A 55,221-nucleotide genomic window follows, 5' to 3' on the forward strand; every position below is an offset into this window, starting at 1 on the left:
GGTGGTGTTTGTGTTGATGTGCGGTGCTTTCAAGGGGCGTCAACGTCTAAGCGGGTTGGTGTGTCACTTTTGCTTCCTCGTCCACGGCAGCGCCCAAAAACCTCCTCCAAAGTTGACCTACGTTTACCAATTTTAGAGCCGACAAAAAGCAAACGCCCGACAAAATCCCCTTCATTCTCCCCCTTTTTTCCATCTCTCCCTCCGCCATTTTTAGCGGCTCCGCTAAATTCAGCAGCGAAATTATTTCCACCACTCAAATTTTGCTTGCTTGCTTACTGGTTGGTAAGTAAGTAAGCTTTTCTCCGCCGCTTTCTTAGGGTTTTTCTTTTACCCTTAAAAGGAGGGTTTGTGTAGCAGCTTTCTCTCTAAAATGACCGTAGTGCCCCTTTCAGTGGATAGCTCCAAATTACCCATTGGACACCCGACCGGAAGTTCTATTGGTCACCTTTTTGGCATTTATATCCAAACTACCCTCGTAAAAAAAATTTCAAGTCGGGGGCTTCGTTACGGCTCATTTTTTTTATTAATTATATTTGAAAGCGTAAAAAAGATGTGGGATTAATTTAGGTTTAGTGACGTGATTAGTGACAGAAAACGACAATATGAGGATTGTTGCACTATGTGTTTTCCCTATGGATTAGTTCTAAACTAACCCCTCTTCAGTACCTGCAATTTGCATTTTTTTTAAAGGGCGTCTTCAGCACGAATCTGGAGCATCACAAGAAAAGCAAAGCCGTGTCAATTTCGACAAACCCTAAGACTTGAAAGTAGAATTAACATGTCACAAGACATGTTAGTTTTAGGCCATAACCCAAATTTTCAAATCTATAATTATCAAGATCGAAATCGTCGTCAAAATATTATTCTGATGCTCAAACGAAAATTTTCAACTTATCTCAGCATGAGCTTTAAAAAGGTGCAACCCTGCACTAACCTGTCCCCTTTTTCTTTGTTATAATTTTTGTACCAGTTTTTTACAAATGGTTTCATCTACGGTGAAGGACTAAAGGCAACCCTAATAATGGCAACGTCATGGCCCTTTAAAAATTAAAATACTAATAATATTACAAGGCTATTATAGTCATTCCCCACTTCCCACCAACCCCAACAGCCGCTTTCTTTAATAGCGGGTCAATCTTGTAATTTTCAAAGGTGTTAGGGGTACTTAGGGGAGAAGCAATTATTTTCTGGACAAAGTACGTAAAGAGGGAAATATTTAAGTGTTTAGAGAGAGAAACAGAGAGAGATAGAGAGAGAGGGGGGGAGTGGGGCAAAGGCAATGGCCGTTGTTTTCGGTAGAAGATGCAGTGAAAGAAGCCAAGGGTTTCGAGCCAGGAGACGAGGGAACATGCTTCGATCTCTTTCTCTCTCTACTTTACTCAAACCCTAGGTATTTTTCTCTCTCTACTCAGCTCTTTGTTTATTGCTTTCTCTCTCTACACTTCTGTGCTTATTGGCTTTTCTATTTCCCTGTCTCTCACTGTCTCTCGCTCCATTTTCCGTTTCTTTTTATCTGTTATTTTTCGGGGTTTGACTTTGGAGAGAGAAAGTGCATCGCTTTCTCTCTTCTGAGTTTTATCGGAGTTGTCGCAGAAGGGTTCTTGGTAGTAGTTTCAGTGTGGTTTTTTATGTGATGGAGTTGGTGTCAGTGCTGGAGATGTGGTTTTTTATGTGATGGAGTTGGTGTCAGTGCTGGAGATGGGTTTTATTTTCGGTTTTTGGGTCGATTATTGATGGGAAGACAAGGGTTAGGTATGAATGACTTATCTTTATTATTAGAACTATTGTTATTGCTATTTCTGCTTTTTGGATGATATATTTGTCTGTTGGGAGGAAAGATTAGGAGATTATTGGCCAGTATATTGGGACTAGGATCGCCCTTTATGTCGATGAGGTTTCGCCTCATCGGGATCGGGTGATCTATTTTTCAAAATTTTAGGATTTTTTTTGTTGGTAATGCTCTACAACTTTAAAATGGTCAGCATATAGCATGTGCATGGCCTGTCTATATTGTAGTTAGTGGTCAATATCGCGATTATATCGTTTATTCCAGGCCATTTATATCATTTTCTTTATTTTTAGTGGATTTGTTTTAGTTTTTCCTCCGTAAATTTTTGAGGTGTTTCTCTCTTCTGAAGAATGGATCTTACAAACCCGAGTATTTATTTTTCTCTCATCACTGCATCCGATTGCCATGCGCTTATGGATGTTCGAGCAATTGTCCTTTTTTGGGTTTTTTTCTTAGTGGGTAAATTAATTCATATTTTGGGGTCCATTGTTTGTGACTCTCACTTGTTATGCCTTGAAATGGGAAGGTATACATGTCAACTGTTGGTTTGTTTTTATCTCTATGGTGCTATTCATCTTTTGATTTTGATTTGGAAATACATATTGAATGTGGAAGAGATCGATCTGCCAATTACTGGGTTAACTGGGGTATTTGTAAAGTGGAGTTAATCTGTGGCCTACAACAGAGCTCTGAATTCTTACCTTTTTCTTACTGTAAGTTAACGCTATGATTTTGGTTCAATGGTTTTAGGAAGAATTTGTTATTATATTAGCTGCATTTGTCGTAATTCGTGCAACTTATTGTTTATTATGGTTGGGTAGGTGCTTCACCATAAGTAGTTAGAGTTATATCACTGCACTCTATTTTCAAAACACCTGCGGAATTTGGAGTTAAAGTGAAATTTTTACTTTTTTTGATTTTTTTATTTGCCACTGAATTGGAACGTGCTGTTTGAATGCTTTTCTGATGAGCAGTTTCTCTCTGTCTCTTTCTCTCTAACTCTAATTTCTGATGTTTGAATTGTTTGCACCATTTAATTCCCCAGCAAAGATAGAGATTTGGATTTTGAAGGTTTTGCTATTTTTGAAAGTTCGTGCTGTTTTTGTTGTTCTCATGATAGTTAGTTTACAGGTATTATGAAGTATATGGTGTTTTGGCCTTTTATTTTTTACTTGACATTATGTTTCTTGCCCTTTTCTAGAATAATTTGTAAATGCCTTTAAGTTTGACTGTTTGCTTTGGTGTTTATTGTCATCATTTCGTGGTTTTGTGTTTGTGGTCTTTTCTGACTTAGTGGTCTCCTTAATTTTTTGAAGAGATGATGAGATCTTCAAGTATTCAATGGGCAAAAGTTTTATACTTAGCTGGATGATAGGGGTTGTTTGAGACTCATTCCAGTCTCTTATCCTTCACGAGTCTACTCTTTGTTGCCCTATTTGTCCAATGTTTGGGAGTAGTTGGTGATTGCCATTGCCATACTGGAATGAAGGTGTGTGAAATGATGTAATTGAATGGTTAGAATGTTGTCCCAAAATAAATAAATTTGTCTGCTGACTATTTTCTACGCTAGCAGTCTTGGTTGTAGCCAAAATTAAGTAAATTCATGGTCCTGTATTCTTGTGCAAATGTGTGTTCTAGAACAGAGGTATTCATTGCTCGCCACATCTCAATATCATTTGATACTTCTCTGAGGTTTATTGGTAGAAGTGATATTTTAGATGATACTGATCTGAAAGGACTTTTTTAATTTGGACATCATTTCATGAGGTATTCAACTGCGCAGCAGTTGAGGAACCATTATGTTCGTTATTCTGATTTTGGAGCAGTGTTTGAAAACTTGAATTCGGTGGAAGGTTTGGGCGCTACTGATACTGTTTCGACTTTCCAAGTTGAAAAGTAAACTTGAAAAACTTGTTGAATTTTTCCAATTTATGTGCAAAAAAATGAAAAGAAATTATGACAGTCAAACTCAGCTCGTCAACCAAGCATTTCAAAATGCTATCAATCTAGGGTAGACAATTTCTTGGTCAAATCAACAGAAAAATTGTATAAAACGAAAAAGTCAGGACCATCCTGAGGTTTTTTATTTGATAAACTCACCTGCTGGATGAATCAAGTTGACTAGCAAGCTCCTATGACATGAAATGAGTTTTTTTTTACTATTTTAGATTTGACTATATTTGTGGCAAGCTGCGTAAATTGGATTTCCAGGAAGTATTATGTTTCCGAATGTATAGTAAACTATGTTCATCCAACCTTATATCATTTGAGAAAAGGTTATGTAAAGTTATTTATAGCCCAAAGTTGCAACTTGCAACTTCCATTGGTATACGTGTTCTTCTTCTATATTTATGACTTTCACATTTCACCCTGTCTAGGGCAATTGCAGCTATTTTGGTGGGCATTTTACTGTTTAGTAAAATGACGAAGCATCATTTTTGGAAAAGTACAGCATCCACATTGTGTGCATTCTTGAAGGCTGCACAAACACCTTCCAAAAGTTGCATTGAATATGGCCCAGTCCAAGGGCCATAAATTGATTTCGTTTTTTTTATTTCTATTTTTTACTAATTTGTTCACATGGAAATTGGGTGTACATGCATCTTTAGAGGCCGTACTCAATAAAACAAGAGAATAATTAAAATAAAAAAGTGACCACATGACCAATGAAACATTCAAGGGTATTTTGGACTTTTTTAATTGAATTATTTTTAAATTTTTTATTGGATGCACCATTGCTAGATGAATGGAAGACATAGCTTTCATGTGGATAAAACTTGTAAAACTAATAAATATAATCCACTTTGTGCCCTTGTATAGGCCTATATTCAATCTGAACTATTTCAAAGGTGATCAAGCACCTTTTAAGGTCCACATGATAAGTACGGCTGACCATCCCTTATATTTTTTTCTTCCACTGGTTTGAGAGTAATATGTATATGTTGAAAGGAGATTTGGTTGGCATCTGCACTGGTAGGGATGGCAATGGCCTTCAAGCTTACCTGTTATGGAATACACAGTATTAAGATTAAAATTCTGTCCGCATTTTATTGTTTGGTGTTCTTATTTATATCTTAAGCTTCAATTCTTGAAAGGACTAGTTGATTGATTGCTTCTACGAAGTGTAAAATATAGTTTTGGTACTGAGATCATGGTTTCTTTAGTCCATTGTCTTGGTTTCGATATTCCTTTCTTTGTATTTTTGCTTTTCTGTTGAGTGGTAATACTCGACACTTTGGTGTAATCTATGAATGTTTCCTATTGGTTTTTCCTGATGTCAGTGGCTATATGGTTTGGGTGAAGACTGGTTGTACTTATCTTGATTGATGGGGTTCCTGTAGGGTTCTTAGGAACCCCTAGCTTGCGGAATCGAGAACCCCAAATATCGGGATCCCACCCAAGATCGTGTACTCAATTGGCCAAATGTGAACTAGACGTATACAATTATAAATCGAGTGCAAGAATACAGCAAACATAAAAATCACACCACAACAACACACAATTTATGTGGTTCACCCCATAGGCATCCACATCCTCGACAAGTCGAAATCCACTATCACAATGAAAATTACAGTTTTGGGTTATAAGAGATATACCTCTCTCTAAATATCGGTAAAAGACCGTCACCGATATTTCCTTCTAAATTCGCTCTTCTGATCGAGCAACACCGTCGATCAATAGCTTCTTTCCTACGGCAATATTGCTACCGGAAAGATTACTTCGAGAGCAACTGAGAGATTTTCTCTCTAGAAGTGGAAGCCTAACTAATCCAAAACTCATGGGAATACCGTCTCTCTCTCGGAGGCCATGTCTCTCTCTCTTGGAGACCAATCTCCGAGATCCATTCCCATAACCCCCAAAGGGGTGACCCTCAAGAGGATGGTATTATGTCTTCTTTGATTATCGTTTATAGAGATTACCTTGAGCTTTTTTCTTGCTCCCCAAGAAACCCCTTCTCTTTTTACCATAATACCCTGAATCTTTCAATGAGAACATAGGTATGGTGATTTTGACTATCACCAAACCTAACAATCTCCACCTTGATAGTAAAATTACCATATTATCTTGCCGACCTTCATTGAATATATTTCTTGATTTCTTCCCACTTGCCTCCATTGTGGAGTTTTCACAAACACTTTGCCTCCATATCTCCACCTCAAACCATGTATCCATCAAACACCACCATTCGTCTTTTTCTTAATGCAAGCTTTAGTCCTGTACACACTTTGTGCTTTGATATCAATTGTAGGGTTCTCGGGAACCCCTAGCTTGTGGAATCGGGAATCCTAAATACTGGGATCCCACCCAAGATCATGTACTCAATTGGCCAAATGCGACGTCGATGAATACAACTATAAATCGAGTGCAAGAAATAAAGTAAACATAAAGATCACACTACAACAACACACAATTTACATCGTTCACCCCATAGGGCTACATCCACAGCTACGACAAATTGAAATCTACTATCACAATGAATATTACAGTTTTCGGTTACTAGAGGTATACCTCTCTCTAAATATTGGTAAAAGAACATCACCAATTGTCCCTTCTAAATCCCTCTCTCGATCGAGCAACACCATTGATCAATATCTTCTTTCCCACCGCAATACCGCTACCGGAAAGATAACTTCAAGAGCGACTAAGAGATTTTCTCTCTTTCTCTCTAAAAGTAGAAGCTTTACCAAACAAAAACTCATGGGAATACCGCCTCTCTCTTAGAGGCCATGTCTCTCTCTCTTGGAGACCAATCTCCGAGATCCATTCCCATAACCCCCAAAGGGGTGACCCTCAAAAGGATGGTTTTATGTCTTCCTTGATTATCTTTTATAGAGATTACCTTGAGCTTCTTTCTTGCTCCCCAAGAAACCCCTTCTCTTTTTACCATAATACCCTTAATCTTTTAACGAAAACACAAGTGTGGTGATTTTGACTATCACCAAACCTAACAGTACCAAATATTAGTGTTCTTATGTTTATGGGGATTTGATATTATGGAGACTGCGTTTATGTAACTTGAATGGCTTTGTCATTATCAAACAAAAAAATGAGTGGCTTCTACTAATGTGGTTTACATTCTTTTTTAGTTTGATCATTTAAGTGGCGGTCACGTCCAATCCATGCATGGGTTTGCCATTTCTTGATGAGCGAACACTATTAAAGTAGGTGGCAAAGGGTCATCGTCTAACTTCGGAGCATACTCGGAACTGATCCTATTCAGGCTGCACTGCTTTCCAAGAATCGGTAATGATGCAGACTTTATGCAACAAAGAATCAGATCAAAGTTCTGGGCAGTCAACATCTCCCTGTGTTGTTAACTGCCCATCATGGTGGAACTCAAGTGGGACCCAAGTTCGACAGCCTGCGATATGTAGGACTTTGAATTTGAACATGGACTCTTCTACTCAACATCACAGCCATGTGCAACAGTTGGGTGGTCAGTTACCTGACCAAGACTCATCCTCGACTCAGTCAACAGGTCAATCCCACCATGAAGTGGCTGCAGTGATGGGAGGGGATGCTAGGTTACAAGGTGTTCGTGCACCCTCTGGTACAAGCTACTCCCTTATTATTCTATTTTTATATTTGTAATATTGGACTTAATACCTTTGCTTTGTGCTTTGTGCATGTGTAGAGTTCTGAATTACGAATATCCATATGCTTTGTCAACTAAATGCATGGGTTCTATTTTTTATTAGTGAAAATCATTATAGTGGAATAGGAAAAGTATAAAATAAGATCAGGAGGTTCTTATGCGGCCCTTGTCCCCATTGTAGCCCTATCAACACCCACCCTATTTTTTAATCCTCGCCACTGAATTCGCTTCTCAGGTGATGGACAAAATTTACCACATGCAAATTACTTAAAGGGTGTGATTTGTCTAGAGCCTAGGCTCTAAACAATCAAATTAGAGCCTAGTGCCTGCCTTCAAATAGTGTCGAGAAATGTGGTTTCAATACTGGAAATCTTTGTGATAGTCTTAAAATATATTTTCATCTTTATTTATAAAGTTTAAATCTTCAAAAATAGTGTAGATCGTCAGATCTATGAAAACTTGAAGATCTTGAAAATTGACGGTCCAAAAATGCGTTATAAAATACACTATTTCCAAAACTTGAAATCCATTTTTTTTTCATGTTCATGCATCTTGATGTTAAGATGATCAATTTGAGGATATTTGGGCATCAAAACAACCTCTTCGAGGGAATTTTTTGAGGTAGGCTCTCTAATTTGATTGTTTAGATAAAAAAAATGTCATCCATTTTCAATGGGTGTTCAGAGAATCACCTTTAATAACTATTGGATAGGAAAATTCTTGTTTGCAATTTGAACTACTAAGACTGTACAGGAAAACCCTTGGCCGCAATTCTGAACTCCTTCCAAGATTATGTTTGGTTCTCAGCATGTGGCATTCAAATTCCCTAATGGTTCCTCAGATAACACCTGCTGACCTAATGGATCCTTGGTTTCCTTTGGGTGGTTAATCAAAATTCAACTGTAGTGTGAACAGAATGTGGCTGCCAATATGTTTCCAGTTGTTCACTTTTGATTTCTCTATTCAGGCTTTAGCCTAGCCCGATAAATGATGTTCCCATCTTATGATGTAAAGTAGCATAGATGCGCCTCTCATTCAAAAAACCCAGTTATTGCTCTCTTATTAAATACGTGAAATAATTGCTGAAATAGCCAACTGGAAAGGTTTGCTTCCTTTATTGCTCCAACATGTATTACACCATTCCACGCAAGTGTATTTGCAATAGAAAGAAAAGTAGTAGATGTTGGAAAGGTAGTACCTGAAAGACATGGGTCATACCAGTGATTGAAAAACAAGTTGCTCAGGCTTGGGCCCTTGCCGAGCCCGAGTTGTCCCGAGTTGGGTGTCCAACTCATGGATGTTAAAAACAATTTTAAAAAATCATAAAAAATCTTCTAAAATAATGAGTTTATTTGGGATGTTTTCTTTTTATGTTTTCTATCATTTTGGCAAAGATTGGAAAGTGTTTTGGTCATAAATACTCATTTTTACATTTTGCCATCTTTTTTGGATTATTTAAAAAATACCCCCCATCACACGTTGATTTTTTTAAAATCAATGTTGTAATTACTTTTTTAGAATCATTTTGAAGTGTTTTGCCTAATCTTACTTTAAACACACATTTCCTATTTTTCTGGATTTTTTTATATTTTTTATAATTTTTTGAACTTTTTTTTTGCTTCTACAATACTCAGCGAGTAACTTGGCTAGGGCCAGGTCCGATTACTCGGTCTGAGTCATATGGCTAGGGCCAGGGCCGATTACTCGGTCTGAGTCATATGGCTAGGGCCAGGGCCGATTACTCGGTCTGAGTCATACTTTCTAACACTGGGTCATACTGGGAGAGAGGTGGTAGAGGAGCTCCCACTTCATAACTGGGATCACCTTCATGCAACATGAAGACTCATCTTTTTCACAATTCAATCTATAATCATCATCATGATAAGTTTTGGCAAAGTTTTACATTGGCTGTCTACCTAACACAAACCAGCTCCTTTACCCAAGCATGGGATGGGTTAAGGGAAAGTTTAAGGTCTTCACCCTTTGACCAACAAATTAATCTATAATACTTCCAAGAAATTAGTCAGAAATGTAAGATTCCTATTTTTGTGAGATGTTACATCAATCAAATCCACTTGTGTATATTCCTATATAATTGCTATGGATTATGATGATAGAATTGGGAGCCTTGAGAGGGGTTTTCTTTGGAATAATGGACTGGTGAGGTGGGAATTTTATTTTGTTTGAATAAAGGAGTAATTCATCCCCTATTCTCGTGCTTCAAAATTTATCAGTGGTTGATTAAGAAACTGGAGAAACCTAAGGGTTATTGCCAATGTTCCAAAAAACAATGGGCAGTGCCTAGGTGACCGTCCAGGCCACCTAGCGCCTAGCCCAAGTGGAAGAACATGGGTGGGAGGTGTTGGAAAGAAAAGTTCTAGGTCCAAATTGTGTGTAAAGAATGCATATTGAGACATTTTAAATACATTTTATATGTTCAATCAATGAAAACTCCAAAGACAAAACGAAAGCATTTGAGTTTTGGACAATTAGTTAATAACACATTAAGAAAAATATAATCCAACATTCAAGTTCTAAACATAACACATAGTCCATAGTCCAAACTCCGTCCGTACAGTTCATAGCCCATACCAGACCATGATTACCATCCTAGTCAATAGTCCATACTCCGTATTCCATACACAACTCCATCTATACACTGCATAGTCCATACCATTATCATGATTACCATCCTAGTCCATAGTCCATAGTCCATCCTAGTCAATAGTCCATACTCCGTATTCCATACACATAACTCCATCTATACACTGCATAGTCCATACCATTATCATGATTACCATCCTAGTCCATAGTCTATGTACAAACAATGCAAGTTTTTTCTTTTCTTTTATTTTCACTTCAAATGTGAAAAAAGGGATTAACCCCGCCCCCTCCCCCCCCCCCCCCCCCCCTTCCCTTGCCCCCCTTATTTAGGGGGAAAAAGGATGAAAATGCCCCTCCATGAGCGGCATTTTTGCCTATGGGAAGGGCCGCTAGGCCTGGGTGATGATGCGCCTAGGCCCTCCTGGCCCACCTAAGTGGCTGCCTAGGCTTTGGGTGGGCCGCATTTTTAAACTATGGTTGTTGCACATTATGTGGATAAACTCAGGTTTTGGGAGGATGGAAGGGTGTGGGGAGCTTTTCATCTCACTTCCTACTACGAGAGCTCTGGTTTGCAATCAAGAAGCGGGCTTGAAACAAATTCGAGTTAAGAAGTTTCTGAAGTGTTAAGGTAATTGGGTTAAGGTATTGGTTTTCGGAGAAATTTTCAGGCCAGAATTTGGTGAAGTTTGTTGTTTGGGATTTCTAAAACAACCAGAGAGACGAACATGGATTTTTTACTTAAGGTTTTGGACAGGGGATCAAATGTCTGTGTTCTTTGGAAATTATGCCAGGGCTCACCTAGGGACTCTTATGTGTTCATGGGAATGAAATGGGCTAGGATGCCAGTTTTAGGGATCAGCTAATTCATGAAGCAATTGACATTTAAATGTAGGATTCGCATACAAACAGAGTTTCTGTTAGGTATCAGTCAGAAAAGGTTTTATGTATTAAATAACATGTTCTTAGTCCATCATTCAAAACTGGCATCCCGACTAACACCTCTTATTGAATATAGTTGCTCTGTTGCTTACGTTGAAAGATAGTTGAGAAGCTTAGAACGGCCTAGTTGTTGACTGTTTTACTCCCATTTATTTGAGATAGATGTCTGTTCTTGGTCCTAGCTGTGGTCACCCTTTCTCTTTTCTTTGCCGGAATGCATATTGATCGACAGTTTGACTGTGGTTGTCTGTAAAGTGTTACTGTTCCTGGAGATCCTTCTTATTGTCTTACATTGAATAGATTGCTCTTTAACCTACCAAAAGAAAACGGTTTCCACCTATGGTCCTTAAGGCGAAGTGTTTTCCCCTGGGAATCTGGATTCTGTGCTCTACCAGATTAACCAAGAAATAGGTGAAGCATATAACTTCCAACTGTTCTGTGCTCTACCAGATTAACCAAGAAATAGGTGAAGCATATAACTTCCAACTGTTCTGTTGTTGTCTATTTTACTCTCCCTCTTATCTGAGATAGGTGTCTGTTCTTGGCTCTGCTGTACTCATCGTTTTTGTTTTTCTTTGCTGTCATGCATTTTGCTCAACATTTTGGGTGTAGCTGTCTCCAAAGTGGTACTATTCCAGGATATCCTTCGTATTGTCTTATCTAGAAGGATTTGCTCTCGAACCTACCAAAAGAAAAAGGTTTGTGCTCATGTTTCTTCAAGTCGATATCGTTTTCCTTGGAAATCTGGATGTAGGCTCTCCTAGACTAACTAAGAAAGGTGGGGCATGTGGTGCTTTCACTTTCCACTATTGTGGACCAACACTTATGAGGTACTGGCTCAAGTGTTCTCTCGTTTTGGAACCAATTCACTCTTTTTGTGAGCATATTTATCGTTTTGAATGTAACTACTTTACTCAACAGTTAACAATATAAAAAAAAACTACTTTACTCTAGCCCAAGGACATTTTGTCAGTTATATGACCCTTGTATGCATTCTGTATTGTGTGAAATGAATGCAACCAAAACCCAAAAGACTAAACGTGACTGCTCTCAAATTTGGGCGATGCTTGTGATTTATCTATTTCTTTTTGCATAATGATGTTTTGTTTTTCAAATTTCTAGTTGAAAGTTTAATACTAATTAACGAAACCATCAATGAAAACTCAACTTGTGTTTGGCTTGTATTCCATTTCTTTAATGACATTTTTTATCATCAAATGGCATGTATAATTTCAATGACAGTCCTAATCAGTTTCTAACAATAAAATATATTTTTAAGGATCTTGGCTGGAGGCCTTAAATTTCTATTCAACCAGGAGAATTTTGTATGAAATGTTATAGTTTGTCAGTTTTTCATACCATATTTCTTTGATTAGGAAATTTCATTTTAATTTTTATTTCTTCTTGAGTGATTATGTGTGCCTTCTTTTTTCAGCATACGATGAGAATGATGGGAAGGGTGTTGAAAGTCATGTTAAATCACTGTTATCTTTAGGGACTTCTGAGGGTGTTTTTCCACATGCACAGATTGAATACGGCCATCCAATTGTAAGTTTGGGCTGTAATTTGAGATCTCTATGTTTCCTTTTTTGGCCCTCTTTTTGATAATTGAGGTTTCAGCTCAATTATCAAAAATGAAATTAATGCTTCTAGTATGTGTTTCAGTGTTTAGCTTGACCATTTTTGGCTACTAAGCTAATTCCTGTTTGAGCTTCAGACGCGTATGTCATACCCCTATGCTGATCCATACTTCAGTGGTGTGGTAGCTGCTTATGGAACTCAGGCTGTGGTAAGCTGCATTAGTTAGCCTTTTTTGATGGCTATTTTTTAATTAAGAATTGCCTTTTTTGAGTAGATCAGTTAGGAAGTTGCTTTTTCTTAACTAACACAAAATTGCTTCACTTGTGATTGGAATGAAATTCTTACGGTTTTCAATTACCAGAGAAGATTGAATTTGTATATTACACTATCAACAGTGCCTGAACATGAATATGACTTATGTTGGGCAGCACTGCTCATACTCCCCTTGTTAAATCCAATGACATAAAATTAAGTCTCTAAGATGAGACTTTCTAGAAAGCATGCATAAAATCAATAGGTTAATGGTTGTCTCTTTTACAATTCACACAAATTAGCACGAATGAATTTATGTGGCTGGTGTGATTGTAAAGTGGTGGTGCCTATTGGAACAGCAGTGCTGCACAATTGTTGCCCTTGTACTCTTATTATTCCTGCATGCTGCTGTATGTTAACATCTCTAAACACAGAAATAGGTTGAAACTCAAGATAGTGCTATACGATGTGAGATGTCCATCTTTGTTCGAAGTTTGAAACTAGAGAGAATCTGGATACATCTTAAACATTTCATATATTTATGATCTTTCCGTTGAGGTTTTATGGCATCAGGTCATAAATCTTGAGATATGCAAATGATGTAACTGCCTTAGAAATGTTCGAGAATGGAATACAAAATTATCGGAATTGATGGATCTGTATCTTGCTTGTCAATTTCTATTTGGCCCTCGGTTTGCCTGGATACCTTATCACATTATTGATGTCCACAAACATGGAGGCTAGATGTCATTCTTGAGACACTTCAGGATACGGTGGGACACTAATCAATGTTGGACAAAATGTGGGTCATGGCACCCTTCCAAATGTTAAAATAGGGGACTTCATATTGGCATGCAATGCCTTAATTTTAGGATGTTCCTTTCCAGAAGTTGATTTTTGAAACCACATGTTAACATGTTAAACCTTTTTACAATGAAGTTTGAAGAAACAGGTGTACGGGTATTTATGCAAAATTTCTACTTATTTGTAGAAGCGACACAATATTGAATGTTGACTCTAATTTTGGGAAAAAACTCCGATGCTGATGATGTAAACTATGAGACCATTTATCTTTGTTACAACTTACAAGGAGGTCATTATTACTTGTGGTCATCAGATGTCTTGCCGTGTATCACAAAGTTCGTATGTATATATATATAGCTATGATTCTGTCAATCAAAAACTAATATTTAGCCATTGCACTATTCAGAAACCTGGCTAAAAAAAATTTCTGTTAACATGGATATATCATGCACTTGTAGATCCATCCTCAAATGTTTGGGTTGCAACATACTCGAATGCCCCTTCCCATTGAGTTCATGGAAGATGAACCAGTTTATGTTAATGCAAAGCAATACCGTCGGATCCTTCGGCGGAGACAATTGCGGGCGAAGTTGGAGTCGCAGGATAAATTGGTCAAAACCAGAAAGGTGTGCCTGCTTTCTTGATCGATTGATCACTTGATTTTCTGGCTTCTTTTTTTTTTTAGTGTATCGATTGCATGGACTCTGGAAAACCTGAGTCCATCCATCGCCCTATTATGTGAAATGATGGTCAGCAGTGGAGAGGGGATGGGATCTCCAAGAAGAATGCAGGACCTTAATGTTGGGTTCCACTCTCTTTATTGCCATCCATCATTTTATTAGAGAACAGACCATGGTATTTTGTAGTGCACGGGATTATAGTATATTCTCCAAAATGAAAATGGGTGCCCATGTTTCGCCATCCATTTTTTCTGACTCTCCATCTCGTTTTGCAGCCTTACCTCCACGAGTCCCGACACCTTCATGCCATGAAAAGGGCAAGGGGAACAGGGGGTCGCTTCCTCAACACAAAGAATCTTGAGGAATCAAAGGCCACGGTTGATGGTCAAAAGGGTTCGGAAGGTGGAGCCCTCCTCCAGCTTGGTAGTCTCTCAGAATCCGAGGTCCTTCAGTCCGAGAACAACAATCCTAGCTCTGGTGGTCCCACCACCTCGGGGTCTGAGGCCACAAGCTTCTCTCACCCCGAAGGCTTCTATGACCCACAAGAGTTTCGATTGAATGGGTTTCACCTGCATAACGCAAGCTATGGTGGGCCCCACCACATGTTTTCGGTGATCCGATGAGGCGAGTGGGCCCCATTGCTCTGGTCTGTGGCCTGTCGGTACGAGACATGTGACAGTTTCTGTGGGGCTTATGCTTGCGTATGGGCAATTCATCCTTGGCTTGGTTTATGTCACTTTTCCTCCGTTTTCAATGTGGCAGGGGAGAAGGGGAAGAACTACAGACTTTGTGTAATTTGTTATGGTGAGTTCTGGAACTGGTTGTAATAGTGAAGGGTGCAAGGAGTTTATTTGTGTAAAAGCAGGATCGGTCCTTCCTTTTTGGGTTTGTTGGAGTTCAAAACTTCAAATGGTTTTTGTTTCTCTCTCTCTCTCGCTCTCTCTCACTCACAAAATTTTCTGCTCTTTCTATCTCATTCTCCTGCCATGAAGATTAAATTTCTGGACCGTCTCATTCAGCTTGCTCGAGTGATTTTGGCTGTTCTCTCTCTCTCTATCAAAACTTGCTGCTCTTTCTATCTCATTCTCCTGCCATGATTAAATTTCTGGAGGTGGAGGTATTTTTAGGACTGCAAATGTTCCACCTAAATATTTCTTAGAAGAATTGACTGCACACTAAATAGCCTGAAAATAACTGAAGGATCAGTTCTCGGAGTAGTTAGATATAGGCGTTTTGAGTACTGAAAAATCCTTTTTCTATTTTCAAGTGCTCATTGTGATTCTTGAAATTCTAATAAATTTTTTTTTCTACGTAGGTCAATTAGAGGGAGAGTACATCTTTTGCTCCTCATACACCAAAGAAATTGAAAAAAATAATGAAAAAAGAGTCGCTATTTCGGGACCTCCCTGCCAAGATATCTTTTATTCAGTGGTATGATTGTTATGAATCAAAAAATTGGCGTGGGGCAATGGTCCAAGCCTTGCTTCCAAGTTAATGTGTTTTATTTCTTAACAAGAAATTCCACTGCAGCCAGTCCCAACCTGGTCATGCCGGTCCCATGCCCATGCCCAACCTGATCATGCCGGTCCCATGCCCATGCCCAACCTGGTCATGCGGGTGGTTGTGTAGGTATAGCTAGAGTAAAACTTATCGCCATATCTTTTTATGAATCATGATTTTTCTCAAATAGTTTGAATAAGGATGGATAATGATGATTTCTTAATAGGACATGAAAATTTGCAAAGTTGAGACGAGTTTTGTTATTGAATCATATTTCTTTCTTTTGTTTTATTCGGCTATTTGTTCACTTTTGATACAAAAAGATAACAATCACATCAACCAGGTTAGATTTCTAGGATGTCTCTAGATAATGATTGAGAAAAATCCTCGAACCTAAGGAAGGTTATTGGCACACCCTAATATGAATATTCTGAGGGAGATTGGCACTGTTTTATGCCAAACCATAAATAATCTCATAGCATAATTTTTAATTAAAAATATGGGATTGTTTACAAAGAGACCATTTATCTTTTGTACATGGAGGTCACAATCCTTCTTATGCCTTAAATTTGAAAATGGATGGTTGTAAGAGTGTCATTGATTAAACACAGTTCTAAGAAAAAAAAATCTGAGAATTTGTGACTCACCACAAACTATCGAATTTGACATCTAATGAGCGAGAATGATTGGGATCTCCATGTACAAAAGTCTCTTTGAAACAATCTTTTAAAATATTTATTCATATAACATATCCATATAGTCATCAAAAACCCCATGACAAACCATATATGTCATTAACCCCATGACCATGAGGTTATCATGTCTTATCTATGGATCAGACTGTAGAGTAGATCTCACTGTACATATCTAATAATGAATTGCATGTCCCCACTTTTTCATCACCATCGAGCCTATGATGGAGATAAACCACACATTCAATGTCCCGCCATGACTATGGTGATCGAAGAGTACACATACTTTGCTCCCTGCAAGAGAGTAGTACTACCATTACTGCCTCGGAAGAAGATTTACTTTGGAGAATTTTTCAATCCAGAATTTTAGGGACCATTTAATAATCACTATATGACAATTTTTAAAAGAATAGAATTCAAATTTTGAGGCTTCTCTTAGATCTCACCCACCAAATATTTGGCAATCTCTATTGAACCTAGAGACATCATTCCTTTCATTACGATTTAGAAAAATTATTTCATTGAGGTTAGATCTATAGGATGAAGAGGTCACATCCCAAATTATTTGGAGTGCTAAAAATAGTTCTAGATTGAGTTTTTACCAAAGGGAGTGAATAGATAACATCTTACACATCTTTTGGTTTGGTCGGGATCATGTACTATAAGACTATTTATTTTTGAGACAAAAAGATCACAATCACTTTTAGCCATTATATATGAAATCCAACATATGATATTGTCATAATATTCGAGAAGTTTTATTTTGGATTGTGCCTAAACAATGACATATGCTCAACCACCTAACTTCATGTCTAATAGTTAATGATGATTGTAACCTCCTTATATTAAAAAGTACCTCATATCATTGTATACATTTCCTAACATAAGGCTGTTGAAAACGCAAAACCTAAAGGATGCAATCACATGCTATTTAAGCCAAAAATCTATATTAAGAATAAACTAAAGATCTATATTAAGAATAGACTAAAAAAAAGGTATGGCTTGTATAAGGTTGTGGCCCTAAACAATCTAAGTAAGGCACACCTTCAAATGGTGCCAACAGACATTGGTTCAGTATCAACAATCTTTGTGATCAAGCAGATCAAGCCTAAACAATCTAAGTAAGCCTGAAAATTTATTTTCAACTCTAATTATAAAATTTAACACTTAAAAAATAGTGTAGATCAAGCAGATCGATGAACACTTCATAATCTTGAAAATTGATAATCCAAATAATGCATTACAAGATGCAGTATTTTCAAGACTTAAAAAATCCATTTGTTTTCACCTCCAAATATCTCGAGGTCGAGACAATCAATTTGAGGGTTTCTCGGCATCGAAAAAACATCTTCGAGTGAATTTGTGAGGTGCACCTTAAGTTGACTGTTTAGGGACTCAGCCTTATATAGACTTCTTCAAAAAGACAAAAAAGGGAAAAGAAAATATAAATGCATCTCACAGTGATCACTATTTATAGGTGTGGGGGGAGAGAGATGCACGGATTTGGAATCTGACCAAAATGTTACCATGCAAAAGGAAAAAGATCCACTCAATGTTTTGGGGACAAGTGAGAGACCATATTCCTAGCTGCACTTAAATCAAGTCAAACAAATTTTAAAGTAGCAAGGTAAAAGTTAGGCTCATCTATGAAGTCAGTTATCTGAAAGGAGTTGGCTGCAGCAAGCTTCTCCAACGTATCCTTGTCAGGTAAGTCTGAGGTCACCATTTCAGGGTACCGTTGTCTTTGGCGCTCCACAATTTCCCTCCCTTGAGCATAGCTTATAACAACACAAGCGCCTAGCATCGAAAAACACATAAGACTCCTAGACAAATATATATGTATCATCCATGAGTGCATGGGCATGCGTGTGTTGTGTCTGTGTGTTGTGTGCATGTGTGCGTGTGTGTGAAAGAATAATATATTAATGACTTCATATTGTAGAGAATATGGAAATAAAATATTAACTTGGATACTAATTTATTTTTCTATTTAACATTCAATCAATTAGAGAAGTTCAGTTTACACGAACTGCAAATACTAACAGCCCACAGTTTCTTTTTGTTGTGAATGCAGCTAATAGTTGAGAGTTGATGGCACATACTGTGGACACCAAGCCTATTAAATTCCTTAGGTTAAGTTGTTGTAATATGTACACCTCCTCTTAGGGGACAGGCATTTTTTAGTTTTATACTAAGGTTCCAAAAAGGGTAATAGATACCCATATCGTGTGGGGACAAAGACTGATATACACTAATAGATATATTTGATATCTGCCAATAACTTGGATATGAAATTGGGAAACTAAAAAACCATTTATTCTTAAAGAACTAAGGATTCATCAGGTGAATTTGGAAAATATTGGAAAATGGAATTTATAACAGATGTAGTGGGTTTTCTATTTTTTATTATTAAGTATTCTGCAAAAATAATGGATTTATATTGGATAATTTGAATGCTATTTTTAAAATATATCAGATATAATCAGATTTCTAGCAGATATAATACAGTTTAGTACTTTAGTCTCATAATTTGAAGCCCAATACATCAAGCTTTACACTGATACATATTGGCCAATACATAAGAAAAAATCGTTGATACTAGATATTATCTCCCAGTATTGACTAGTCCCGGGTACCATTGCCATATAGTTACAGGCATGGTCAGGGTCCAATATAGAATTATACATCCAATTTGTTGACGGATTATTGAAATTTGGATCCATCTAAACATTGACCATTAGAAGAACATGCAAACGATATAGAGTACAAATAGTACCCATTTTCCACTATAGGATATTAGGATTGAAGGTCTTCTAAATTAAAACTATGAGTTGGAATTATAAAAGGGTAGGGGGGTCCCGGGTCTGTCATTCCCACTGATTCACCAAAAAAAAAAAGAACTGAGTTGGATGAAACCTTCAAAGCCAGAAGAACCAAGTAGGATGTCTCTTTCCTGACAAGATTGAATATTGTCCAGTGTCCACATCAAAACAGTAAGTTGGATTTGATTCGAGAAGTCAGAATATCCCCACTAGAGTCATGCTCCCGTAGACGATTCTCAGACCATTTTTGCAGAAAAATCAAATGACAAGACCAAAAGACAAAGTATCCTTCTGACAAAATAGGTAAGATAGAATATTTCTAGTTCTTGTGTGCATAAGTTCCCTGTCTGGATGTGCTTATGAGCATCACACAAAAGCGGGCTTACATGCCCATGCTGTTTAGCTGATATTTTCATGGCCAATATATATCATGTTGGAATTCAGAAAATTATATTTCAGCAATGTTGTCATTTCAAGAAAAGGTGTTCTGCCTCCCATCAAGCCCACCTTGTGGGGTGGCTCATCAGCACGTCCATACAAGGCCTAAATGTATACTTTAGTGCATATACGTCAATGACAATTCATACATTTGTGTGCGAGGGTCGCCACACCAACCTCATGTACTTCTCTTTTATTGATGACACTTAAAGTTATAAAAAAAAAGACAATTCATAAATGTGTGTATATTAAATAAAGAGAGAGATGTCCATGCATGGTTTTGAGATTACAAAAGACATTGATTACATAGCATAAGGTTTTGACATTCAAAACATATGAAATACAAAAGTGTAACATTCAGATTTATAATATAAGCACTTACTAGTATAATCTACCAGTATTTGAATCTATAACTGACCAATGTCTCAAATAATCTACCAGCATTTGAATCGATAACTGACCAATGTCTCAATGTAGTACCATAACTATATGCTAGATATGAACATCTAACTGCTTACAACATATAAAGATTTTCTATTAGTAAATGTGAGTGTCAATTAAAAGGGTTAAGTGCATGCACGCAATACATTGGTACCTATCAATGCACAACTGCTCTCTAGGAGCTCCCATTCTTAAGTTTAGTTTGGGTCCTTGCTAGGCACAACATGTTTACATGAGAGAAATGAACTTTCATTTCCTGATAAGCAGTGTATAAGAGAGCATCAAGGGCTACAAAAAAAGAATTGTTTTATTCATTCTTTTTTCACAAGACTTAGGATTTTACAAGACTAATGGAAGGATAGGAACATGCCCACTATAGCCCTACGCCAGGGTGTTTTCTGCCCTTGGTTAGGGAGAGACTGAGTCACCAGAAGGCACCTTGGGAGCCTAGGTGCCACCTAGGGTAGGCTGCCTAGGGCTTGGAGAGGTGTCTATGCCCCTGCCCTAATTCAAGGCACATGAAGCAGGCACAAAACAGTGGTAACGAATTACTCAATACAAACGTGACAGCATTTGAGGAACTCAACTCCGGCTTCATTTCTTTCCTTGGGCTTCCTCCTCTCTTCAACTTTCAATTTCATACCACGTTTCTTCATCTTGCATAATGTTCATTTCCTCCAAAGTTTCTCTATGTTTCTCAATGTTAATTGCACCTGTGTGTTTTTTGTTTATGCTTGAACATGGAGCAAAATAGTTTAACATCCTAGGAGCTAACCAAATCTAGGACCATAGAAGAGCTATACTCAATACAAACATGGCAGCATTTGAGGAACTAAACACCTGCTTCATTCCTTTCCCCGGACTTCCTCCTCTCGTCAACTTTCAATTTCATACCAAGTTTCCTCATGTTGCGTAATGTTCATTTTCTCCAAAGTTTCTCCCTGTTTCTCAATGTTAATTGCACCTGTGTGTTTTTCGTTTATGCTTGAACAGGGAGCAATACTAGCTTAACATCCTAGGAGGTAACCAAATCTAGGCCTATAGAAGAGCTAATTTGCTGGTCAGCCATGTTAGGAGTTAAATAATTATGCTAGTGGTTAAAACAATAGAGTTAGAGATTGAAGGGTAAAGGGAGAGAAAGACTTTCACACCATAATACCATGGCAGAGAGTCACCGCAGTGAGACATCCTTTCAAGGACTACTCCCTTTTTCACACTGACCATTTGGAGTGCCCCCTTAGCACCTTGATAATGTTGAATAAGCACAAAATCTCATGTATGGTCATGGATTTGGTTCAGCCCTAAGATGTATAGCAACTAGAAATACTCTTTGTGAAATCATATGCAGAAAAAAAAAAACAAGTGCAAGCAATATTGATGAAGAATAAATAAATGGAAGAGTAAGAGGAGGAAACTTAAGATAGAGCAAAAATTAGAAGAGAGGTGGAAGCTCGGAGGAAAGGAAAAAGGAATTAAGTAGCATTTGAGCCGCCAAAAGGCTGTTGTTTTATTGTTAAACTATTTATTACATGTTTCTATCTTTGTTTTAAATTGTAAACAACCTATTCCAAGTAAACAGCCTTGCTATACTTCAAATTTTAATAAAGGAAAAAGCTAAAATCTGTCTCTAATCTCTTCAAAATATTTAGCTTCATCCTCAAAGTTTTGGATGTGTGAAAGCAATCTTGAATCTCTCCTGTTCTCCATGATCAACAAAATCTCTTCCTCTCACCTTTTATTTATCTCTCTTGCCACAGCATCTTTTCCTTTCCCAAGAAATCCCAAAGGGGAATTGGCTCTTTTTCTTCGCTGAAGTTTCTTATTCAAGATATCCCAGCAATTTTGAATGTAATTAACAAGATATTTTCCATATACAGTTTAACAAGAACTAGCCTCAAATCATTTATGGTAACCCAGACGACAAGCAATGAAAAAGGCCAGAATTTGGAGATATCTCTCTAAAGTCCAATACAAAATGATCAAAATAGGCTCTAGACCAATGTTTGCTCACAAGATTTCTATAAGGGAAGTCATTTTCCATCATAAATATGAGAAACCAGTAAATGTAAGTCTTAATCCACAATTACACATTTGATTGGTAAATATCTCCGCTAGTCTAGGTGATATTCCGCTCCACAATACCATTCTTGTACATCACGACAAGGCAAGAACCCTAATAGAAGACCTGAAGACAAGCTCAAAACATAAGGTCAATACATCAAATCACTTGCAACTATAGCAGGTACCGAATTTGTTGAATAATGATAGTTCATTTTAGTCTTCCAATAACTACATTCTGCTAGAGCTACTGAACAGGTATCCATGTCGTAAAAATAATTCAAGTCACGAATATGGATGAGAGAAAGAGAGAGTGTGTCTGTGTTTCTAATAGCCAATTTCTATCTCAACAAGTTCTCGATATTTTTCACCCAATAATCAAATTCTGCTAAACCTTCTAAATACATATCCATACAGACAAACAAACTTCAACTCATAAGAGAGAGACATTACTAACTTACCAGGTGAGCATCTCTCCACAAGAGCCCCAAATAACCGATCAAGCGAACAAGGCAATGCAGGGAAAAAACACAAAAAAATGGCATCGAAAGGAGCCCATTTTGCTGGAACATCAACAATGTCACCTTGCCAACACCTCACTGTATCGTACTTCTCCTTAACCCCAGCTAAAACATAAAGCGAATAATGCACAACCAGGAGCTGGCACTGAGAAGACGCCCTAACTCTATCCACAAAATCCTCAGTTCCAAGACAAACCAAAACCTTCGAATCATCTCTGATCGCTGCTGCTTCGATAATTCGCTTCGACTTCTCTTCGATTTCTTCATTTGTGTTTACGTGATCAAATTCAAGGAAAGACCAATCTTTCTCTACGAAATCAGAAAATGGGTCTCCAAGAGGGCTTGAGCTGGTGGAAATGGGGGAAATTCCAGCTTGAGATGGAGGAGAGCAGAAGGCGAGGAGAGATGGTGTTTTAGGGTTTTTAAGACGGATGAGAGGAAGGGGGCGATGGAGGGTTAGGGCAGGGGAGGGAGAGGAGAGAGTGGAAGGAGGGAGGAGAGAGAAAGGAGAGGTAGAGAGAGAAAGCATCGCGATAGGACGCTGTAGCTTTGCGTACAAGGGGAAATTGTATCACCTTTTAGACGGCAATGGGACTCAAAAGAGCTGGTTCAGATACGTTAGCCATGTTGGCCGGAAGAAGTTTGTCTCGATCGAGAGAGAGAGAGAGAGATAGAGAAGTGTGTCTGGAGAGAGAGAGAGAGAGAGATAGAGATAGAGAGAGAGAGAGAATATAGGGGAGTGTAGAGAGATAGGATAGTCAGCTCGGTTGCTCCTAAAACCCCATTTTATATATATGTATATATATTTTATTTAAGCTTATTGAATATTTTTGAAGGTCCCTTTTTAGATCCCGCCCATATATTTTAATATTATTTTTTAATTTATTTTATTAATTTTTAATAGTTAATATTCTCTATATCGTTTATTCCAATGGTTTAAAAAATGGATTGGTGACCCGGATCGGGCTTCCAAAAAACCGATCCGGATCGGTGAATCGGCGATCCGAATCGAAAATCGGGTAAATCGGTCAGAATAAAGCTTAAAAAAAATCCGAAAAAATTATTAAAATTCATTATAAATATTATTTTTTAAGAATTCAATAAGAAATGAGGGTAATCCATTAAGAATTTTCATGTTTTTGAATGAATATGCGAATTTTGATATGTTATTTCCCTGCATGAACCGCCATTCAGCATTTAATTTACATCACACAAAAGGATAAACATATAATTATCATTGAATAAATATAACAACATACATGGACTACAATAAAGCATAAAATTAGTAACATATGATCTAAAAATAAAATGATAGATGACGTTATTGTTCTTCTTGGTCACGCTGGTGCCATTGATTAAATTCGTTTAACAATTCATTGATTCGATCTAAAAACGAATCATCGATATTAGCAGGCGTCTGACTATTCCCAAATCCCTTAGTGTTAGTGTTTTGTTGTGTTCCCAATCTAAAATCACCGAAGATTGTCCATCCTTCATGCTCACCTGCATTGTCGTGCTCATCCCTACACTGTTGCTGTTGGGACTCGATATGTGAATAATATGGCTGGGATAGGGTGGCCTCAGAATCATCATCTCTCTCATTTTCTCTTTGAATAATATGGATTAAAAAAAAAAAAACAAATTTTCAAAAAAATCCATCATAGATTAAAAAAAAAAATCACAAATTTTCAAAAAATTCTATCATGGATTACAAAAAAAAATTCGATCATGGATTAAAAAAAAAAATCACAAATTTTCCAAAAATTCTATCATGGATTACAAAAAAAAATTCGATCATGGATTAAAAAAAAAAAATCACAAATTTTCAAAAAATTCAATCATGGATTACAAAAAATTCGATCATGGATTACATAAAATTCGATCATGGATTACATAAAATTCGATCATGGATTACAAAAAAAAACAAACAAACAAAAAACAAAAAATTCAATCGTGGATTACAAAAAAAAAAAAAAACAATTCGATTATAGATTACAAAAAATTCAATCATGGATTACAAAAAACTCTATCATGGGTTACAAAAAAAGCAAAAAACAAAAAATTCAATCATGGATTACAAAAAAAAAACAAACATTTCGATCATGGATTACAAAAAAAAAACAAACATTTCGATCATGTATTACAAAACATTCGATCATGGATTACAAAAAATTCTATCATGGGTTACAAAAAAAAAAAACAAAAAACAAAAAATTCAATCATGGATTACTAGAAAAAAAAACAAACATTTCGATCATGGATTACAAAAAATTCGATTATGGATTACAAAAAATTCTATCATGGGTTACAAAAAAGCAAAAAATTCGATCATGGATTACAAAAAAACAAAAACAATTCGATCATGGATTACAAAAAAATCGATCAAGTATTACAAAAAAATCTATCATGGATTACAAAATAAAAATAAAAAAAAAAAATAAATAAATAAATAAAAATTCCTTACGGGACTCGCCAATTCACTGTTCGGACTCGCCGATTTCGTAGAGTGAATTGGCGAGTCACTGTACAGAATCGTTCGGTTCTCTCTAGAACCGGACGATTTCCGATTTTTTAGCCGATACGATCCACTTTTTGAGATTTCCGAGTAGAACCGGGCGAGTCCGGTTCGACTCGACGTATTTTAAAACACTGGTTTATTCTGATCAAAATCGTCGATCCAACAATTTGACACATACCTATAAGTAAAGGTTCCGCCCCACTGATCTAAGTCTTTAATGCTACTTCCCTAAATTGTTTAGCTATGGAAATGAAATTTTGGGAATCAAATCCAGCAAAAAGGCATTGAAGCTTGTGATTCTAAGCATAAATTTCATGTTGAATGGTAATATCCGAAAATAGAGTACAAATCAAAGTTGTCTAAGATAGATATACATCTTTAGGCTCATGGTAGACCCCTATCAGAGAAGGACCCAATTCAATTCAAGACACAAATGGAAAATGCTAAAAGGCATCGAGAGGGCTCGACAAACTTTTGTGAATGCATTGGTAAGCATCACTCCTTGACTTGGTATTCTCTTTTTTTCCACACAATAAAAATAATGTCCTTATTTGTTTTTGTTAGGCTATATTTAAAGGTAGTCCGTTTCCTGCAAAACCAGTTGGTTTACTAGTCAACTTGAACTGTGCCAGATTTGCATAGTTTGTACTAAAATAAAATCGTCTCCACTCGCTTGCAATCTTTGTCAAGAGGTATTCTCAACATGTCTGAGTGATGATGTATCTTTCATCTCATTGATGGGAAGAATGTTCTCAATCCTTGTTTGTTTGGTGACTATATGATCTTTTATTTCAGTTATGAATGGGAAGAATGTTCTCCATCCTTGTTTGTTTGGTGAATATATGATCTTTTATTTCAGTTATGAATGGGAAGAATGTTCTCAATCCTTGTTTGTTTGTTGGTGACTATATGATCTTTTATTTCAGTTATAAATGGGAAGAATGTTCTCAATCCTTGTTTGTTTGGTGACTATATGATCTTTTATTTCAGTTATGAAAAGACTGCTTCTTAATCGAAATGTAGGGCTATAGCATTACAAAAGGTGAATTCCCTAGAGCTAGTGATGATATAATATTTTTTTTCATTAATAGGAATATTTTTTTAATCCTTTTTTGCTTGGTAATTATACGATCATTTATTTCGTTGATGGAATAATTTTTTTCAATTGAAATGTAGGACTACAGCATTGCAAAAGGACAATTCCCAAGATTAAAAACCGAGGATTACGAGTGCGCGAACATTATGCACAAGTTTTTGGACGATACAGAGTCATGGACACCTCATTTGTAGGTATACTTCCGTATCTTCAAGCATTACAATCTGTTTATTGAACTGATTCTTTAATCTTTTCTTTTTCTACTTGAACTTTTTTTGGGGTGTAAATACTCGGCCACTTTCACTCGGGACTTAGCCAAGTTACTGGCCACGAGTCCTACTGCATTGCCCAGGTCTATTGTGCATCTGAGTCATTTGGAGGAAAGTGGATTAGAATTTGATTGTGAATAGTGAAATGATTCCACTTCTTTTCCTTTAGGTTAGCTTAGGAGGGATCCAAATCCAAAACGCCACAACTTGATGCCTTGAGCATTGAGCCAATATCCGAATCACAAACTTCTAAAATTAGAAAAGTGGTTTTCTATATGGGTTTGACTTGAATTACATGGATCATTGGAAAGGAACATATAGTTTGTGACTCTTGGGCATTCTTTGGGATATGCTATATAGTGTTTTGAGGAGAAATTTGCTCCTACATGTGAGATGACCTCAATTTGCAAAACCACATCAGGTGCTTCATGACCCTTGTTTAAGATGCAAGTTGTTCAACCATATCATCAACTACAGTGAGATTGTCTCTTAAATTTCTAAGCTTGAACAATTGAATCGCCAGATTTTAAAATGCTGCTTTCTAATATTCATATGCAATATTGATCTCTCTCTCTCTCAACTCACCATCTTCGGTCCCTCTCATTAGGCACTAGAAATATACCTAAATCAAGCGATCCCAACTTCTCTTTAGATTTTTGTATGAATGAGACAATTAATGTATAATCGTGGGTGCCTGCAGCAAAAATAACAGTATGTAGGACCAGGAGTTTTTGTTTTTCAAAACCTGATACATTGACTGAATGTCATTACCAGTCAAGATCCCGCTAATGCAATGACCGAGAAACCTTAACCATGTGCATATTTGACGCCTATGCCACCTGATTTGCTGCCTGCTAATGTAGACTTGCTGTTTGTAGGTAGAAAACATGTCTGTACTCGTGACTTACATGAGTGAACCTTTCCATGCCAAGCCAAGGTACATTGGGCGTTCCATGTTATCATCATTTAGTAATTTGATTAGTCCTTCTTTGTATCTTTTGTAAAGAACTTTTGATGATCCAATGTAACCAAGCTCTTTGAATTTAGATTTTATATAGTGTTTGTTTTTTTTTGGAAATTTACAATTATGTTTTGGAATCATCTTCTCTCTACATTCTAACTCTTTAGTATTTTACATAGGTTGCGAAATCTTAGGATTATGTGCTAGTTTTCAAGTGAATTGCAGTTGCACTTCCCTTTGATATTGATTTGAGGATTATATGCATTTTATGAAAGAAGGACTCGTGTGATGTAGCTGGAGTATATGTTCTTTTAATTTTCTTTTTTTTTCTATACTTTTCTTTTTCTTCTCGGCTTATATCAGTCGCAAATAATCATTTTACAATATAATAACTTCAAATAAAAAAAATTAATAATACAATAGGATCTCAAGAACTTGAAGCCAATCAAAACCTTTTTTTCAATAACAAAGAAAAGACACAATCTATGCTTGGAAATAAAAGACACAATAAATATAATATGTAAGGAATAAAAGAGGGTGCCGAATATTACCTCCACCAGGCTTCTTGCACCCACACCAAGTTACCACCTTCTGATGGCATAAGATCTAATAGTCAACTTTGAATCTCAACCGGGAAAGCAAGTTTGGACAAGCTACGTCAATGGAACATGAACCCCTTTGATCACAAAACTCAAGCCCTAGATGAATCCCCTTAGCAACCTAGTTTGATAGAGAGATGTTTATCTTTTTTGCCACAACTCTATAGTCTAAAATCCCAAAGAGAGATGAGAGATCGTGAGAGACACCATGAGATAAAACATGAGGTGAGAGAGAGTAGGGTGTGCCCCCTTGGGCCTTTTAAGAGAGAGAGAGCTTTTAAGGATATCTATATATATATATATATTCTAAGTAGAGCGTGCTCCCTTTGGTAGGTTAAGAGAAAGATATAGAAAGATAAGATGTAGAGATTTGGGTAGGGTACAACCATTTTTTATAGTGCTTGAACAAGATTAGAGCTTTTAGGGTTTTCCTTAGCTTCCTGCTGATGTGAGAATGAATATGCATCATTGATCTTGGGTAACTTGTGGGGTAAGAGATTTGAGCTCTCAATGCCATAGATGAGTCATCAATATCCTATAGAATGTGCTAGACCATTGTCCCTCACTTTTTAAACCATTTTCCCATCAATTAATTTAAATAAAAAATTAATATATCACAATATTATCTTTTCTTATTTTATGCATAAACCTTCTCATACATACCAAAATATCATTCAAAATTTCCTCAAGACTCAAGCTTACTTAAAACAACACAAACTTATATCTTAAGCTTAAAGCTTGATCTCCACAAAATAAAACGTTTCTTTATGTGTTTGGGCACATAATAGGCCCCACCCAATATGCAATGGTGGGCCGAAAAGACCTATTGGGTATTCCATGCAATTTAAATTATTATTATATTTTTTGAAAAATATAAAATTATTATTTAAATATTTAAATAATTATAAAATCAATATCTATATTTTTATAAATCCAATTTCATAAATAAAATATCCATAGATTTAAAAAATTCAAATAAAATTTTTTAAAATATATATTATTAAAATAAATAAAATTAAATACGTTGATGGGAAAATGATCCATACGATCTAAGAATAAATATCCATTAGGGTACTCCATGTCCAACCAAGAACTATGAACTACACATACTTTCTTAAATCGGCCAAGCATTGCCCATGACCCACAATCCATGCAAGTGATCACTAGTGTGTCACCAAAGTCTAGCCAATGGGCAATGGGTCACAGTCCCAGTATATGGATTGTAGGACCGCCCTGAAAATGAAACCCAAGGTCATTCTGATATGATGCAATCCAAATCTCGATGGTGCACAGGGGGTATCTCTCACACATGCACACGCTTCACTCTAAAAGGTGGTACCCTTTCCCGAAAACGGCTATCGATGTGCATGTCATGTGATGGTACAAATGATGAGGTTTTGGCACTGTCTTTGAAGGCCTATATCATACACAAGGGTCACACAGTCTATCGACTCACTCATCTGGACATACTCTGACCTCATCGAGAGATAACCCATATAACCTTCATTGGTGTAATTCTTTGAGCATGGGTTTTCCCCAACCAAACCGACCTACCATGTCAAGCATAGTCCAGTATAAGCGAACATCGTTTGCTTAATATGATCGACAAGGGACCACACTCCCACTGAGTTCATGTTCCACTATATATTTTCATTTTACCAGTACTTATAAGACCTTTAATGACCACTCTCACCCAACATTGTCTTGGTGTTTCTAGTTGGTAGCTTTGCAATTTATTGTTCAGTTTCTCTCTCTCCTTTTCGTGGCCACTCTCTCTTTCTCTTTCTCTCTATATGTAATTGCATCTAAGGCATCCATGTTTTACCACTTATTTTATCTTTTTTTATGTTTTTTGGTAATCTGGTTTAGGAGTTTGAATCTGGTAATTGCCAATACTCTAAGATAGCTATGTTTCTCTCTCTATATATTTTGACATCTCTTTCTCTAGGTAATTGCTTTTCGTGGCTTCTCTTTCTCTTTCTCTCTTTATATGTAATTGTATCCAAGGCATCCATGTTTACCGCTTATTTTATCTTTGTTCATGTTTTTTGGTAATCTGGTTTGGGAGTTTGAATCTGGTAATTGCATATATTCTTAAATAACTATGTTTCTCTCTCTATATTTTAACATCTCTTTCTCAATGCAATTGCATCCAAGCCATTTACCTAATAAATGAATATAACTTTGGATAACGTTGTCTTTCTTTATCTTGCTCTCTCTATGTAACTGCATCTAAGTCATTTTCCCATTTCCCCGTTATCTATCTTTATTGTTTTTGGTAATCTAGTTTGGAAAACCGAATATGGTAATTGCATTCTCTTGGATAACTATGCCTCTCAATTTTGCTATCTCTCTCTTCCTCTTATGTGGTGTTGTTCTTTGTTTGGTTTTCTGTGTCTTTCTTTTCTAGGGGTGTTCTTTCCTTGAGCCTGTGTGACCCTTCCTGTTGATCTCTCTCTTATGTTTCTTCGTTAAGGACATGATTTCTTTTGACATCCTTTAGTGTCTATTCTCCTTAAATTGGTCTTTCTTCTATGTTTGACTCTCTTTTTTTCTATGTCTGCAATTCTTTCTCTGCCTTTATTTAATATTTTAGCTATATTGTATAGTTCTCAGGTGAATTCCAGTTGTGTCTACCTTTGTAATGTGTTCTTCTAAAAAATGTGAATTTGGGTTGTCCTCATCAACAAAGCCTTCCTCTGATCTTGGTCTCCTCTCATATTTTCCTATTGAAATTGTACCGTTCTAACTCTAGCCTTATGGTTTATATGTTTCCATGGGTAATTTGGAGTTGTTGTAACCAGCATTTGCCATTAGGTGTTAGAACTTGTGCATGCCTAATTTGTGTTTTTTCTGTCATTGGTTGTTAGCAACACCTTTCTCTGCTCTACTTTCCCATTATTATTTGTCTTTCACTTCATAACTCCTGATTCAACCTGCCGATTGCACTTTTTGGTTTCTTTACGACAACTCTTTGAACTTGATATATGCATGCCTTGGATTTTGTGGTGGGTCTCTCAAAGTATAATTTGTGATGGTTTATTGTTGTTATGATCTTTTTTTTAATTTACGTTCAATGAAATTTTATTAATAATTATTTTATTACTTTATTCGAATTCGAAGAGGTAGTGATACATGACTAGATGCCATTATCAGTCAACACCCCTATTAATGCAATGGCAAAAAAATCATATTCATATTTGATATGTATGCTACATAATTTGCTCCCTGCACTTGCTTTTTGTAGGTCAAGTCAGTAATCTTTCCATGTCGAGCCAAGGTACTTTGGGCATTCACGTTATCTTGTTGGGCTATCATATTATTGTACTTCAGGTCTTTGATTGTATTTTTTGGAAACAACTTTTGATGATCCAATGCAATCAAGCTCTTTGAATTTAGTTCGTTATATAGTATTTGTCACTGTTTGCAAAATCGGTCGGAGTAGTTTTTACTCGGCCGAGTTACTCAAGCTCAGGCCCTTGTCGACCTCAAGTTGTCCGTAGTTGGGTGTCCAACTTAGATATATTAAAAATAAAAAATATAAAAAATAAATTTATTTTTGATATATTTGTTTATGTTTTTTATCATTTTGGTAAATATTGGAGAGTGTTTTCGTCATAAATATTTATTTTTATTTTTTTCCACCTTTTCTAGAATATTTCAAAAATACCCCCAATCATACTTGATTTTTTAATATCAATTTTTTTTACTTCTTTTTTAACGTCATTTTAAATTTTTTTGTTTAATCTTATTTTAGACATACATTTTCCCTTTTTGAATTTTTTATATATTTATAGTTCTTTAACTATTTTTTTCCTGCTATAATACTCAGCCCGAGTAATCGGCTCGGGCCAGGACCTCCTCGTCGCACTTTCTAACACTAATGTTTGTTTCGTTGGAGATTTAAAATTGAGTTGTAGTATCCTCCTCTCTTTGTATTCTCTCTTTTAATATTAGCAAAAAGTTTATATAGAGCTAAGACTCTAAACAATCATATAAAAGCCTACCTCAAAAATTTCACTAGAAAATATTGTTTTGATGCCCAAATATCCTCAAATTGATCATCTCGACATCAAGATGCATGAACATGAAAAAATAATAGATTTCAAGTTTTAGAAATAGTGCATTTTGTAACGTATTTTTTTACCGTCAATTTTTAAGATTTTCAAATTTTCATAGATCTGTCGATCTACACTATTTTTGAAGCTTTAAACTTTACAAATAAAGATGAAAATCTATTTTAAGGCTATCACAAAGATTTCCAATATTGAAACCACATTTCTCGACACTATTTGACGGTAGGCTCTAATTGTTTGTTTATAGCCTAGGCTCTATACAAACCGCACCCTTAATATTATACCTTGATTGTGAAATTTTAGTTTTATGTGCTACTCCTCAATTGAATTCCAGTCGCAATTGCCTTTATTATTTATGAGGTTTCTTGGTTTAAATACCCCTAATTGTTCTATATCTATAATCATGAATACGAGATTTTAGCATGCAAAATATGTTTCCAATCCTGGACAAGCAAAGATGGTCATTTAGTTCAACCATAAATAGTGGCAATCTGGGGAGACCAAAATAACATTATATAAGCTTTATGTTAGAGGGTGTGGTTTGCATACGGCACACCTCTAAACTTTGTCATGAGATGCAATTTTGGTGTCAAAAATTTTTATGATTATGTGATAATATATTTTTATCTTGAATTCTAAAGTTTTGAATTCCAAAAATAATTCAAATCAAGCAGATCTATAAACATATAAAATTCTTGAAAATTGACGGTCCAAGTAATGTGTTGCAAGATTTACCATTTTTAGGACTTAAAATTTCTTTTTTTGTCCATATCTATATATCTCAATGTTGAGATGATCAATTTGATATTTTTCTAACATCAAAATAATACTTTTCGAATAACTTTAGAGGTGCAGCTTAATTCTATATTTTAAAGTGTCAAGCTTATATATATGGGACAATCTACAATTCACAACATTTTCAAATTATAAAGATTAATGTTAGAGTGAGTTGTAATGGGTGGAGTTATTAAATATGATAAGTCTTTTTAAATAAAAGTTACTTTTTGTGATATCTTGCTCATTAAGTAAATGTATTTGTGTAAATATCACAAAAAAACATTTAGTACTTTTGTTATTTTTATATAGGTAAAGTTGAAATTATTACTGAATGACAGAGGTACTCTAAAAAAAAATTCTAGAATTTAAAATATCAATTCATAGTTTGTCACTACTTTAAAAATATCAATTCATAGTTTGTCCTTTCTTGATGATTAAGTTACTTATTAAAATATTTTTTTAAACAAAAAGCAATATATTTTTTAATAAATACACCCATCACAACTCATTCTAACATTAACCTTTATATTTCGAGGGGAGGGGTAGTTAACTCTAGAAAAACCCATATGGGAATCCCTAAGGGATTGTTAACTCTAGACAAACATATATGGGAGTCTTGAGATCAGCCTCATTTTCTGACATATACAGTAAATGCCAACAACCCAAATTGAATCTAGGCTGATCTGACGGTTACAATTATACTTCATATTTTAATTTTAATTTTTTTTTATAAATCCAAATCATATGAAATTTAAAGTGTCAACTCTTCTCATTAAAGATGCCTGAAAAAATAAAAAATAATTCAAAAAATAAATTGACCAATCGTACAACTTTCAGGAGTATTTTGTTTATTTTATTTTTTATGAATTATTTTATTATTATTTTTATTAGATCTACCTATTTTTCAAGATGAGCGCTCCAATTTTTATGTGATTTATATTTACCAAAAAAAATTAAAAATTAAAAATAAAACACGATTATAATAATCAGATTGGTCCATATTCAATGTAGACCTTTAAGTTATTACTATTCCATCAGGCCTTCCAACCCGCATAACCAATGACCATACGCTTGTCCAGTTCCCTTGTTATTTTTCCCACTTCCCTTGTTATTTTTTCGCTTGATTTTTTACCTTTTTTTTTTGTTTTCCATTTTGTTGTTACATGATACTTTATTTCCAAAATGTTTAATAAAAAAATCTCACGATTTTGGCAGAATTCATCACCTCAAACTGTGTTCTTGTTTACAATTTTGGCATGCTTTATTTTCGTTTTTGCTGCACTTTTTTTTAGTTAAAAAAATTATTTCCTTCTCATGACAAAATGGTGTTTGTGGGCAGTTCTTTTTTTATTGTCTTCAAAAACTAAAAATATAAAAATAAATGTACTAAAAACAATAATTTATCTATGGATGATGGGGCAAATGTTGAATAGGACTATATGGAGGACCTTGACCTTGCTTCTCTAATTCAATAAATAAGAAGTGTGCCATTGGACATGGAAAATTAGGATTTATTTGACGTTAGTTGTACCAGTAGAATAAAGCTCTAGTTAATAATAAGTCTATGGGAACTTGGAATTTATTAATGGATGACAATATGGTGAAAATGTCGCATCTTTTTCACTAATTATTCATTTATAATAATAATGTGAATTATATCTTCTTCATTGGTCCAAAAAGTCAAATATCTTTTATTTTTTTATGTCTATGGAGCATAGACACTAGTAATTATGAATACTGATTTCATAGGTTAGAATCATGTAAACTTTTTGCACGAGTTGGAATTTTTAGAGAATTTTCAAAAATTCTCATTTTACCATTTTTGAATGCCAAATATTCTTCTTATTTTTATTGAATTTTTTAGATTTAGTCAAATTTTTAATTATTTATAAATATGAAAAAAGTATGGCCGCCTGTCAGACCCGTCCCTTCTCCAATTCAAGCACCAATCACGTCCAGACAACATTGGTCGAAAACCTTTACAATATCATTAAGGCATCACAAATTACATTTATATGCTTTTGCATTTCTATATCAATAAAGTACATTCTAAAAAATTGTTTACCATTTTTCAAATTACTCCTATTTGATGTTGGGAAGCGAGAATAATTATCGGTACTTTAGTAATTTACTCCCAATTATCATTTAGTTAAGGCCACTTATGGTTACTACTTATTATCAAAGTTACCCTACTTATATGGTTTCCCAACACTAACTAAGCTGGGGAAATTTTGAGATTTTTCAACATATTTTCTCTTATTTTTATACCAAAATAGTAATTTGGATGTCAATTAAGTAGTCCAGAAGTTGAACATCTAAATTGTTGTTTCTTTCAAGCTCAAACAAAAAAAAAAGGCCCTAAAAGCCCAACACGGGCCGCTTAAAACCCCAATTCGAACCACTTAAAACACCAAACCCCAAACCTCTTTCTTTTTCCTTTTTAAAAGAAATAGGGGTTCAGATTTTGTTCTTGTAAACTATTTAAAGTTGTCCAACAAATGGTTTAAGGGGCTGATGTCTGAACCATTCTTTTTTGGTTTAAAGGAATTCAAAGATTGGAAGTCCAAACCGGTTTCTCACTCAAAAAACCGCTTTAAATATTAAATATCCAAACTGCCATTTAACTAATAATAATAATAATAATAAAGGATTCTAATTTGGACATTAGATATCCAAATCAAATGTTATCATCATCATAATCTTTTCTCAATTAAATTGAGATCGACTACACGAGTCTTGGTTCGTCATTTTGTTTTATTAAGGGCAGAATTTCAATAGGGTCATAAATCCTTATATTTTTTCAGACTATTTCAAACCACATCATTTTGGGTCTACTTTTTGTATTTTTTGAGCCTTCTACTTGAACTAACTCGCACCACCTGATAAATGTTGTATTAGGTCTGCACCCACACATTATCAGCCTATCTAAATCTACTCTTTCCCATCTTATCACCTATTTGTGCTACACTGAAATATGGGGTTTTGGCAGAACCAAAGGTAATCTTGAAAATATGAGACTCGAACATAAAACATGAAGAATTTAATATTGTATTGCGATTCCAGACAAGCAAATGAGCCTAGAGCATAAATCTTCCTAAAAAAGCAAATTCTTGAGGAAAAAATTAGTAAACAAATAGTACAAATCAAGAGAACTAGCCTCGGAATCTCCTCTCAACAATCATGGAAGGTAAGAGCAGTGGCATGATTTTTTTTTTCTCTTCTCACCTTTTTGTGGCTCATTTAAACTTAAAAAATAGTATTTAAGACAAACATGGGGTAGACAATTCCTTGGATTTTCAGTAACGTTAACAAAACAAATGCCACTTTCTTGGAGGAAAGCATGTCTTCATGTACTGCATTGGCACAATATCCTATGTCTACTTTCTTTTCTTTTTTTTAACAATATTCCTATGTCCACTTTTTGTTGTCTTTCAAGTTCACTTCAATCATGGGCACAAGGGCCATACTTATTTTATCACTTTGAGCTTTACGACCAAAGGAAGGTGATATAAAAGAGAGAGAAAGAGAAAGGAACACACACAAATAAGAAATCGAAAAAAAAGGGGACCTAGATCCAAACTCCAAGGTCCAAACTCATGTGAATCTCGCATCTAAATTTGGTCCTAGATAAGGTTAATATAAGAAAAAATATTTGTTTGGAAGGACAAAAGTGCAGCATGAATCGGTTAATATAAGAAAAAATAATTGTTTGGAATGACAAAAGTGCAGCATGAATCTATTGTTCATATTCATTTTTGGGGATTCACTAGAACAACATAAGGGTCCGGCCTTGACCTGACTACATGCACACGTCTGAATTTTATCAGAAGATGTAGCTGCAGTCTCTATTTAATATGGCTTGAAAATCTATGTTTAACTCTAATTATAAAATTTAGAATCTAAAAAAATAATGCAAATTGAGCATCTCTATAAATACTTGAAATCTTGAAAAGAGACGATTTAGATAACTTATTATAAGATACACCATTTTTTAGGATTTTAAATTCTTGTTTTATTTAGGGCAAGCTTTCTATGCTTCCCCTCCAGCATAAAAGTTCTATCATCCCCTTATCCAACCGTCCATTCTGAATGGAGGGTTAAGATTGCCCCAATCACAATATCATGTCTCTACACTATTTTATTTTTAATTTTTTTTTTTTATAAACTATTTTGACACCAAATTTTGGATGTCCGTTCCTCTATTAAACTTGCACTAGCAAAATATATATATATATATAATTTAATAAAATAAAATGACCAAAATACCACTGAAATTCTAAAAGTTATTTTGGTCATTATATTTTATCAAAAAATTATTTTTAATATTTTTTATAGGTGCGCCCCAATAAGAAGATGTCACGTACAAAATTTCATATGCATAAAATTTGTATAAAGAAAACTAAAAATAAAATACTTTGAGACGTCGGATCTAAGATCAAATGGTGAGTGACTCTCTTGATCAAAATTGGATGGTTGGATGGTAGGGGGATATCTATACATCTCGAGGTCCAGATGATTAATAAAACGTATATATTCTTCCGGTGGACCTGGTGGTGGTGGTGCTATTGCGATGAAATGATGATGGTGATGGTAGAAAGAGAGAAAAAAAAACCTTAATTTTTTACGAAACAACTTGAAGTAGTTTTACAAAAAAATTCAATTTGATAGTCCAAGTGCAATTGATAATCAACTTAAATTTCTGCATTAATCATCAATTGAGGTAATTTTGTTGGAGAGAAATGTTTAATGCCAAATTGCAATTTTGCTAGGAAACCAAACAATGCCTAATTCTATATTATACAACCCAAACTTTTTTCGTTCCAAGTCTCAACACATGAAAATGACGTACATTTTCATGTGTTATGAGATTGATTTTTCTTCAATTTCAAACTACTTTGATAGGTCATGGTTTAAGTGTTAGTATTTTTTGTTTGAAAAATACTTATATGTATTTCAAAATAACACTATAGTTTATTCTTTCTTAAAATATTTTGCTTTTGGTTTTATTGTTCTTTCCTAGATTGCCTTGTAGAGAGAGAAAAATGTGGGCTTGAGTCTCACATTGAAGATAAGAAAACTTGTTGAGATGTATTTAAGAGTACGTATTCTTATACAATATACTCTAAATACAAAAGAGAGATAATGTGCATGTTCGGAGCATGCTCACGTGTGTGAGGGTGTAGGAGCTCATGACTCGTTATCTTTTTGTGAGCTCGACTCGTAGGGGGATCCAACGGTCACCTCACCATTGATGCATGTGGGATATCAATGGTCATCTAGCCGTTAATGCAATGAAGGCTTGTAAGCCATCACTATTGGATGGTTGGATGGTGTATGTAACCACCACAACACTAAATAGGCAGCCTATTGGTACTATATAACAAGGGCCCTCCTACCCATACAAGTTAGTTTTTTGGACACTTAGAACAATTTTGTAGCCTCTCGCAATAGACTATTCTCTATTCCAACAAGTAAACCAGTAGGCTAACACTCTCTCTTTCTACTCAATTTTATCTATTTCTTTCTCTAAACTATCAGGACACTAATGTCTACTGTGTGGGTTCTAAGTTCAGGTGCATAGACCTTAGGAACATTGTTATAAGACCTCTCTGTTTTCCTATATCTCGATGACAAATTACCTTTCTTATGCACAACAAATACTCAATCGAAGGGGAGCAAATATCATCTTGAGATAGTGTTTCTACGTGCCCAAAAAAAGGAAGAGTTTGAGATCCATTTTTGCAAATCATACCTTTTTCTGCCCCTATTTCACCCACCAAATTTTCAACATTCAAGACGATATTTCATGGGTAAAAGAAATGAGACTGTCATGACTTCTTTGAATGTTATGAATCATGACTTAACTCGACTGAAACGCTTCAATGGGCTAAACTTTAAAAGATGATAAGTTTATACTGACTACAGTTCTTTAAACAATAAAGTTTCAATTGATATAAAAATACATTATAGTAAGAACTTAAAGCGTAAATTTGACACGGCTCTTGATAGGCATTGGATACAACGTCGGATATGACATAATTATACGAAAGTTTATTGTGAGTCCCAAAACACACGAGTGCTCTTTGGTTTTTTCATGAATTTAGGATTCAAAGCACTCCTCATAACCATTGGAAATATGGTATAAAATGAGTAGTGAAGAAAAGTACCAAAAAAAATACAATTTTTAAATTTAAAATTTCTTTATGTTTTCATAATCATGATCAGCATAGTCAAGATTACCAAATTTTGGATTAAATTATTCGCTTTTTTCTTACCACTCTCAAATTGGCTTACGTAGTCACCATGCATGCACCACCGCCACCATCAGATGACTCCACCGATGAGCAAACTCAATCATACAAGAGATGGATGGATGATGACTATATATGCAAGGATCATATCCTAAATGCCTTGGCAGACCCGATCTATGACATGTATGCCTCCATTAGCATGGCGAGAGAGCTATGGAAACTACTTGAGACCAAGTACCTCATGGAAGAGTCTGATAACAAAAGATTTATGATCTCTAACTTCTTAGATTTTAAATTCATTGAAAGCAAGTATATTCTCTCTCAAGTATATGAGTTGCATCTTGTAGTCAATGAACTTAAATATCGTGGTATTTCTTTGGATGAATATTTTCTAGTTGGCTCAATAATTCATAAGTTACCCCCATCATGGAGAGAGTACCAAAAGAAAATAAAACACTAGAAAGTTGATCTTGATTTGGTCCAACGTCAAAGATCTCTTCAAATTAAAGAAGAGAATGGACTTAGGAAAAAGAAAGATGAATCAATTAAGTTTAACTCTAAGGCAAACCTTGTTGAGCAAAATCAAGTGCTCCTTATAACAAGAAGCCATTTTTTTCTAAGGTCCATAATAAAAATTATAATAACTAAAAGTCTATTGCCAACAAAAATAAAAAGAAAGTCACTTGCTATGTATATGAAAAACCGAGACATTATTCAAGGGACTACTGACACCGAAAAGGGCTCAAAAGGCTAAGAGACTAAGTGAATTTGACCACCGAAGAAAAATTTGTAGCAATGGTAATTGAAATTAATATGGTCGATAAAGACAATGGATGTTGGGTTGATACCGGCGCTACCATTCATGTGTCTAATAATCAATATGTGTTTAAAACTTTTGAACCAATGGGTGCTGTAATTCAGTTCAACGTGGAACCCAAGCTATAGCAAATATGCTTGGAAATGGAACAGTGGAACTAAAGTTTAGTTCATGCAAGGTAGTCACTTTAGAAAATGTGTGCTACATGTCGGACATAAAAATAAACCTTGTTTCAGGTTGTATCTTGAACAATAATGGCTTTGAAATGGTCATTGGGTCTGACAAACTCATCTTAACAAAAAATGATGTACTTGTTGGCAAGGGATACTCATGTGATGAGATATTCAATTTTGATCATGCTAATGAAATGAATAAGTCTTCAGCTTATATTGTGACTTCATATAATGTATGGCATGGTAGATTAGCACATGTTAATTATGCTTACAATAAATCTTTAGTTAAATTATGATTAATTTCTAATTGTGATGAATTAACTAACGAAAAATGTGAAGTATGTGTCAAGCTAAAATAACTAGAAATAATTTCATTCAATTGAAAGAAATAGTTAGTTACTAGGACTTATACATAGTGATGTATGTGATTTAAATAATGTTATAACTAGAAGTGGTAAAAGATACTTTATTACCTTTATTGATGATTTTTCTAGATTTTCTTATGTTTATTTGCTTAGACATGAAGATTATGCTTTTGAAAAATTTAAAATTTTCAAAGCGGAAAAAATTAAAGTTTTCAAAACAGAAGTTGAAAATCAACTTAGTAAGAAAATCAAAATCATTAGAAGTGATAGATGAGAAGAATATTTATCAAATGACTTTAATAAATTTTGTGAAAATAATGACATTATTCATCAAGTAACTATTCCATATACCCTTTAACAAAATGGACAGGCAGAAAGGAAAAATCGAACTACAGTTGAAATAGTTAATGCAGTGCTTATTTCCTCTTATTTTCCTTTGAACTTGTGGGGTGAAGCTTTATTAAGTGCATGCTTTATTTGAATAGAATTTCATATAAAAAGTGTGATAAGACCCCTTATGAGCTTTGATTTGATAAAAAACCTTTTTTGAATTTTTTCAAAATATGGGGTTGTTTTGCATATGTTAGACTTCCTGATCCTAAAATAAATAAATTGGATCCTAGAACATCTAAATGTGGTTTTGTGGGATACTCTCAAAACAGTAGAGATTATAGATTTTTGGATCTAAATTCTAACACAAATTTGGAATCTAGAGATGCTAATTTTTTTTAAAAGCTCACTTGTAAAAGTGAATTGAATGAATCAAGTAGCATGCAAAATGAAAATTATCATGAAAACGATGTATATGTTAACATGTAGAAAATAATGATGATGAAATAATAAAACCAATAAGAAGTAAGAGAATTAAAGGCGGTCCATCTTATAACTTTGGACTTTATTTTTATAGAAAAAACTACAGGGTAAAAAAGCAAACCAATGAATGTAAGCAAGAAAACGGATACGTATCATGCATAAGAAAGAAATCCATAGGCTGACATAGAGGATTCAATCTTTTTTTTTAAGGAAGAAGATGCGATGCGCCGGGCAGGCGGACCACGGGAAGTATTCATTGCATAAGGAAGGGGAAACATTGAGGCTAAACAAAATAAAATTTTGAATTCATTACCTATAGTCTCAAATGTGGAGGAAGATCCTACTTCTCTAAATGAAGTTTTGGCTTCTCAAGATGCAATTTTTGGAGAGAAGTTATAAATAATGAAATGGATTCTATTATATAGCTAATAAAACTTGGAAATTATTAGATCTTCCACCTAGTCCTAAACAAATTGGTTGTAAATAGATTTTTAAAAGAAAAATTAATTCGGATGGTTCTATTAATAAATATAAAGCAATATTAGTTGCTAAAGGTTTTAAACAAAAATAATGAATTGATTATTTTGATACATATACACATGTGGCAAGAATTACTACCATTAGATTGCTCTTAGCAATAACTTCTACTAATCATCCAGTCATATATCAGATTGATGAAAAAACTGCTTTATTGAACGGTGACTTAGATGAAAAGATAATGTGGAACAACCCGAAGGGTTTGTAATGTCAGGTCATGAGAGTAAAGTTTGTAAATTGGTTAAATATCTTTATAAACTAAAACAAGCACTTATATAACAGCATAAAAAATTTGACAATGTGTTGATGTCAAATGGTTTTAAGAAAAATGAGGCTGATAAATGTGTGTACAATAAGAAAATAAATTCTTTATTTGCTATTAGTTATTTATATGTAGATGACATGCTTATCTTTGGCTCTATTCTAGAAATTATGGAGGAAACTAAAAAGTTCCTCACATCTAAATTGGTTAAATATCTTTATGGACTAAAACAAGCACCTACACAATGGCATACAAAATTTGACAATGTGTTGATGTTAAATGGTTTTAAGAAAAATGAGGCTGATAAATGTGTGTATAGTAAGAAAATAAGTTATTTGTGTCATTAGTTGTTTATATGTAGATGACATGCTTATCTTTGGCTCTAATCTAGAAATTATGGAGGAAACTAAAATGTTTCTCGTGTCTAATTTTGATATAAAGGGCTTAGAAGAGGGTGATGATATATAGGGGTAGAAAAATAAATTTATTACCCTATAAATTTATTACACCATTGAGGAAATTTTCATATTAAGTTAAAGAAAAATAAAGAATTTATTTTTCTACCCCTATATATCATCATATTAAGTTAAAGAAAAATAATGAGAGATGTATTTTTCAACTTTAATATGCTAGGGTAATTGGTAGTTTAATGTATGCAATGACTAGCACGATGCCTAAAATTGCATATATGGTTGGCAATCTTAGTAGATATACAAGTTGCCCAAGTAAATAGCATTGGGATACTATATCTCGAGTATTAAGATATTTGAAATGAACTATCAATTAAGGCATAAAATATGTGGGTTATTCCGGAATGTTGGAAGAGTACAATGATGCTAATTGTAATAATGATATATAAGATTCACTATCAATATCCGGATGGATATTTACATTAGCAGGTGGTGCGATATCATGGGGGTCAAATAAACGAACGTGTATTTCACGTTCTACTGTGGAGTTTGAAATTATTTTTTTAGATTATGCCGGCAAAAAGGCCGAATGACTAAATAATTTATTATATGACACTCTCATATGGCCAAAACCAATACCTACAATAACAATATATTGTGATTATCAAGCTACTATTGTGAGATCTTGTAATAGTGTATATAATGGAAAATCTACACTTATTGCGAGAAGACGTAACTTCTAAGGATGGAGTGATTAGTGTAGAATATGTTAAATCAAAGGAAAATTTGGCTGATCATTAGACTAAAGTCCTTGCAAAAGATGACATTAGTAAAATGTCAAAATGAATAGGGCTGGAGTCCATTGAGTAATCATCTACAGTGGGAACCCAACTTAGTCTTTTGTAATCTCAAAACTCTAAGTTCAATGTGGTAAAAACAAAATGTACATATGGTCAGTTTGGTCACTAGACGACAAAATATAATAAACACCCATTCTAAGAAAATCCACATGGGGGATAAGTCTAGTGATGATCTGTATATTATTGGATGAGCTATGCTCTTAATGTTTTGTATAAACTATATATAAGTCAGAGTGTTTTAAATACATGGGCACCCTTGATAGACACTCCTATATAAGTGTGGAAGTGAGGCTGCTTCCTATGAAATGGACTCGTCTTTAGAGAACTTGTGAAATCGAGATATAAGCCAATGATCAAAACGTGCTGATAGCTAAAAAGATACCATAGTTGAATATTGTTTGTGAGTTATACTACTGCTCTGTTAGATAAACAACCTAGTTCAAAGTTATACACTACCACAGTATTTGATGGACTTTGTAATGTACACTCCAAGTGAAAGTTCAAATCGAAATATACTTTCATGATATGCAAATAATATGTTTTCTATGTTTTGTTTTGTTATTTTAAAATAGTTGAGGAAATTGTTAGTATTTTTGGTTTGGAAAATACTTATATATATTCAAAACAACATTATAGTTTATTATTTCCTAAAATGCTTTGCCTTTGATTTTATTGTTCTTTCTTAAATTGCTTTTGTAGAGAGAAAGATGTGGGTTTGAGTCCCACATTGAAGAGGAGAGAGCTTATTGAGCTGTATTTAAGATCATGCATTCCCATGCAATATACTCTAAGTGCAAAGTAGAGACAAGATGCATGTGCGGAGCACATGAAGTTTGTGACACGCATGTGCATGTCGCATGTGCATGTACGTGTGCAAGGGCATGGGTACAAGGGCGCTTGATAGCGCACTTTGCTCACATAAGATGCCCCTCGCCTAAGCACGTGTGCAAGTCGGGCTCGTAGCTCATTATCTTTTTGTAAGACTGGCTCGTAGGGGGATCCAACCGTCATCTAGCAATTGATGCATGTGGACATCCAACGGTTATCTAACCATTGATGAGATGGATACTTGTAACAGTAGCTATCAAGTACATGTAACTTATGTAACTTATAGCAGTTGGGGTGTATGTAACACATGTAACTTATAGTTGTTGGATGGTGCATGTAACCACCACAACACTAAATGGGCAGCCTCTTGGTGCTTTATAATAAGGGCCCTCCTACCCATACGAGTTAATTTTTTGGACACTTAGAACAATTTTTTAGCCTCTCTCAATAGATTATTCTCTGCAATTCTAACAAGTAAACTATTGGACTAACACTCTCACTCTACTCAATATTATTTCTCTCTCTCTAACTATCAAGACTCTGATGTCTATTGTGTGGGTTTCAAGCTCGGATGCATAAAGCTTAGGAATATTGTTATAAGACATCTTTATTTTTTTGTATCCTGATGATGAATTGCCTTTCTTATGCACAACAAATACTCAATCGAAGAGGGGCAAATATCGTCTTGAGATAGCACTTCTGCGTGCCCGAAAACAAGAAGAGTTTGAGATCCATTTTTGCAAATCATACCATTTTCTGCCCTCATTTCACCCACCAAATTTCCAACATTAAGGCCCCATTGGGTTTCCTTGATATTCATGTCCCAGGGAGATGTCTCTCCTAGAATTGATATCTCCTGCAATATGAGTGTCTACTATATAGATAGCATCTAATAAGAGACCTGAGAGATGCATGTTTACTATTTGGATTGTATTAATAATATTCTATCATAATGACATTAATAATAACAAAGTGCTAATATAATCATAATAATAATAATCGAATATGTTAATAATAGGCACCAAATTGTATTAAAATATGCATAATAGTAATATATTACTATCTATTACTAATAGTAATAATAATAATAATAATAGTTTTATTATTATTTTGGTGGAATATATATGCCCATACTTTGGCCTCAAAATGTGGATATAGATATTCACGTGGAGATTTAAATTTCATCTCCTTGATCGCATCCAAACTGCGGAAATGCTCGACATCCATGAAAATGAGTATCCAATAGACCAATTTCCATGGAACCAAACGGGAAGGATATGCGCTTTTTCTCTCATAAGAATTCTTTGAGAATGCCAAAGTTATTGGTTTGGAAGAAAGACATAGTAATGACTAGCCAAATCTAAATAACTAAGGGTAATATTATTTAAAACTTAAAATTTAATATTGATTTGTGGTTGAAATTAATAGGGAAATTCTTGAATTCCATGGTCGCTATGCCTGGTTTAGGGGTGAGAAATGACCCGATTTGGATCCAAAAGCTGGATTTCGAATCCTATTCGGATACGATGTGGACCCAAAATTTGGATCCAAAATCCGGATCCGGACCCAAAAGTCTTAAGTCCAAATTGGAAATTCGGATCGAATCCAGGTGCAGGTGGATCCGATCCGGATCCGACCCACAGATCTAGATCCAACCCAATTTTTTAAAAGTAAAATTTTATTATATATATATATATATTAAAATAATATATAAACTAATTTGGATCCGGATCCAAATAGGATGTATACTATTCATATATGGATCCGGATCTGATGTATACTATTATGATCCGGCATCAGATCCAGATCCAGATCTGAATATCACTCGGATCCGATGTATACTATTCAGATTCAGATCTGGATCTGGTCAGATCCAACCCGATCCGACCGATTCTCACTCTTAGCCTAGGTGAAGTTTTTATCTCGTTTATTATTTTGATTCAATTCACCTTTGTGTGTGCTATGATACTTTGCCCATCTTGTGATCATCACTCTATTGAAACCAAAAACCAACTCAAGTGTGAAATAAACCAATTTTACTATACTGAGAACCTTCAATCTGTCGATTGTCTATTTTTTATTTCACTTATTTTACTTTTCTAGATTATGGTACTTTTATTTCTTTATTTTCTTGTATATTTAGGTTGGTTTCGTAAAAATAACAAAAAAATTGTCATAACAAAATTGTCGTAATAAATTGTCTATAAATAAACCATTTACCTTTTGTACAAGGAGATCATAACTATTCCCACTCATTAGATATCAACGTGAATGGCTAGTAGTGAGACACGAAGTCTGATTATTTTTATTTTTTTAAAACTTTGTGTTTAATCAATGATACTCTTACAACCACCCATTTTAAAATCAAGGGACAATAATGATTATGACATTCTTGTACAAAAGGTAAATGGTCTTTTTGTAAACAATCATTGTATTATACAATTGCCGTGTAGATAGATGTTGAAAATTTGTTGTGACACTTGACAATACTTTTATAATTACTTAGTATAAGATTCTAGGAAAATGGAGACTTGTAATGTGGGTAGAAGCTTTTAGGATGCAATGGAAGTTGAAAAAAAACATTCTTTTGGAAAATACTTATGGCTCTTTTGAGCTCTCAAAAAATCAATCATATAGGGTTTAGAATAGGTCTAGATACATCCCTAGACCTCTATATATACCTAGGGTTGAGAACTTTTTGGATTGGGTCTGGATCCACCCAGATCCAGATTTGGATCCAAAAAGCATACATGGGATTCGGATCCAGATATACATGGGATCCAGATCTAAAATCTCTATGTGGGATCTGGATTGGGTATTTTGAAAGTTTAAAGTTTTTATATTATGCATAAAAATAAATATATTATAATATATATAAAATAATATATACAATTTTAAAAATTAGGTCTAATTCAAATTGGACGCACTGTACCCGAATCCAATCTGAATTATTATTTGGATCTAAATTTTGGATTCATAATCAAATCCGAATAGGATATGAAATTCGGGGTTCAAATCCGAATCGGGTAAATTCTTGGCCCTATGTATACATACGGGTCATTCTACTTGAATTTAATAGAGAAAAACGTGAAGTAAGAGAGAGAATAGAGGGTGTTGTCCACATTAGAGTTTTGGGGTTTTTCCTTTAATAATGTGATAACTTATAATTTATAGGGGAAATATCTTCAGAGACCCCATTTTCAGCTTTCATTTTTTCTTAAACCCAAAATTTCAAAACCTATCTTGTAACCCCCTAAATAACTTTATCTATTTTTATTTCAACTTTTAACCCAAGCAAACTAAAAAAGACATATTTTTTTCTAAATCTCTCTCTCCTCGCGTGATTCTCTCTCTAGATTGTCCACGTCTAGGAGCTCTATCTCTCTTTCTCTCTGTACTCGACCTCTCTCCTCCACCCGCCATCAGTTGTTAAGCCCAAATCCACATCTTTTACAAAGAAGAAAGATTGTTTGCTACAGAGCACCTCCACTCCCCTGTCATCGTCTCCACTCCTCTCTCTCGAAACTCTCTCCCAAGCCAACTTATCCTCATTTTTAACTTTATCCTTTTGATTCTTGACCTAGTATTTGTCAAGGATCACCATGGCCAGAAGCCCATGACTTGCAAAATTTCAAGCCACAATTGTAGCAGTGGCCCTGGTTTCAGCCTTTTGTTATTGCTCTGGTTTCTAATCACAATTGTTGAGCCATTATTGTTGGTTACAGTGGTCACAATAGGATCCTGAGCCCCAAGAGTGTTAGGAATTGCTGGAACGGCAGGTGGTGAAGTTGTTGAATTGGGGGGTGAATTGGAGAGAGATGCAAGTGCATAGCAAAGATTCTTCAATGCCCTAAACCAAAGGCCTAGATTTTCGAAACAAGATTATGGCTTTTGATCCAAACTTGCTGGAATCTCACTAGAAAAGCGGTTCCATGAAAGGTTTAGATACTGGATATTGCCACCCAGGTCTTCAGGCAAAAGCAACGAATTTGAAGAAAAATCCAACACTTCAGTAGCTATTGAAGAATTGGAGTCGAACTCACTGGGTAAATTGCCAGAGAAGTTGTTGCTGAGGAAGAGGGATGTGAGCTCCGATGCTTGGGCTAGACTGGCAGGAATCTCTTCAGACAGTGCATTAAAAGAGAGGTTTGAGATGGCAAAGATGGGTGAAATTTTCGGTCATATTGGCAAGAAGCTTTCCAAAGAGTTCGTTGTTGGCTAGGGAGGGGAGAGAGTTTTGAGCTCCGGGAGAGGGTTTCGAGAGAGGAGTGGAGACGATGATAAATAAGAGCTCTTGGAAACCCTGCTCATGCTACTTGCTTTAGGTTCCTGAGTCTAAAGAGTTGGGGGAGATAGAGAGAGAGAGGAGTTTGGGAGGTTGTATTGGGTTTATGTGGCCTTTAAAGGCCTTATGAGTGCTTGTAAAATGAAATGATATAGTGGAACATGAACTCAATCGGAGTGTGGTCCCTTGTGGATCATACTAAGCAAACGATGGTTTGTTGATACCGATTTGTACTTAACGATTTAGGCCAGTAGGTTGGGAAAAACACATGTTACTTGGGCATGAAGAACAAACCGATGAGGGTTTATGGGTTAGCCCTTGATGAGGTCAGAGAACATGCCCGGATGAGTGAGCCGAGGGACTGTGTGACCCTTGTGTGTGATGGTGACCTACTGAGATGGGGGCCAAAACCTCATCCATGTTCCATCACACGGCATGCATATTAATGTATCGTTTGGGAAAGCCAGATATCCACCTTTGAGTGAAGCATATGCATGTACGAGAGATACCCCTATGCATCATAGAGTTGTGATCGCATTAGGTCGTGATAACATTGACTCATCTTTAGGGGAGGACCTGTAATCCATAGACTGGGATTGCGACCCCTTAATTCATCGACCTGAATTTGGTGACCCACTAATGAGCCCCTGCTTGGACTATGGGTCATGGGAACACTGGGTTAGTTCGATAAAGCTAGTGTGGTCTGTAGTCCACAGTTGAAAGTGGAGTACCCCGTTATTACATATTGGATTCTTAAAACCATATAGATCCTTTTTCCATCATATTAATTTAATTGTGTTCATTTTATTATTGAAATGATTTTAGTTTTATTATTTGAATTTTTATGAATCTCTCAATATTTTATTTGTGATTTTTGGACTTATAAAAATACAGTTATTGTTCTTATAAACTTATAAAAATTCAAATATATATTTTAAATTGTTTTATTCAATTTTAAAAATAATTTTTTTTTTATAATATTCCATGAGACCCTTAGTGTACATGGGCCCACCATGTGACATGCGGGTGGGGGCACACATGTGCCACAAAAGGGTGGCACACCCCACCTTCTTTGGATTCTCTTGTTTGCTTTTAAGATAAGGTTAGTTTGATTTGTGACATATGGTCAAATATTGGAAGGGATATATTGACCATGGCTTTATCTATTTTGTAGCAAGTTTGTTTTAAAGAGATATAGTCAATTTGAATTGATATGGATCTTATCTTATTTATATTTGGTAGTATTTATCTACTTGATATTATTTGACATATCCTTGTGGAATATGTGACATAAATCTTACAATTTTATATAATGCAAGATATTTATTTTATTTAAATATATTGATGGGGATATAGTTTAGAAAAAGGGGATAATGGTTCATGCACCTTCCATAATGTTGATGACCCATCTATGTAATGGATGGCTCAGATCTCTCATCCCACAAGTCACCATTGCTCGATGGTCTATGTTCAATTTCACAAGAAGATATAAGCTAAGGACAACCCTAAGAAACCATAATCTTATTCAAAGCCTATAAAAAGGGAGTATCTCTATCCAAAAATCTTTATACCTTTCTCTTGTACCTAATTCCCCTCTTTCTCTATCACATCCCACAAAGGGGGCACGCACCACTCTCTCACATTGTGAAAGAACCTAAGGGTTTAGGTTTTGGAGTTCTTCTCTCCTATATCTCAAACATAAATTTATGGTTAAGGGTTTTAGGGTTTAGCAAAAAGAGAACCCATCTCTCTCAAACAATTCACCTAGGGTTTGAGTTTGTGACCAAAGGGGTTCATGTTCCAGTAGTGTGGCTTGATTGAAATTTACTTTCTCGGTTCGAGATTGTAGCTAGACCGTTGATCTCGCGCTATCGGATGGTGGTGACTCGGTGTGGGATGTAATAAGCCCGGTTGAGGTAATCTCCGGCACTCTTCTTTTTATTTATTGCAATCTTATCTTTTATTATCAAGTATAGTGCATAATTGTTTCAATGACGTCAAGTTGTTAAGATCTTTGTTTTATTGTTATGTTGATTTTATTTTGAAATTTATCTTATTATAATAAAGACCAGCTGTAAGTGATCTTCTGCCAAAAGAAAGGGATAAAAAAAAAAAAAATGTAAACCCCGGTAAAAGATCACATATGTCTTTCTTTCAAGTTGATCGGGGGGAGAGAGAAAGGGAATCATATCAAGAGAGAGGGATTTAGAAACAATATCTTTTTTAAATATGGTTGGGTAAAAAAATTTAGTAAAAAGTGAATAAAATATGTTTAGGGGGTTAGGAGATATATTAGAGTGAATTTCTATATAGTAAGATAGGTTTTGCAACTTTAGATCAATGGAGAAATGAAAGTTGAAAATGGGGTCTATAGAGATATTTTTCGTAATTTATATGTGCTTTTATAATTTGTTTTTGTATAGTTAATTTAATAGAATTTATCTTTTTGTCTTGGGACCTTTGGGTCTACGGCTTTTTCTTATTATCTATTCCTTTTTTACTATGGTATCAAACCCATTGTGGGCCATTGGTTGATATTGAAGTGAAAATTGTGAAGGGTTTATAAGTAGAGAAATTGAAGTCTACTAATTATGATTGTTGGAAGCTTTGTATGCAAGCTATTGCTATGGAGTTGGAGAGCTTGTTGATAAATAAAGAGGCTCTCTCAAAACAAAAACAAATGACTGAGGTCTCAATTTCAGATAAAGAAAAAGTATTTCATGAGATATATAAAAATAAGCCATGCATAAATAGTTGGAAAAAGGTGCTAGACCAACAACTTCTTAATCCTCAAGTATCCCAAAGAAAGCGATTTGAAGAAAAAAAGGTATAGAGAGAACTCTCAAAACAAGAAAGAGGTAAAGTGTACCAATATGGCAATCTCAAACACATCATAAGAAATTGCAAGTGAAGATTGGTGAAGGAAATGTTGGGGAGAGCAAGGAGTGGAATGCATGCTTATCCGTAGAGCCATCATCCAAGTATGATAGATTGTTGGTTTTAACTTATACCTAATTACAACGTTGTGGTTTCCAACCCTACTTACACTACTAATTGACACTTTCAAAAAAGCTAACTCCCAAATCTACATGAAAAACAGGTAGGGGTGGTCTTTCCCCACTAAATTACCAAAAAAAAAAAAAGAAAAATCCATTACTGATGGGCCACTCATGGAAGATATTGGCTCAGTTATACCAAAAGTCAATGATTATGAGCACGATTCGATTGTGGATTTGGGCTGCTCGCGTCACCTGGCATGAGATAAATCAAAGTTCTTCAAATTACATAATATAAAGGGAACGAATCTATTATCATGGCCGATGACTCAATCTAAACGCCATGTTATTATGAAGGCAAGTGGATCAAAAGCTGGAGTTGTGGCACTTAAAAGTATATATCATGTGCTGGTTATGTCAAATAACTTAGTTTTTGTTTCTCAAAGTTCTAATTATGCTCGATATGTTTTATTTGCACCAAAATCCGATAAAATTTAAAAAAAACATAAGGTCCATTATGCCGATGTGGTAATGGAGGATTCTAGAGTTAAATCATTGCATGTGTTATCTGAGGCTTTTATTTACAAAATAAGCATGCAATAAAGTACTGCTTTGTGGAATGCTTGTTTGGTCATGTGCGGTATATAATTGCTTTGAAAAATATTTTCTAAAAAAATTGTGTGGGATCTCAATATGGAAAAGCACTCCATATATCACTTGATAGTCCAGCAAGTAGTAGGGAGAAACCCCATGTAGCTTATACATATAAATGTACTAGGGCCATGTAGAACTATGAGTAATGGTGGGACCCATTACATGCTTGTTTTAGTCGATGGTTACTCTCGGTTGGATTTATTTTGAGAGGATAGGTTTATTATCAATAGCACAAAATTATCTAACATGGTTGATAAAAAAAAAAAAATCTAAAGGAGAAGGAACAAGTCAACTGTGATTGTGATTGGGTCAATAATAGTAAGCTTCATAAACCTTCCATGTGTAAGAATGAAATATATGAAAATGAAGACATATGGGCACAATATGGGAAAGGGGTTGGGCCGGTGGTAGTAGTACCCCCCACATCCTAGTCACCATATTATTGTTTTCATTCCCACTAATACTATTCTAATAACACTTTCAAAAACTAACTCTTAAACTATTTGAAATAACGGTTAGAGCCATTGTCTTTTCCACTAAATTATCAAAAAAAAAGGGGAGTGGGAGAGATCTCAATAGTAAGAGCCTTTTAAAGAGGTGATCAAGACTTGAGAGAAGTTGAAAGAGAGAGAGAGAGAGAGAGGTTAATAGTAATAGCTTTTTGAAGAGGTGATTGAGGCATGAGAGAAGGTGCAAAACATAAGGGTCAAGGGTTCAAAGTGGTTAACACATAAGAAGGGATATGTATTTCTCTCTATACTTTGACAAGAAAACATGACAAAAAATGGTTAAAAAGAATAATACTAGTAGAATCGGAAACCCCATAATAATAAGCTTTCTCTCTCTAGGGTAGAAACAAATGGATTTCTCTATTTATAGTAAATCTTGATAAAAATAAAACAAAAAAGATTGACCCATTAATTGACCTTCACAAATAAATATGACGATCTATACGCAGCAATGGATGAAGCAATGAGTAAGTTGCACCCTGAGTAGCGGGCAAAAAAATAATCAAATGCTCTAATAATACCATGATAGTCGAAAATATAAAAAATGGTTGAAAAAAAAAAACAAAGAAAGGAATGAAACCTATGTTAAATTCTCATTAATCAATAATAAAACCTTGAAAGGATATATATACAACCAAAAATTAATGTATGACTAATTTTATGTTTACGACATTGGGGTTTTTTATGTCTATGTTTAACAAAGTAGACCAAATTAATGCATGAAAAGTACTTTTGTTGTTACTCAACCTATATAACATGCAACTATGAAAATCCGGGGATGCATGTTAGCCTCAATACTATCATATCTCAAAGCATTTATTTTTAGTATATACATGTCTTCTTATTAGGTTTATTATTAGTGATTAGATGAAGCACATGCTAGAGAGAATTTGGTGGATGTTGGAAAATAATGAGTATCAAGAGTACATATTAATATGGTTATGAATGTGTACGAGGGAGTGCCAACTAATGTGAGGACTGCCAGTAAAGATACAAGTGAGGTTTTAGTAACAGTCAGACTAACAAGGCATTGAGCTCATACATGTTTGCCTTGGTTATGGATGAGTTAATTAAGTATAAAAAAATGCGGTCCTTTGGTGTATGTTGTTTGCAAATAACATAGCTTTGATTGATGGAACTAGAGATGGTGTAAACACAAAGTTAAAACTTTAGAGGAATGCTTAACAATCTATAAGTTTTAAAATTCGTGAGACTATGATAGAATATATGGAATGCAAGTCTAGTAATAATAGGGGAAAAAGCAAGGAAGTAGTTATAATTGATGGCCAAGAGGTACCTAAATAAGATTATTTTTTATATATTGAGTTGATAATCTATGAGATGAGATATTGATATAAATGTCACTATTAAGGATTGTATGAATTGTATGAAGTATCTCGATGTTTATATTAAGTAGTTTTGGAATTTGTTGTTCTGATTACTCTCCCTACCTCCCTCTGTTCCCTCTCCCTCCCCCTCTATTTCGCTCTCCCTCCCTCTCTCCCTTTCTCTTTCCTTCCCCCCTCCCTCAATTTCCCTCTCCCTTCCCTCCTTTGTATATTTGTTAGAATTTTCTATTTTTTATGGCTCTCTCTATGTAATTCCATGTAAGTCATCCATGTTTTTCTATTATTTTATCTTTCTTTGTGTTTTTTTGGTAATCTATCTTAAGGGTTTGAATTTGATAACTACATATACTTTTGGATAAGTTTGCCTCTTTATTTTTTGTCATCTCTCTTTCTCTCTCTTTATAATTGCAGCTGAGTTGTTTTGCTCGTTTCCCTATTATTTCGTATTTGTTTTTGTTTTTTGCAATTTGGTTTTGGAGCTTAAATGTGATAGAGGCATATACTCTTGAATAACTTTGTCTCTCTTTGTTATGATCTCTCTCACCCTATATAACTGAATCTAATTCATTTTCATGCATCTTTATTATTTCATATATCTGTGTGTTTTATAATCTTACTGGTGAGTTTGAATCTGGTAATGGCTTATATCATTAGATAACTTTTCCTCTCTCCGTCATCTCTCACCCACACACTCTTTCTCATATGTGGTGGTATTCTTTGTTTCATTTTGTATGTATATCTTCGCTAAGTGTGTTGTTTCCCTGAGCCAGTGTGACCCTTGAAGTTTGTCTCTCTTATATTTTTTTGTTGAGGATATGATTTCTTTTGATATCCTTCAGTTTTTATTCTTTTTTTTAAAAAAAAAATCTCTTTTTGAGTATCTTCTTTATCTTTATAGAATTCCCTATTTATTTCTTTAATATTTTATTTGTTAAGGACATGATTTTCTTTTGACATCATTTGCTTTCTAATCTCTATAAATTGGTCTTTCTTCTCTTTTTGAATCTCTTATTTTTCTGTCTGGAATTCCCTCTTTATTTCTTTAATAGTTCAGGTAGATTATGTAATTCTCATGTGAATTATAGTTGTGTTTTGCTTT

The 55,221-nt window shown here is 35.0% G+C and overlaps 2 protein-coding genes and 1 pseudogene across 4 annotated transcripts; 2 read left to right on the top strand and 1 right to left on the bottom strand.

Annotated features, from left to right (window-relative positions):
* Nucleotides 1-1,245: 1,245 nt before the first annotated feature.
* Nucleotides 1,246-15,106, top strand: LOC18439357 (nuclear transcription factor Y subunit A-3). Of its 3 annotated transcripts, none has more exons than XM_020670482.2 (6): nt 1,246-1,752; nt 6,877-7,340; nt 12,364-12,476; nt 12,646-12,717; nt 14,024-14,191; nt 14,521-15,106. In XM_020670482.2, exons 2-6 carry the CDS (start codon nt 7,037-7,039, stop codon nt 14,866-14,868), a joined length of 1,005 nt encoding a protein of 334 aa, XP_020526141.1. In that variant the 5' UTR covers nt 1,246-1,752; nt 6,877-7,036; the 3' UTR covers nt 14,869-15,106. The 3 variants fall into 3 exon arrangements, with proteins under 3 accessions (XP_020526141.1, XP_011625285.1, XP_088720477.1); XM_011626983.3 differs by having other exon boundaries at nt 1,246-1,390; XM_088864351.1 differs by having other exon boundaries at nt 1,246-1,390; nt 7,011-7,340.
* On the top strand, nt 4,725-4,841 carry LOC148782201 (U6atac minor spliceosomal RNA; annotated as a pseudogene).
* A 2,511-nt stretch (nt 15,107-17,617) lies between the features above and the next one.
* LOC18439356 (DNA-directed RNA polymerase subunit beta) lies at nt 17,618-23,493 on the bottom strand. The gene is made up of 2 exons (XM_006849522.4): nt 22,658-23,493; nt 17,618-18,234 (listed from the first exon to the last, which is right to left on the bottom strand). Exons 1-2 carry the CDS (start codon nt 23,244-23,246, stop codon nt 18,041-18,043), a joined length of 783 nt encoding a protein of 260 aa, XP_006849585.1. The 5' UTR covers nt 23,247-23,493; the 3' UTR covers nt 17,618-18,040.
* Nucleotides 23,494-55,221: the final 31,728 nt, after the last annotated feature.

This window comes from Amborella trichopoda, chromosome 4, assembly GCF_054954075.1.
Source record: "Amborella trichopoda isolate Santa Cruz 75 chromosome 4, AtrichopodaSantaCruz75HAP2 v2.0, whole genome shotgun sequence".
Classification (NCBI taxonomy): domain Eukaryota; kingdom Viridiplantae; phylum Streptophyta; class Magnoliopsida; order Amborellales; family Amborellaceae; genus Amborella; species Amborella trichopoda.

Excerpts from the sequence above, each read along its gene's own strand:
- LOC18439357 (XM_020670482.2), top strand. The coding sequence starts at position 7,037 with ATGATGCAGACTTTATGCAACAAAGAATCAGATCAAAGTTCTGGGCAG. Across the intron at positions 7,341-12,363 it reads AGGTGTTCGTGCACCCTCTG|CATACGATGAGAATGATGGG; the intron begins GTACAAGCTACT and ends TTCTTTTTTCAG. Across the intron at positions 12,477-12,645 it reads TTGAATACGGCCATCCAATT|ACGCGTATGTCATACCCCTA; the intron begins GTAAGTTTGGGC and ends TTTGAGCTTCAG.
- LOC18439356 (XM_006849522.4), bottom strand. The coding sequence starts at position 23,246 with ATGCTTTCTCTCTCTACCTCTCCTTTCTCTCTCCTCCCTCCTTCCACT. Across the intron at positions 18,235-22,657 it reads TGTGGAGAGATGCTCACCTG|GCGCTTGTGTTGTTATAAGC; the intron begins GTAAGTTAGTAA and ends TTTCGATGCTAG.